The sequence below is a fragment of the Cyprinodon tularosa genome, unplaced genomic scaffold (assembly GCF_016077235.1).
Source record: "Cyprinodon tularosa strain WSP-4 unplaced genomic scaffold, ASM1607723v1 ctg1555, whole genome shotgun sequence".
NCBI lineage: Eukaryota > Metazoa > Chordata > Actinopteri > Cyprinodontiformes > Cyprinodontidae > Cyprinodon > Cyprinodon tularosa.
In genome coordinates, this window is record NW_024038390.1 from 1 (window position 1) to 57,662 (window position 57,662).

At 41.7% G+C, this 57,662-nt stretch overlaps 1 protein-coding gene across 1 annotated transcript; it reads right to left on the minus strand.

Moving 5' to 3' along the window:
• Nucleotides 1-11,186: 11,186 nt before the first annotated feature.
• LOC119780136 (GTPase IMAP family member 9-like) lies at nucleotides 11,187-42,161 on the minus strand. Its single transcript, XM_038280049.1, has 2 exons — nucleotides 42,054-42,161; nucleotides 11,187-12,016 (listed from the first exon to the last, which is right to left on the minus strand). The coding sequence occupies exons 1-2, from the start codon at nucleotides 42,088-42,090 to the stop codon at nucleotides 11,187-11,189; spliced, it is 867 nt and encodes a 288-aa protein (XP_038135977.1). The 5' UTR covers nucleotides 42,091-42,161.
• Nucleotides 42,162-57,662: the final 15,501 nt, after the last annotated feature.

Genomic DNA, 57,662 nt, shown 5'->3' on the forward strand with positions numbered 1-57,662 from the left:
GTAGTTGAACACGTCATTCAGGGGAGGTGTCTTTTAGACAAAGTAAAGTTTGATAATTTTAGCATGTTTTTAAAAAAAAAAAATTTTTTTTGAAAAAATTGGGGAAAGGTTGGGTGATTGTGGATCTGATGACTATGCTTTTATAGGATTTTAATTGTACTGAAAATGAGTTTTTGGCTGCAATCATTCAGAGCAGCATCCAGTGGCCCAACATGCTCAGTGGCAACTGGTCTCGTCTCCAGGCAGTACACATGTTCACAGTATTAAGGAAAACTGAATCTCTTTAGCTTGGCTTGATCGTATTTATTGTTTAAAACACCATTTTAAGTGTTTAAGGCAGGGGTGCAAAACCTTTTTTAAACCAAGATCTATTTTTGAAGTTGATAGCATGTCGAGACTTACCAAGCCAAACACAAGGGATGGCAGTATTTGTTTTTTATTTGCACAGGTGGAGAATAAACAGTAAGTCCAACATACGGGGAAATTATCAATTGTTGAGAACTTAACAATCACAGATAACTCGTTGCTTTTGGGTAGTTTTTTTTATTAGAAAGATTTTACCAAGCAGCACTTACTGGCATTTTAACTCAGCTTTAACTTATGATCAAGGTTTTAAAGAGACTAAGATAGTTTTGGACTGGTTTTAGACAGAGGAAGTCAAATTTTACCTGTGTTAAAACTGCTGCGTCAGCAGCCCACTCTCAATGTCACTCATGACATTACCAGATCCATCAGAGATCTGGAGATGAATATTTTGGAATTAGAACAACTCAGCAGAACCACAGGAAACCGAGAGCATATTTAAGCTCTCAAAACTAAACGGCTTGTTTTAGCCAACCTCATGGAGTCTAAATTCCAAGGCATATTGGTCAAATCCCAGATCCAAAACATCACAGAGATGGATGCTCCCTCTAGCTTATTTTTCAGTTTGGAGAGGAAGCACGGTCAGAGGAAGATGATACAGTTTTTGCTGTCGGGCACAAAGCAGCAACTGAGTGAACCGGGTCAGATCAGGAAGAGGGCTGTGGGTTTTTACCGTTCTCTATTCGAAAGTGAGTACAAAGAGAACGAGAAACTGTTCTGGTAGTTCTGCAGTGAACTACCCCAGGTCTCAGAGGAGACCAACACCGAGCTGGAAAACCCTCTGGAGCTTCAGGAACTCCACACAGCGCTCCTCAGCATGCAGGGCCAGAGATCCACAGGCAGTGATGGGCTCACAGTAGAGTTCTACAAGGCCTACTGGTAACTTCTGGCGAAAGACCTGTGTCGGCAATGGAGTCAGACAAGGAAGCATTGTATCTCCTATGTTGTGTAATTTTTATATGAATTACCTCTTTAAGCAGCTACACTTGTGTAGAACTGGCTGCATGGTTGGTGACTTCATTATTAATCTTTTAATGTTTGCTGATGACCTAGTGGTTTTTAGTCCCAGCTGGTCTTCAGAAGCTGTTTTAATGTCTGTTCAGCATGTGGTGAACGACTTGATGTCCAATTTAACCCATAAAAAACTACCACCTTGATTTGTCGAACTAAGGAGGACAGAAATAGAGTATTTCCAAATTCCAAACTGTCTGGGCCTCTATTGAATGTTTCAAATGAAGTCAAATTTCTTGGCTATGTGTGACAGACCGTCGTCTGATGATGACATTTACCCTGAAGTTGGAAAATTATAAGCGCAGGCAAATATCCTTGTCCCTAAGTTTGGATTCTGTTGTGATGAAGTGAAACGGAAATTGTTTTAGGTCATATTGTACATATCTGTATACTTTTACATTTGTGATGCAAAATAAAAAGTCTTCAAAGATGGAAGGTGGACTATAATAAAGCATGAAGGATTTTGTTAAATAAACCCAGATGGACCAGTGCCAGTGAACTGTTTGTATATGCTAGCATCAGCATTTTTAATGCCTGTTTTAAGAAGGCGTATTTATAAAATTATTTGTCATTTAAATGATTTAGATAACAGAATTATCCAACTGTTGACTAATAAAATACTCATCTGTACTTAACTATGGAGACATTAGTATGATTGCCTTTTGAATGGCTAGGTGTCACTTTTTATTGTGCTTTTATTTCATTTCAGTCATTTTTGTTTTCTTTTATATGTAATTTTTTATACAATCTGGGCTTTGAGTCTGTAATAAAATGTTATCTTATCAAAACTCTGGGGACCTGCATGCAGCTCTAATTGACGTCACCTCCATAGGACTGCGCAGGAAATTCGGCTCGCTGAATTGTTATGCAGCACACAGCCCCTTCAAAGCAAGGAAGATATGCGGTCAGGCTTGTTGGTTTTGGTTTTTAATGCTCACCGATTAGCATTAAAAAACTTGATATGCATGCATATTATTTCACATTTCCTGCCCCTAGTTCCTTTAAACACTTCTTTTTTTCAACTTCTTACTTCTGCAAATTTGCTTATCCTTGAGAGCAACTCACACTGGATGTGAGAGTGAGGCAACGTTCTTTACTGCCTCAGTGATACAGTGATAATTTGAAACTGGTCGGGTCTCGGTTCTGAACTCTAGGGGTGTGGGCAGATAAAAATGGTACTTTTACACATTACTTGAGTAAAAAGCTTGGGTTGATCCTCTAACTTCTGCAAAGGTGCTTTTAAATGCCTGGCTGAGATTTTTTTCTGAGAGACACTAAATGTGATTCCATAAAAATTCAAAAATATCCACTGGACTTGGTTTTCAAGATTTAAAGACGTTTCGCCACCTCTCCAGGAAGCTTTCTCAATTCAAATGTCTGGATCCGCAGTGAGTTTGAGTCTTATGTGGACAAGGCCTTGTATTGCTTGGAAACATGCAATGGCTAGATAAGGAGTAAAGTGAATTGTAACAACAAAGAGCAAAAGGAGTAACAAGAATTTGGGAAAAAAATAACCTAAAAGAAAGCTTCTTTCTTTTTCTTAAACGTGCAATTTAAGTTAATTGGAAATGAAAAAATATTTTTGCTTTGAAACTACCAAATTGTAAATTAACAATATACACTCACCGGCCACTTTATTAGGTACCCCATGCTAGTAACGGGTTGGAACCCCTTTTGCCTTCAGAACTGCCCCAATTCTTCGTGGCATAGATTCAACAAGGTGCTGGAAGCATTCCTCAGGGAGTTTGGTCCATATTGACATGATGGCATCACACAGTTGCCGCAGATTTGTCGGCTGCACATCCATGATGCGAATCTCCCGTTCCACCACATCCCAAAGATGCTCTATTGGATTGAGATCTGGTGACTGTGGAGGCCATTTGAGTACAGTGAACTCATTGTCATGTTCAAGAAACCAGTCTGAGATGATTCCAGCTTTATGACATGGCGCATTATCCTGCTGAAAGTAGCCATCAGAAGTTGGGTACATTGTGGTCATAAAGGGATGGACATGGTCAGCAACAATACTCAGGTAGGCTGTGGCGTTGCAACGATGCTCAGTTGGTACCAAGGGGCCCAAAGAGTGCTAAGAAAATATTCCCCACACCATGACACCACCACCACCAGCCTGAACCGTTGATACCAGGCAGGATGGATCCATGCTTTCATGTTGTAGACGCCAAATTCTGACCCTACCATCCGAATGTCGCAGCAGAAATCAAGACTCATCAGACCAGGCAACGCTTTTCCAATCTTCTCTTGTCCAATTTCAATGAGCTTGTGCAAATTGTAGCCTCAGTTTCCTGTTCTTAGCTGAAAGGAGTGGCACCCGGTGTGGTCTTCTGCTGCTGTAGCCCATCTGCCTCAAAGTTCAACATACTGTGCGTTCAGAGATGCTCTTCTGCCCACCTTGGTTGTAATGGGTGGTAATTTGAGTCACTGTTGCCCTTCTATCAGCTCAAACCAGTCTGGTCATTCTCCTCTGACCTCTGGCATCAACAAGGCATTTCTGCCCACAGAACTGCCGCTCACTGGATGTTTTTTCTTTTTCGGAACATTCTCTGTAAACCCTAGAGATGGTTGTGCGTGAAAATCCCAGTAGATCAACAGTTTCTGAAATACTCAGACCAGCCCTTCTGGCACCAACAATCATGCCACGTTCAAAGTCACTCAAATCACCTTTCTTCCCCATACTGATGCTCGGTTTGAACTGCAGGAGATTGTCTTGACCATGTCTACATGCCTAAATGCACTAAGTTGCCGCCATGTCATTGGCTGCTTAGAAATTAAGTGTTAACGAGTCGTTGGACAGGTGTACCTAATAAAGTGGCCGATGAGTGTATGTTAAATATGTATTTAGTTTATTTTTACAGCACAAATTCACAACTGTCTGTTAGGAATTCAGTTTGTGTGGGTTGTTTTTGTGTTTTTCTCTCTCCACCACCAGGTGGTGCCCTGTTCCTCATTAGGCCTTCCTGCACACCTGCGGGTCGTTGGATCATTACCGGAGGAGTTCATTTAGCAAGCGGGCTATCGCTACCTCGACGCCAGAGTGTTTGCAAGTTTTGGGAAGCATTTTCCTGTGTAACTGGATTAACCTGGACCATCTCCCACCGGGAAGGATTACTGAGTACATACTGAGCAGAGGTAAACCACCACATGATCCGTTCAAGTCCCCATCGGAAAACCAAGTGACAGACCGCTCCTTTACTCCTCTGGGTCCAAAGTATGTCTACCTGTCCGCTCTCCAACGAGTTCCCTCTCCTCTGGATTAATTCCCCAAAAACTGGATTCAATGATTAACAAGAGCCCCCTCAAACGTGAGTTTCTCTCCAGCTATATTCAAGTCTCAGTCAATTTTCCCACGGTCCCTGAACCGATCGCTGTGACCTCTCCTTCAGCCTTTCCTGTTCCGGTTCACCAGTCCACTGAGTTCCAGCTCCTACTTCTGTGTTTCATCAACATTCAATAAACCTGTTAAACTTTTTCCCTTGAGTGGTTCTCTGCATGTGGGTCAGATCGCTTAAACCAATTATGACACTGTCAAATGTCATGTGAACATATTTGGCAAGAAAAACCATATAATGGTTTAATCAAGTGAAACCCAAAATACTTACCATTAATTCTTTATACAATTTACATGTTTCCTTCCATGTTCCTGCAGTTGTCTTTACAGTTGTTTAAATCGTTCCCTTATGATGTTATTGACCTGGTTTAAAAATGGTTCTGTTCCTATTTGAGTTCAATTTTATATATATATATATATATATATATATATATATATATATATATATATATATATATATATATATATATATATATATATATATATATATATATATATATATATATATTAGTGCTGTCAATCGATTAAATTTTTTAATCGCGATTAATCGCATCAATGCCTGAGTTAACTCGCGATTAATCGCATTTTAATCGCACATTTTTTTCCTGATTGAAAATCATTTAAATACTCTCGATGACATACAAAAAAATACATACAGGCTAGGTTTGTGCCAATGTTCTTTTTTTAAAATGAAAACAGGTCACAGATACTGATTTATGCCATAGAAACATATGGCAAGAAGATGGGGAGGCATGTAGCAAAAAATAACAAATATGTAGGCAAAAAAAAGGCCCTGAAAACAGGCTGATGTAAAAGACAGTCTTTACAGTTAATACAGTCTTTTGAACAAAGACAAGCATTTTATCCTACTGCTATAAAATTTAGTAGAGTTAACATTAGATGTTAATTAACCAAGGTAATAATGAACAATTTTCAATCAATACATCAAAATCAATAGACCGACATCACTAGATGAAGGTAGTCTATGCTCTCTAGAAAGTTACTTTTCAGCCTCTTAACAAAAATGAGAACACACACACACCCACTCACCCACACACAGACACACCCACCCACACGCACACACGCGCGATACCGACCTGTTGCGTACACAGACGGCAAGAGTGCTGCTACGAGATTCCATTTCACCTCAGTTACCTCAGTAATCAGTTTTCTCAGCGTATTTCAGGTTGCTACTAGTTACCAGACACTCAACTTGTTTGTTGGTGGTGGGGCTTAAAGAAAAGGCACTAGCGTCACCCAGTGTATGAGCGTCTTTTTCCCTTGAGGAGCTCCGCTCTTGAAGCCTATGAGAAATGCATAGACTGGGGGAAAATAGCCCCGCCTCCCCGCAGGCTGCAGCGGGATGTACTTGGAAAAATTGTACCATAAAACCACATAGCGTTAATCTCACGTTAAAAAAATTATCGCCGTTAAAATGGCCTCGCGTTAACGCGTTAATAACGCGATAATTTTGACAGCACTAATATATATATATATATATATTTATATATATAATTCTCAGTTGGTTATCTCCCTCTGGGCAGGATTTCATCATGATGGGGAACTATGGCAAACTGTTTTTAACATAAAATCAGCTTTAACCCCCTTGCATTAAAGATATTTTGAATCGTTTCTTTGACTAAACGTATACGTTTATTAAGATGTATATTTTAACTAGGCAAAATACTAATTTCAGGTACCTCTAATTCAATTCTGGAAGTGAGAAGGGAGGTTCAATGGTCAGCCCAGATTCTGTGGGAATCTTGGAAGCTCTGATATTTAGCGAAGTTAGGAACTCCAATTTGAGGGGGGCCTTGTTAGTCCTTGAATCCAGACTGTGTGGTGAATCCATGTGCACACCACATTGGAGGGCGGACAGGTTGACTAGCGTTGGACCCGGAGGAGTAATGGAGCGGACTGTCACTCGGATTTCCAATGGGTACTTGAACTGAACATATGGAGGTTTTCCCCTGCTCAGTGTAACTCGGTTTATCCTTCCAGTGTCATGATGGGTTCACTGAAGGAGACCCAGTTATGCAGAACACCACTGACGGACACAAGGATGAAAAGTTGAACAGTTTATTAAAGCACAAAACACACAGAATGTACTGATTCTGGTTCGGGCCTGGATACTGGTTCACCGGAGTCTGCGTGAGAGACAGCACAGTTAGTGACTGCTGACAGGGTTTGATTACCACAGGTTCACTGATTGTACCTTGAGGGTTCTTGAGGTTAACTTTGGGAGAGTCACTGTTGGTACTGGAGAAGAGTTTGTCAGCAGAGTCTGTTTGCTGCTTCACCGTCTCGCGTCTTAGCTTGAGCAGACCTTGGCTTGGATTTCCAGCTCTAGTCCAGAGCTGCTTGGGGGTTCTCTGTGAATCTTCAGGGTTTGGCTCAGAGGGTCGGCTCGGCAGGTTAGCTCCTCCAGAGTTTTCACGGAGGAGGCACGGGTTTCCTGGAAAACAGAGACTGTAGTTAGAATCCAGACTGGATTCAAAGTCATGGAGATACACTGAGAATCTAGGCTTTAGCGCTGACCAACTGGAACAACACTGCGGCGTTGAGGCAAGGTCTGAAGACAGCTTATGTAGTGGATCCTCTGATGATCTTAACGAGCTGCAGCTGTGCAGGAGGCTCCCTCAGAGGATCCACGGCGGACTCTGCTGGAGAAAGATGGGATTTCTCCAGCTCCCAACATCCAGGGGAGAGAAGGTCCAGGAATCCAGTGACACAGGAAAGCTTCCTGCCGAGGAGCAAAGACAAAAACACGTTAGACTCAGAGGAACAAAGCAAGATTAGACTCAGCTAAACTCAGCTTGGCTAGAGTACTCAAAACTGGCAAACACTCTGGCGTCGAGGTAGTGACAGTCCACTGCTCAAATACGCCTCCAGATAATGATCCAACGAGCCGCAGGTATGCAGGGAAGGACAGTGAAGACAGGGCACCTCCTGGTGTTGGAAAATAACACACACAAAAAGGGCACATAACTTGGATTCCTAACAGGTCCACTGTCCTTCATGTTTCAGATGTCTCTCTACTCTACTTGTAATGATTGTATTACCTCGTCAGCAGCCATCAAATGCTGCTAAAGTCTGTTTGTCACCTTTTCATTTAGGTCAGGTGTGTGGAGGCATGGAAGCACCTAAAACATGCGAAACAAGGGTTTTTTAACCCTAAGGATCATGCTTAAGAAACCCTGTCCTTAACCCACAATGCTGGAGTAAAACATGGTACCGCATGCGTAGTGCTGGAGTCAGCTCCCACTAATATGCTATCATCACCCCACCTCCAGTTATTAAATCCAGGGTCTGTATTATTGCTGTCAGGTCTCAACATTGAGACTTATGATCTGCAGGTCTTAATCTCTGCTATCACCGTCACTTGATCCACTGACCAGTTTAATGATGGCTCCCATATCATCCTGGTCCGGGGTCTCATATACTGTTTAACTGTCTATGGCTGTCTGAGACCAAAGCAAGTGGAGTCCTTGAGAAATTCATTTTAAATATCATACGAAAAAAAAAAAGAAATAACTAACCAGTATCACATAACTAAACCTAAAGGTGTAACTGGTCCTAAAAAAAAAAAAGTATTTTGCAATATACTGTAGCTGTTATTTCAGTAAATGCATCTCTGAGCTCAGAGTCCAAAACTGAAATTATATAAGAATCGCTTGTATTCATGTCCCACTATCTCCTTGGTTTATTGTCCATATTTGGTTTGTCAACTTTCCTGTCATTGCTCTATCTAGTCTTCCGACCCACATGGAAAAAACTCTCTTGAAAAAGTGGGTTGAAAAAACAAAATGATTTATTAAATATGCAATTAAAAAGGATCCAGCTAGGGGACAGCAGAGGGACATGGCCAGGAAACTTTACAAGGACAGGCAGTATGAGGGGTGGCCTGAGATGCACTGAGCTGAATTAATTACATGGTCTTATTTTGGATGAGGGTTTTGGACCACAGGTCACAGATTAACACACCGCGGTCTGAATCCGGACCCACCTTCTGGCTAATCCCTACCCAATCTGATTTAAAACATTTATAAATTACTGCATGTTGTCTGACGGCAGTGTCTAACTTCACTTGCGCCAATTCTCCTGGTAATATGGTAAAGCCCTCTAGAGCATCCAGCACCAGGCTGCATATCATACAAATGATCCAATGAGCTGCTGTCAGTCTGGGTTGCTGCTGCTGCTACTTTTAGACACAGCAGGCAAACCTGTGGCAAGCCGGGCGATGGGAAAGAAGGAGAAGATGATGAGAAAAAGAGAGCAGAGAAAGACTGCTGGAAGAACTGTGGTGAACTGGTGAAAGAAAAGTGAAATGGTGCTCAAAGATGACCCTGAACATTTAGAGTATGTTTGGCTCAACCTGCTGCTGTGAAGCAGCCCCCTGGGTGTCAGATTAAAAAAACAAAATAAACAAAAGCCGGTGGAAATCCGTGGGCACAGATTGATAAACTGAGCTCTCGGTTTATGAACCCGTGAACTAGGATCAATAAACTGTGTGCCCTGCTTTGCATTCCGTGCGCACACATCTGCTCCAGAACCTTTAGAGTTCGATGCATGGGTCACACCTGCAAGGTAAGTTAAGTCAATTAATTGTTATATATATAAACATATAGACTTATTTCAGTGCAATACTTTAATGAGCATGCTTTAGAGCTTGAACTTGCATCGAACTCTGAAGATTCCGGAGCAGCTGTGTGCGCACGGAATGCAAAGCAGGGCACACAGTTTATTGATCCTAGCGCACGGATTAATAAACCGAGAGCACAGTTTCTTAATCTGCGTGCACGGATTTGAAAACTGCGCTTAGTTTATCAATCCGTGCACACAGATTTATATATGAGCAGCTTACTGTCATCACCTCTTTGTGATGTGGTCCACACTCCATACCAGTTGGTGGCGGTAATGCTCACCTAACGTTTTTTGCCAACCGCCAGTAAAACTCAATAACAAGAAGAAGAAGACCTCTTTGGCAGAGTGTTTGCCTGTTTTGGATACTCTAGCCCCTCTGAGCTTTTGTTGAGTCAATCTTTGAATTTTTCTAGTTAATTCGTGCTCTTACCCTTTTTGTTTTGTGAATCTTTGGCAGGAAACCTACAGGTCCTCTGGGATTTTTCAAGTCCTTCCAGCCCTGGAAGAAAACCTCTTGGAACGTTGAGAGTTCCACAACTCACCTCTTCTGAACTCCAACCATTTCAAGATTTCCAGTTGACAGTCTGCTCTGCTGCTCCTCTGTGCCACCATAAACCTTCCTGTCGGTCCTCCAATGACACTTCCACCTTCAACCAGCCAAGGCCTCCACAAACTGGAACCTCAGACCACCCCCCAAACTCAACCAGTGAGGCCAAGTAAGAACAGAGCTTCAGTCTTCTGCATTTTTTTCCCACCAACTTTGAAGCCACTTAATCACACTCTCCTTTGTGCAGTCGCATCTGGATTCCTGGCAGAGATAACCTGGTTTCTATCTCCTTGTTTTAAGAAAGAAAATAAACGTTCAAACTTTGACAATCTGTGTTTCTGCATGTGGGCAAAAAGTATTAGACCCATCATGACAAATGTCCTCTTTTGTTTTATGTAAAAAGTCAATGGATGCATAAACACGCCTTTTTATTCAGTGTTAAATTCTGTTTTAAGTAACAGATTATAATAAAAAATTTCTCTGGACCTTTACTGTTTTTTCTTTATTCTTTTATTTTGCTGATTTTAATTGGTGACCTCTGGTTTAGAGCCTTATGGAGATGTGAGTGGGTCTGAAGTTGGTGTGTGATTAAATGGAGACCCTGAGTGAGTGGACCTGGCTGACTGCATGTTTCTGAGATGGTCAATAGATCCACATCTTTCCTGCCTTGTAGTTGGCAGAGTGTAATCATATGGAACTGCTGTGAATCCACTGCAGCCTTAATGATCCCTGTGACTTGTGCCAACATGTACAAAGAAACCCAACTGTTATGGTTTGAACCAAAAGGAGTGTAAGCACCGTTTAGTGTAGCTACACATTGGAAATGTCCTTATTATAAACTTGTCTTAGCTTGTCCTTTCAGCTACATTGAAAGGGGGTTAAAAGAACACAAACACCACATCATTTAATGACATTATTTTATTGATCCAAATGTTTGAAGATGCAAAGTAAATCCTGTTCTTTCTTAGCATTTTAGTTTTAAAACATGGACAGCAAAACCTAGCTTATACCCTATCCCTTTAACAGAACCTCATCATATGGGAGAAGTAGTTCAAGATTTACAACACTGGGCTATAACTGATACAGAATCACCATTAGCTTTGATATTCAATTTACTAAAAAGCAAGGAAACTTATTCTAAGGTCATTTAAGTTCAAATCATACAGATTTGAACTTTACAGACTCCCTATATTGCTAATGATTAGAAAAACTCTGATAACATTGTCTCAATATTAACAAGGTTTAGATACACAATCAATATCACTGTATTGTAACCTACTGCAAGCGACATGCTGATGCTACCAAACCTCCTGCTGTGGCTCCTGCAACAGCTCCAATAGGACCACCTAGGGCCCTAAGAGCAGCTCCACCGGTTACCATAAGACTTGTAAAAAGAGCCCATTTAGATTCATTTTCTGCTTTTCTGATCGCCTCTTTAACATCTATTCCCTGGATTTGGTTCATGATGAACACAACAATTTTTCGTTTGACTCTTTGAGCTTCTTGAAGCATCTCATTGGTGTAGTAGGTTCCTACATTTTGCTGAACCATCCTGTTAACTTTCTTAAGCAGCTCTCTAACTTGGGACGGATCCTTGGATCGGTTGTTGAACAGATGACGCTCTCCTCCACACTGAGAGATGAATCTCTGGAGAGATGGGTTATTCTTTATAAAATTATTTATATCAACCCTGTTCTCCTCCAGATCGTCTCCATGAGTGAACAGCACCATGGTGTAACTTTTTGCCTTCTCTCCAAAAATCCTCTTGATGAGTTTCACTGTTTCTTGTTCTTCTTCTGTGAATCTGCCTGCCTGGACCACAACTAGAAAGACGTTAGGACCAGGAGCGCAGAATATCATGCATCTTGCAATCTCATCTGTGACATCCTTCTGACACATACGTGTATCAAACAGACCTGGAGTATCAATTACAGACAGATTCTGACCCTCAAACTCAGCTGTTTCCTTCTGACACACTGATGTTACTGAGGAGGGGCTGGCTGTAGATTTGAAATATTTCTTTCCCAAAATGGTGTTTCCTGATGCGCTCTTCCCAGATCCAGTTCTTCCAACTAGCACCATCCTGATGCACTTCTCTTCTTCTTCTGTTAGAGATATAGATAACCATATATTGTTTTAGTAAGAAGCATTCATACCATGACATCTGCTGTTTGTAGTTTATGATCCTGAAGAATTTTTGAAAAAATCTTAATATCATTGTGAGGAGTTTGGTTCTAAAACTACTGCCTTATTTAAACATAAGACGGCCATGAGACACTCTGTCTGTATGTGAATGATGGTCGATGTGCAAACTGTGGACTGCTAAAAAGCTATTGCTCTGAGGTCATAGAAAATATAACCTTGAGATGGCAGCCGGACTATCTGCGACAGGAATTTACTGCTGAGTGTGTGAAATTTAACCGCTTTTCCTTTTTCTTCTACTGTTCCTGAAACAACTATGACTACCTGAATCTAATGCAAAATACAAATGTGTATCATTAGACAGATTGAGTAAACCATTAGGGCTGATTCCTTGGGGGGAAAAAAGCTTTTAAGGGTACAAAACCTTCTGGAAATCATTAATAGTAAATTCTGTCTCCATTGCACTGTCAATGGTGCTTCTGGGGTGATTTTAGATTTTTGACAACACCACTACAGCAAGTTATGTACCTGTGTACAGACCCTTCCAGGTTGACAAGGTTTGTTATGTAGAGTCCATCAAAACCAACCCAGTCTCATGGGAAAATGTACCCCCACTACCTTGGTCCACACTGCAAAACGTAGTGGAGGTACATTAATGGCCATTTTTTTGTGGTACTGTTACATTTCTTTTGCCTATAAACTTTCTATTGTTTTACGTCCTAGTCACGTGACTTTCAAGATTCCAGCTGGGAGAAGAAAAAAATATTTATAGATGGCCGACATTCGCTCATTTTTTTGTGGAAAGATTAATAACTTGAGTTTGTTTCAACATTGAATTCTTTGTGATTTAACTCCATCTGACGGATCAAACCCTCGCCACTGTGTGCGTTGCGTCTGAGGTTGATTTTCAGATCAATGCATTACGTCGTGGCATACGGCAGAAAATAATGTTGACAAAATGATCATGGTTTAAGATCGGATGTGTTTTATTTGGAAATCTACCGGATCCTTTGTACATTTAACTTCCTGTGTGGTGCAATCTCATTGATGGATTTTGACCAGATTTTGACCAAAGAGGAACTCAAAAAAAACAAAACAATTTAAATACACAACCAGCATATCTGGAATCAATGACAGAGAGCGACTGGGACCAGAAGTTTATTAATTTCTCCCCATTGTTTTCCATTCAAAATGTTTTCGCTCCCACCGGGCTCTAGGGAAGGGGCGTGCATACCGCCACCTACTGTTCATGAGTGTGTAGCAACATTGTTTTACATCTATTAAATTCTATTTTTTTATTTTGTATTCTGAAGATAAATAAATACTGCTTTCCTTAATCTATAAATATCTTTTATATTTCCTTTGTTTCCCAATAATCCTTTAAGACTCCATTCTTGGCCTGTCCTTTCAACTCTTTTCAATTTCTTCCTTTCAGGTCCAGATGTTTTACAGTTCATCAATACGTGTTCTACATTTTCTATCTCTCCACATCCTTCACATTTATCATTATTTGTCCTCCCTATTAAGTATAAATTGTCATTTAAATAAGTATGACCTACTTGTAGGAGCAGATTATGAATTTCTGTATTCCAAATGGTTTGGGTCACATGATCTGTCAGCTGTCTACATAAGTATCATCCGGTGTTGATGAGGACAGGTGTGTTCCACCCGAAAGGGGGAAACAGTTTTTGACTGCAACGCAATACTACCGATACAGAAGTGAAAGCTATATGGATCGCAGAAACAATGTATGCGGTGTTATTGTCAACATTGCCGAGTCATGGAAATAAATGGATTACCTGCACTAACATCAAGGACGGCTCTCATTTCAATTAAGCGGCTAAGTAATCGGCGTGTCAACTTTACCCTGGTGTACCACCTCAGGGGCTTAAAGCTTTGGCTTAGCCTCTATACAAAAGTCAAAAACTGTTTATGAAAAGAACTGATCGTGGAGAAGGAACTTTGGATGGCGTTTGTCTACGACGAGGGACGCAGATGGAGCCTGTGTGTTGGGAACGGAGCGTCAGCTGATTGGCATCAGCTCATCTGCAGCCTGGGGTGACGTCGGACAGGATCGGCGTTCAGGAGGACACCTGGGATTTCCTCGTTGCTGGATTTGAAATGCACGCATCAAATAGGTATGTGTAGCACTACAATTAGTAAGATGGCCATCTGAATCTAAATCTAAACGTGTGCAAACATAATGGCATAAATCCAATGCATTGGTTGCTGAAGTGGAGGAACAATTAACTTTGTATCAATTAACTGGTTGCAATCTATTGACTGACGGACTTTTATTATGGAGGATTGCATAGCGGACGTGGATTTACCAGCAGGTGCTAGTGCGCCATCTACTGCTGACAAACAGGACTTTCTGACCAGCAGTTGTGACACACAAATGGGCAAACGAGTGGTTAAACTTTCTGCTAAAGCAATTGCCAATCGGTTAGATCGGTTGCAAGCTGATAGAAAGGCTAATCTAAATAAAGCTAGCAATTTAAAGGAAAAGATACAAGAGTTGATGCAAAATGGTTTGGTATCAGAAGTTCAAACGTTTCTTGATGGTTACATTGACTTGTGTGTTGAAATAAGATGCATACATGATTCATTAATGAATTTATTGCCGGTTGAGGAGAAAGAAAAACATGAAATATGGTTTAAAGCAAAAATGTTGTTCACTGATGAATTTGCTGAAAAGGTGAAAAGGTGGGTTAAATCAAAAGAAGATGATGAACTTAAAAATGAAAGTGTTGGTCATTTAAATATTGGTGCTGATATTAATCATGATGGGTTGGATAACGATGATATTATGCCTAATGATAGTGTTTCTAATGTGTGTAAACATTATAGTAAAAGTGTTACCAGCAATCGGTCAAGTACAACTTCCTCTGCACAAATAAAAGCTGCAGCAGAGCGCGCTGCACTGGTTGCAAGAATGGCTGTTTTGAAGGAACGTCATGCACTGGAGGAACAGGAGCAACTGATAAAAAGGAAAAAGGAACAGCTTGAGCTAGAAACTGAGCTAGCTGCGTCTACTGCAAAGTTGGCAGTTCTGCAGGCTTCTGATGAACAGTGTCTTTCCCGTGCACAAACTGACGGAATGAACTCTTATTTTGAAAGGCAAAAAATGAAACTCACATCAGATAAAACTCTTAATGCCATGGCAAAGGATTATTATCCTGCAGCATGCAAAGTGATGCAGCAAAGAAATGCAGTACCAACACCAACCAAATAGGAAACAATGGATGTGCGACCAAAACGGACTGAAATGAAAAGTTCTGTGAGCAAGCAGCATTTTGATGCACATGATCAAATGGACTTAAAAAAATCATATGTTTTACAACATGATGTAAAAACTTCTTGTGAAAATCAAACCAGACAAAGAATAAGTCATCAAACTGATCAAGTTCAAAATGGAGATGTTGTCACTATTATGCATAAGCAAAATGAAATAACTGCTGCACTTGTGCATCAACAGCGTCTACTGTCTTGACCACCACGAGACATTCCAGTGTTTGAAGGAGATCCATTTCAATATAAAGCTTTCATTAAAGCGTTTGAACATGGAGTGGAAAACAAAGCCAGCAAAGCTGACTGTCTGTATTATTTGGAGCAATTCACTGCAGGACAGCCTAAGGAACTGGTCCGCAGCTGCCAACATATGGATCCTGAACGTGACTACATTGTAGCAGGACCATTTTGGAAATGAATACAAAATAGCAACTGCTTATATAAACAAAGCTCTGAACTGGCCATCAATAAAATCAGAGGATGTTAAAGCTCTACTAGCTTATGCTTTGTTTCTACGAGGATGTTGCAATGTGATGGAAGAACTTCATTATATGCAGAAGTTGGATATGCCAAGTAACATGAAAATGGTCCTTTCCAAGCTTCCATACAAACTCAGAGAGAGATGGAGAGCTGTTGCTCATGATATTTTGGAATCATATGACCACAGAGCTCATTTTATTGATCTGGTTGTATTTCTGGAGAAACATGTGAGGATCCTGTCTGATCCAATTTTTGGTGACATTGAAGTGTATGCACCACAACATACAGCTGGCCTGAGGTCTTCCAGCAGCTTCCAGCTACAGTCAAGGATCAGAAGTAAAGGGAGTAGTTTTTCTACCACAGCAACATCAGTGGATTACTCTGAAGATGGATCAAAGACACAAAAGCCATACTGTCATTGTTGTTCATGTGCTCACCTTATAAATAAATGCCAACAGTTCAAAAACAAGAAACACAGAGAGAAAATCCGTCTTTTGTTTTTTTTTTTTTGTTTTTTTTTTTTTACAGTGTCCTGTCTGGCAAGGTGGCAATAAGAATAATTGTCTTGATGCCAAAAGGAGCCCAACAGATTTTACTTTCACAAGTGTAGCGGTATCGCAATTGCCATACTGCTCCACTTGTTTCATGTATATAAATTGCTTTATTATAATTATGCAGGGAGTTTTACAGTTCATATGGACACTGCAATGTAAGTAGAGCAGAAAAACAGAAGAAGAAGAAGGAAAAAGAAAAAAACAGGACAAAAGATGAAAGAAAGAGGAGATAGGAAGGAGACAATGACAAAACATTTTCAGTCTGCTTCAACACCTGTAATGAGATGGAAAAAAAAAAAAAAAAAACAGCACAACCAAAAAACATGGTACGAGATATACAATAAAGCAAACACCTTGAAACTGTCGCTAAAGTAATATTATTAAGTCTGACATGTACTCTGTGTTACCTGAAGATATGAATGTGGGGTTTCTGTTTGGAAGTGAATCTCTAAGTACCTGAAGCCTAGCACCTGTAGTTGTTTGTGAGGGTGAACTTGTGCATGTAAAGTTTTAACCATAGAAAAAATGCTCAATAGTGGTTGTGGAGAGCCGGAGAGGCACACCCCCCAGAGCACTGAGTCCAGCGCCGGGAGACCCAAAGCCCCAGGCGCCCAAGGGGACCCCAGAAGGGAAGGCACCAAGGCGGGGCCAGCCCCGGAAACCAGACCCCACCAAGGCAGGAGGAGAGACAGCCACGAAGAAGCCCCCCAGCCACCGCCATGCCGGCGCCCCGGGGAGCCGCGGGGACGAGTCCGCGGGCCCCGCCGGCAGCCGGCCACCCCGAAGTAGGGCCGGGCACCGAACACCAGCCCCCCCACGGCGCCGACCGAAACGCCCCAGCCCCACAGAGCACCGAAACACGCCCCGCCCCCCAGCACCAAGCCCCGGCGACCGGCCGCAACACCCACCGCGACCGCACCACCCAGGAAAACACTCAGGCGGCCCCGCCCCCGGCCGGGGCCCATGCGCATCCGCCGCGAACCGGCCGCGAGCGCCGCAGGACCCCCCCAAAACGCCCCCCCGGCCAAAAGCGCAGCCCCACCCCACCAAGACCGACGCCAACAGCGCGCAACGAAACACACCGCGCACAGAATCAGCCCGAGAGCAGAAAAGCCGCCCGGCGCAAAACTGCAAGAAGAGCAGACCGCAGCCGGCGCAACCACCCCCTCCAGCAGCCCGAGGGGCAGCACAAAGCCAGAGCGGAGCGAACCGCGCAACCCCCCCACCGGACGAAGCCAAAGCAGCCCAGCCACGTCCGCCGCCCCCCCCCCCGCCGCCCGCACCAGGCCCTGACACGCGGCCAGAGCAGCTCCGCCGCCCCGGCCCCCCACCACGCGCCGGCCATAGCCACTCCAGGCCCCCGCCCGCCCCGCAGCCCCACCCGCCGCGATCAGCGGGAACAGAGCAGCCCCGCCATGCCTCCAGGAGGGAAAACCCACCCGAATACCCAGCCAGTGCAGCCAGCCCGCCCAGACCGGCCCCCCAACACTACCCCCGCCGGAGCCACCCGGACCCCCACACACCAGCGGCGCGCCGCCAGCAGGACCCCCACCCAGCAGGCCCGCCCGCCCCCCGAGAAAACAGACATGCCAAACCCCCCAAAGAAAAAAAAAAAGAAAAAAAAAAAAAAGGAGCCCCCACAATGCGACAGCGGACACCAGACACCGACCCGCCCGCAACCGCTCCCCCCCACAGAGGAAAAGAAAAAAAAAGAAAAAAAAAAAAAAAACATAAATAAATAGGTAAATAAATAAATAAATTAATAATTACAATTAAAATAAATAGGCAAGAGGAGAAGTGCGAGCGGAAAAACCGGAGCCCAAAACGGGACCCAAGACCCGCACCCCACCCTGCCGTGCAGCTCCCCCCCCCCCCCCCGAACCGATACCACAGAACCGGCATAGGAAAGAAACACCGCCCAGGAACCGGCATCGTAGCGAAGGCACCGGCACCGACCCCGAAAATCCCCGAACAACACCCAGCCCCACCCCGAAGCGGATCCAGTCCCAGGCCCCAGGGATCCGAGGCCCCAAGGGCACCCCATCCCCAGACAGGAGCCCCAGCAAAGCCCCGGCCGGCCGGGGCCAGCGGAGAGGTCGCAAGGAATGAGCCAGCAGTCCCCCGGGCATCCACCCCTAGCTCCACCAGCGCACCGGTGAGCCCCGACGCCAGCCAGCGGAGGGAGAGCAGGACGGGGGGAATGGGCTCCGCACTTAGCGGAGACTTGAGATGTATTTGGGAGAGGGTGCGGTTGAGACCCCAACCTGGGAAAGAAAAAAAAAAAAAAAACACACCATCTCAATCATGCCTTCCCTCCCTAGTGCCCCCACTCGTACCACAAAAAAAAAAAAAATAAAATAAAAAAATTGAATAAAATAATAATAATAATAAATAAAGAAAATAACAACGCGGACACACATTCACACATAACACTCGCATCCAATAATACCAGGACCAAAAACCCGGTGACACCGGTGGTCGGTCCCGGGACTATCGGATGACCCCATAAGTGAACCTAAAATCCGGATGTGAGGGGAGGGGAGTGGCGACACCGCCACACCAACCCATCTCTTTCCTGCTTCAAGCCCGGCCCCCCACCCCGCACACGGACCGGACCACCCCCAGCAAAAGCCCCCCCCGGGACCGGGGCCCACCCATCCCGCGCCGGCCATCCCACCAGAACCGCCCCCCCCCCCCCGAAAAGAAAGAAAGAGAAAAAAAAAAGAAAAAAAAACCTTCAACCAGGCACTTCATGCCCCTCCATCCAACCTTCTTTGGGGAAAATCCGTCTTTTGAAGGACAAAGGGATTTGTTTTGGATGCTTGTGTACTGGTCACATCAGCAGAGATTGTAATAAACGTTTAATCTGTGAAATTTGTGATCAACTACACCCAACTGTGTTGCATATTCCAAAGGCAAATTCTGAGCCTGAACCAATAAAAGGGCCAACAGGAGTTAAACCATCAACTCTTCCCCAGACATGTGGACATACAGGGGCCAGAAAGAGTCGCTGTATTCTGTCAATCATTCCAGTACAAGTAAAGTCAGCCAAGGGAGTGAATGTCATACAGACATACGCTCTTTTAGATCCTGGTAGTACAGCTACATTTTGTTCAGAACAGCTTATGCAAAGATTAAACATCACAGGGAAAAGGACTAACTTTCTCTTAAAAACAATGGGGCAGGAAAAGGTTGTTACTGCTTATTCATTGTCTGGCATTGAGGTATCAGGGTTGAATGGAAACAACTTTTATCCTCTGCCAGAAGTCCTTACGCAGAAGCCAATACCAGTCACTTCAGATAATATTGTTACTGCTGCAGAAATAGAAAGATGGCCCTATTTGTCAAAGGTTCAAATCCCCACCATAAAGGCCAATGTTGACTTGTTGATAGGAACCAACGCTCCCAAGATATTAGAGCCTTGGGAAGTGGTCAACAGTTGTGGAGAGGGCCCATATGCTCTAAGGACAGTGTTGGGCTGGGTGATAAATGGTCCATTGAATGAAGATGGAAATAACAGCAGCACTGAAGTGAAGCCGCGTTCTGCTCTAGTGAACAAGATCTCTGTATCTAACTTGGAGTTCCTGCTCAACAATCAGTATGACCATGACTTCAATGAAAAAACCTCAGAGAAAAGTAAAATGTCAAGAGAAGACATTCGTTTTATGGAAATCATGGAATCCTCTTCAACTTTACAGGATAAGAAATATTGTCTAAAACTGCCCTTTAAGAACACAGATGCTATGCTACCAAATAGCTACTCTGTAGCCAAGCAGAGGATACTTGGATTAAGAAGGAGGTTTATAAATGACTCTCGACTTCATGAGGAATATTCAAGTTGCCTCCAGGATGTCATTAAAAAGGGTTATGCCGAGCAAGTACCAGATCAACAGTTGAAAGGTACAGTTGGGAAAGTATGGTACATTCCTCACCATGGTGTTTTTCACCCAAAAAAAGGTTCGTTAAGAGTGGTGTTTGATTGTGGAGCCACTTATCAAGGAACTTCATTAAATAAAGAACTGCTACAAGGACCGAACCTTACCAGTTCCTTGCTTGGAGTACTCCTTCGCTTCAGGCAGGAGCCTGTAGCATTTATGGGTGACATTCAGGCCATGTTCCATCAGGTGAAGGTTGCAGAACAAGACAGAGACTTTCTGCGCTTTCTCTGGTGGCCAGAAGGAGACATCAGCAGAGAACTGAAAGTCTACAGAATGACTGTGCACTTGTTTGGAGCCGTTTCCTCTCCAAGTTGCGCTAGCTATGCGCTAAAGAAAACTGCAGATGACAACAAAGATGATTTTTCTGATCAAGCTGTTCTTGCTGTCAAGCAAAACTTTTATGTTGATGACTGCCTGATGAGTTTGGGTTCAGAGGAAGATGCCATAAAAATGGTGAATGAACTAAATGCTCTCTGTAAAAGAGGTGGATTTCAGTTGGAGAAATGGATCAGTAACAGTCGAGCAGTGTTGCAGTCTATCCCAGAAGAACACTGGGCAAAGGATTTAAAAGAGCTCAATTTGGATCGCGATGACCTCCCAGCTGAAAGAGCTTTAGGTCTACTGTGGTGTGTTGAGTCAGACTCCTTCAGATTTAAGATGGAGATGAAACGTCAGTCTCCAACTAGACGTGGCATTCTGTCCATCACCAGTTCAGTATACGATCCTTTGGGTTTTCTGTCTCCAGCCATCCTACCTGCTAAGATGATGCAGCAAGAGCTCTGTAGGAGGAGCTGTGGATGGGATGATGTCATCCCACTGGATATTTTAAAACGGTGGGAACAGTGGTTGGAGGAGGTCAAGTTACTGGCTTCATTCAAAGTAGCAAGATGTATGAAACCAAAAGATTTTGAGAACCTCAAATACTGCCAGTTACATCATTTCGCTGATGCCAGTAAAGATGGCTATGGAACTGTAACATACATCCGGTTGAAAGACAACAAGGATCATATTAATGTAGCTTTCTTACTAGGAAAGGCCAGAGTAGCGCCTTTAAAAACTGTGACGATCCCAAGACTGGAACTTACAGCCGCAGTTTTGGCTGCCAGAGTGGACGTGATGCTAAAGGCAGAGCTTCAAATGCAGCTGGATGAATCTGTGTTTTGGACGGACAGTACATCAGTTCTGAAATACATCAACAATGAGGATAAACGTTTCCAAACCTTTGTGGCAAATCGGATCTCAACAATAAGAGAGATTTCAAGCCCTTCCCAATGGAGGCATGTTGGTTCCAATGACAACCTAGCCGATGCTGCATCAAGGGGAACCGACCCGTTTTCTGACTAACCACATTTGGATTGAGGGCCCCAGCTTTCTTTGGAAGCCTGAGGGATTCTGGCCAGAGAATCCTGTTAATAATAAGATGGACTCCAATGATCCAGAGCTCAAAAGGGATGCTCTTGTGAACTGTGCTGCCACTGATTCAATTAAGCCCACTGATTTTCTTATTAACTACTTTTCCGAATGGAGGAAACTCAAGATTTCTGTTGCCTGGTTTCTCAGACTGAAAACCCATTTGTTGCAGCTCATTCGACAAACGGCTCATCTGAAAGACCCTGATCTTAATAATGGGCAAGTGAAAGGAAAAAAGGCTGCAGTGACATCAAAGGGCAAAGCCTTAAAGCCCAAGGGTCTGTTGGAAGCTGAGTTGGCCATTGTACGCTATTGTCAGCAGCAGAGGTTCGAAAATGAAATTTCCTGCTTGCTGTCCAAGACTGGAACAGTAAGCAGACAGAGTTCCATCTATAAACTGGACCCTATGTTGGATAATGGGTTGTTGAGAGTTGGAGGAAGGTTAAGTAAAGGAGCAATGCCCATGGAAGAAAAGAACCCTCTTATTCTCTCTAAAGATCAGCATATCTCCAGGCTCATTCTTAAACATATTCATCAGTTGTTGGGACACAGTGGACGAAACCATACTCTGTCAACTCTTAGGAGGAAATATTGGATCACCAATGCAAATGCAGCAGTGAGAAAAATCATATCTGAATGCCGCAATTGCAGACGTTTTAATGGGAGAGCTTTGGAGCAGAAGATGGCGGATCTTCCAAAAGAGAGACTTGTTCCTGATTTGCCTCCATTTACAAATGTTGGAGTGGATTATTTTGGACCTGTTGAAATCAAGCAAGGCAGAAAACAATGCAAACGATATGGTGTGATATTCACCTGTATGACGAGCAGAGCAATACACTTGGAAGTAGCAAACTCCCTCGAAACAGATGCCTGCATCAATGCAATACGTCGTTTTATCAGCAGAAGGGGTCAAGCTGTTCACATCAGGTCGGACAATGGGACAAAATTTGTTGGAGCCGAACGGGAGTTGAGGCAAGCTCTCGCTTCATTGGATCATAAACTGATTCAAGATGCTCTTACTCCATCTGGAGTTGAATGGAGTTTCAATCCACCAGCAGGATCCCATCATGGTGGAGTCTGGGAACGTATGATACGCCTTGTTAGGCGCATCCTCAACTCCGTTTTAAGACAGCAACGATTGGATGACGATGGACTTCATACTGTTATGTGTGAAATAGAGGCCATATTGAATGATCGTCCAATAAAAAGGCTATCAGATGAGCCAAATGACTTGGAACCTCTCACACCAAATCATCTACTGCTACTAAAAGGAAAACCTGCCTTACCACCTGGGCTGTTTGAACCGTCAGATATGTATGTGAAGCGCCGTTGGAGACAAGTTCAATACATCTCAGATTTATTTTGGAAACGCTGGATCAAGGAGTATTTGCCCCTATTGCAAGAAAGACAGAAGTGGAATCAACAGAAGCAAAATTTGAAATCTGGAGATGTCGTCGTCATCATGGATTCATCTGCCCCACGTGGCTCCTGGCCTCTTGCTAAAGTAATATCGGTTTTCTCTGATAAAAAAGGCATGGTGCGATCTGTAAAACTGCAGACAAAGAACAATATCATTGAAAGACCTGTTACCAAACTTTGTTTGATACAGGGGGTGTAAATCAACAGTTATGTATTCATTTGCTCCTATTGTTATTGCATATAATTGTTACGTCTGCCTGCCATAACAATTAGGGGCCGGTGTGTAGGAGCAGATTATGAATTTCTGTATTCCAAATGGTTTGGGTCACATGATCTGTCAGCTGTCTACATAAGTATGATCCGGTGTTGATGAGGACAGGTGTGTTCCACCCGAAAGGGGGAAACAGTTTTTGACCGCAATGCAACGCAATACTACCGATACAGAAGTGAAAGCTATGTGGATCGCAGAAACAATGTATGCGGTGTTATTGTCAACATTGCCGAGTCATGGAAATAAATGGATTACCTGCACTAACATCAAGGACGGCTCTCATTTCAATTAAGCAGCTAAGTAATCGGCGTGTCAACTTTACCCTGGTGTACCACCTCAGGGGCTTAAAGCTTTGGCTTAGCCTCTATACTACTCTTAATCTGATCAATATTATTTCTTCCCTTCGGTTTCTCTCATTAATATTTCTATTTAATACTGACTTTTGTACTTTATATAACCTTCTTCCTTTTTTTATCTTCATTCCACCTTTTTTGCCATTTTTCAATTTCTTTCCTCTTAATAAATGATTTTCCTTCCCCTTTCCCTAAAGGAATTGTAATTGTTATTGCCTCCTCTAATTGCTAATTTGTCTACTACTACCCCACTACTAACCGTAGTGAGGGTACATTTTCCCATGAGACTGGGTTGTGCCATCATTTGGAATATCCCACTTTGACCTTTTAATGCTTAGCATATTGACCACAAGCTGACACCAAAAATAAAGCAATCGATTATTGACAACAATATGCTACATTTAATGAAGACTAATACAGATTTTACTCTCTTATAAGAATTAGTTTTAGGTTTTTTGGGGAGAGTTTGTATCGGCAGTCATCTGGGAATCTTTTATGTATTTATTGGTAAAGAACAACCTCTCAACCCATTTAATGTAAATGTTGCGTCGAACCAGAAAGTTATTTGAAGAGCATAGATGCATAAATATGTGCATAGCTTTAACAAGGGCCTCATGAAGGTCTGTTCTGTTATTCTCTTTTGGAGAATATAGACATTGTGGGCATTCATTTCCCTGATAAGCTGGTGAAGATTCTTAGACATCCAGGTCATAATCATTCCAAAAAAAAAAAACAAAAAAAAAAACTTTGTACTTTGTTTTTCAAGTTTGAAGACTTACCATTCAGGACGTTTTTCAATTCAAAATTACAGTAGCCCAACAAATCCTTGTTTTGGCTTAGAAAATATGCAAATTGAACCTGATGAGTGATCCCAATAGCTTGACTCTGAACCGAATTTGATCCCTATTACTTTTTGGCCACATGCACATTATTGTACTGCCTGGTCAACCCTAAGAAAATGTTCTGGAACTGCCACTGAACTGACACCCAATGCATGGAGGGTAACCCAAAAAGGGCCATTGTTAGAGAAACTGGGTGCCTACAAAGTGCTGTTTTCAAGCTAATTAATGGAAAGTTAGGTGGAATGAAAAGTAGACAAATAACAATTACAATTCCTTTAGGGAAAGGGGAAGGAAAATCATTTATTAAGAGGAAAGAAATTGAAAAATGGCAAAAAAAAAAAAGGTGGAATGAAGATAAAAAGGAAGAAGGTTATATAAGGTACAAAAGTCAGTATTAAATAGAAATATTAATGAGAGAAACCGAAGGGAAGAAATAATAATGATCAGATTAAGAGTAGGTCATACTTATTTAAATGACAATTTATACTTAATAGGGAGGAAAAATAATGATAAATGTGAAGGATGTGGAGAGATAGAAAATGTAGAACACGTATTGATGAACTGTAAAACATCTGGACCTGAAAGGAAGAAATTGAAAAGAGTTGAAAGGACAGGCCAAGAATGGAGTCTTAAAGGATTATTGGGAAATAAAGGAAATATAAAAGATATTTATAGATTAAGGAAAGCATTATTTATTTATCTTCAGAATACAAAATAAAAAAATAGAATTTAATAGATGTAAAACAATGTTGCTACACACTCATGAACAGTAGGTGGCGGTATGCACGCCCCTTCCCTAGAGCCCGGTGGGAGCGAAAACATTTTGAATGGAAATCAATGGGGAGAAATTAATAAACTTCTGGTCCCAGTTGCTCTCTGTCATTGATTCCAGATATGCTGGTTGTGTATTTAAATTGTTTTGTTTTTTTTGAGTTCCTCTTTGGTCAAAATCTGGTCAAAATCCATCAATGAGATTGCACCAAACAGGAAGTTAAATGCACAAGGCGAGGGTTTGATCCGTCAGATGGAGTTAAATCACAAAGAATTCAATGTTGAAATGGGGCGGCAGCTAAATGCTAGGCGATGGGTAGCAGCCAAAACGTTGCAATTTCACATAATCCTGACGAGATCCGAAAAACCGTAGCTATAAACTAGCAAGCGGGTGATTATGTATGTTCACTAAGTAAATATTATGTAAATAAACCCTACACTTCTCGCTATAAATGTAATCAAAACCCATTTAAATGCAGAAACTGATTGAAATTATTGATTTTCCCACTAAAAGTTAGAGAAATCTCAGCCATGTTTATACCAAAACGTTTCAGTTTCACATTATCTTGAAAAATCTTTGCAAGAAACGAACAAGCAAGTGAATATGTACATTCCCTGAGTAAATATTCTGGCAACAAACTATACATTTCTCACTAAAAATGTAATCAAAACTCATTTTAATGCAAAAACAAACTCAAGTTATTAATCTTTCCACAAAAAAATGAGCGAATGTCGGCCATCTATATATATTTTTTTCTTTTCCCAGCTGGAATCTTGAAAGTCACGTGACTAGGACGTAAAACAATAGAAAGCGTATAGGCAGAAGAAATGTAACAGTACCACAAAAAAATGGCCATTAATGTACCTCCACTACGTTTTGCAGTGTGGACCAACGTAGTGGGGGTACATTTTCCCATGAGACTGGGTTGATCAAAACACACAGGGTCTATTTAGCAATAAAATAACTGTCTGTTAATAAATCTATAGCAATTGATCTTCACTGCATGAAAAGTGAGATTTTCGCCCCCATAAACTCCCGCAGATCTCCCTGATTTTCGTCAGTTTCCGACAACTTGCAACCCGCGCTTGTCCGCGTTTGTCGTGCCACAAATTGTCGGAAAGGGACTCTGATGTATGTGGAGAGCGATCAGCTTTACTAATGGCCCTAATTAGCATATGAATGCAGCAAACCCACGCGGCTGGCTAGGTCTGGCTTGAATAACCTACTCAGTATTGGCTGAAACCACTATTCTCAAACAAGTGAAATCGCTCGTGATTGGCAGCAAAACCACACGTGGCCAGGCCAGGCTTTAATTTTCTTACTGAGTATTGGACGGAACCACTTCTTTTTAAACAAGTAAAGTCGCTCGTGATTGGTTGGCATATATATATATTTACATATAAATTTACATATATATATTTATGAATATATATTTATTCATTCATATATTTATTCATTCGTATATTTATTCATTCGTATGCTGTGCATTTATGTTATCCTACACTACTACACAATTATTAGGCTACCATCAAGGACATGAATGAATTTATACAGGAAATGAACATTTGCCAGGAAGCTGTTTATGCAAAGAAAGAGCTTTATTAAAACAAACACAACTATATACAACGCGTATCCAAACACATGCATATCTAAAAATTACAACTCCGTGAACGGTCCGTTTGCTTCCTCGGGGTTGGAGGTAACTGGCAGCATTCCCTCCGAGGCAGGTCCGATGTGCAGACGCCTACTGTGCGTGGCCCTGTACTTCGGCATCGCTTCTAACCGGGACTGCAGCTTAACACAGAGTTCAGTGAGATCCGGCCTACGAAATGGCGGCGACCGTACAATCCATCCAGAGACACCGCCAACGATGCCATCTTCTTCGTCGGACATGATGCAGACGGTGGCGGACTTCCAGAGTTCCACTTCCTCATCTGCTAGCACACTCTGCCTCGCTTTCAGCAGCTGAAAAAAAACAATGAATCAGCGCACTGCGTATGGACACAACACATCTATCAATGCCCCTGAAAAATAGTCACCAAAATAAAGTCTTACCCTCTTTCTTCTCGCCCGACTCCGAGCAGATTGCTTGGCAGCCTCCGAAAGCAACGTGATGGCTGGCTGCGTATATCTGAAGCTCCTGCGTACCGTCTGAAAATACGTCTTACAGGCTGCTGGAAAACAATTAAATGAGAGTGGTATGAATGAAAAATCAAACGCAAGTCACAGTAACAAGGAAGGAGAAAACATTAAAACAAGTCACTTACACACAATGTCGTCTTTATCAACATCGTGCAAATCTGGACTTGCTGATATGGCTCCGAGCAAGGTCTGTGAAAACAAAATGTACAGCTATGATCGGTATCCATCCCTATCTATTTCCTTTTACAGCAGAATGAAAGCATATTCTTTAAATCTTACCCTTGCTCCGGTTCATAGCGCCTGCAATTACTCTCCGAGTTTTGAAGACGGCGTACTGCTTCCTTTGAATCACAAAAAATACACTTTAATAAAGCTTGTTCTTGCAAGGCTACTATTAGCCGTAGCTTTAGGCTAGGCTGTTATTAGCCGTAGCTTTAGGCTAGGCTGCTATTAGCCGTAGCTTTAGGCTAGGCTGCTATTGGCCGTAGCTTAGGCTAGGCTGCTTTTAGCTTAGCAGGCAGTAATCGAACATATATTTACCGCTAGCATCTCTTCTTTGAGTTCGTCTTGTTCGATGCAGAGTCGCCATCGCGTCCAAGAGGAGTTTTACCCCGAAATCCCACATACTTCGCTCCAGACCGCCTGCACAAAGCAAAGCATACATCCTCCATTGTGGCTCCAGAGCTCCGCTCTGAGTTTCTTGGAGATCGTAGAGAGCATGCGCGAGATGAACCAGGGTTTCTGCGGATCAATAAAAATAATTAAAAAATCATTCTTTTTTTTTTTTTATCAAGGCCTTAATTGGCACTAAAATTATTTAAATATGTTTATCAAAGTATTTATAATTCTTTAATAAAAAATGCTTATAAAAACAATTTCGTCAGATATATTATATCGCTCCAGGCGGAGAAAAAGCTAGAGGATATACATATACGTATATATGTGTGTGTGTGTGTGTGTGTGTGTGTGTTTACATACATACAGGAGTCATGGAACTCTGCTTGCAGCTCCTTCATATTTCATGTACACTAATAACTTGTGTACATGGTTTTTGTTGATGGCATTAAAATCATTTCTAATAGCATTGAAATAGCTTTAAATTAGAGTCACTCATTCCTGTATGAACCCTGTGAGCGCTTAATTTAATATGACATATTAAAAAAATCCCACCATCACCCAGCATATGTTCAGTTTCTGCCCAATTATATATATATATATATTTGTAGATTTTTGTAACGGGGATAAGGATAATTCAAAACTGCTTTTTTTGAATGAACTTGTTCTCTACTCACAAACTCAGCATCTCTTTTCATTCCTGTAATAAGAAGTTTCTTTTGAATGGATTTGATTAAAGTTTAAGTCCCTCGGTATAAAATAAATATTTTGATGGAGATGAGAAATCTGCTTCCTCGTTGGTGAATAACCAATAGTTTGGATCCAATCATTTAAATAAACGGTGTTAGATTTTTTTTTTTTAATATATAAGAATTGTGCTAGAATTTCTAGTCACCGATCTGTTGCTGCTATATTTTAATTTGACGAACCGGAATTTGTCGATGCTCTTTTTCCTGTTTGGTGCGATTGCAATTGCGGATCTTGACCTGGCCGGACCTTATGACCACAGTGTACCAATCTTCTGATGGCTACTTCCAACAGGATAATGCGCCATGTTATAAAGTGAATCATCTCAGACTCATTTCTTGAAACTTTTCCACTTAAGTAATTGTGAATTGAGCATATTGACAGACAACATTTTATTTTTTATCTTAAATGCAATTTTTTTTTTTTTATAATTACTGCTCTAAATGTATTGCTTTGTCAGCTAAAGATGTGTTTTGGTCTCTATACTTTAATTAAATAAATCAATTCAAGCTAAAATGTAAGAGGCTATACTGAGCCTGATCTCTTTGTATCAGAGATTTTCTTACCTTTTAGAAAAATGTCATTTGGAGTAAAACTCCCCCTGCAACCCTGATTTGCATTTGTATAGCTCACAGCATGTTCATTAACATGTTAAAGCCTCCCCTAGAATTCCATGGGGGGGGGAGGCATAGGGGGAACACTGCCTAAGAAAGTCCACGTCAATTTCTGACAATTTACGGGAGTTTTCGGCGAAGCCTGCAAATTGCCGTAAACTGCCGCTAACCTGAAGTTCCACGACAATCTACAGTGCCGCATATTGACGAAAATCCCACTTTTCATGCAGTGCTTATTGCAGTTGAACATCTCAGATTTGCAAGTCCAAAGGTAGTCCCTGTTCTTGCCTTGTGCCTCACTGGTTTTATTACATATATTTTTATTCCTGAAACCTTGATGAATGTTCTTCTACTTTCTGTGATTAAAAACAAAACAGGTAAAATTGGCAGCTCTGATAATAGACCTATGGCCCTAGAAAGTACATTGTCTACAGTCTTTGGACTAATTCTTTTGCCAACATTTGCAAAGATTGTTATGTCTACAGACAATCAATTTGGGTTCTAGTCCAAACATGGAACTGATATGTGTATATATGGCCCAAAAGAATGACTGAATAATTATAACAGCAAAAATTCTACAGTTTTTCTTTGTTTTTTAGATGCCACTAAGGCTTTAGATCATGTTAATCCTAAGAAACTTTTATTATTCAATTGTGCCAAGCTGGTGTACCCAAATATATAGTGAGTTGTCTGTCATATTGGTATGCTAATCTAACTATGCAGGTCAAATGGGACAACTGTTTGTTTGCATTCTTTCGTGTTGGCAATGGAGTCAGAAAAGGAAGCATTGTATCTCCTATGTTTTGTAATTTTTATATGAATGACCTCTCTAAGCAGCTACACCTGTGTAGAACTGGCTGCATGGTTGGTGACTCCATTATTAATCATTTAATGTTTGGTCCGTTAAAAGGGGGGGAAAAAAAGAAAAAAACCCCACTCCACTGGACTTGGTTTCCAAGGTTTGAAGACGTTTCACTTCCCCTCCAGGAAGCTTTCTCTATTCAAATGTCTGGATCTGCAGTGAGTTTGAGGCTTTATATAAACAAGGCCTTGCATTGCTTAGAAACATGCAAATTGAAACAGATGAGCGGGTCGTTTGGTTCCATTGTTAGCCTTTAATATCTGAAACGGGAACACGTCTTTGCTGTCTACATCTTAAATTGAAACGTAGATGGTTCCTATAATATGCAAGTTTCCTAAGCAATATATAACTGAAAAAAATATATAACTGAAAAAAAATTTTCAGTATTTTCTTTTTTCCTTATGTACATTGGTTAAAAAGCGCATTATAATGTAAGGAGAAACCTGTTGGGATCTGGAGATCTGCCACCTGTCTCCAGCAGAGAGCGCTGTGGGTAGCGCTTGAGCGCTTGAGAGAAACTAGATTCTAACCAGCCTCTGTCTTCTCTGCTCACAGGAAGATCCGTCTGAAGTCTGTAGCTCTGGAGGAGCTAGCTTTGGAAACCTGCCTGCCTGCCCTAGGAAGCCAAACCTGAAGACAATCAGTCTGGGTTCCCCAGCCAGCTCTCAAGGGAGAGCTAGGACATCACTTCAAGGTCTGAAACTCTCTAGTCTGAAGCTAGAAGCTGCTGCTGCTGAGCTCTGTGCTGAACCCACTGTCTCTGGACCCAATTGGTCCCCCCTCTCCAGTGATCTGTCTGAACCTCATCAAGGTACAAATCTGAATCAAACATCAATCAAGTCCCCTCAGCTGCCTGGCTAACCAAACAATCCATCTCTGCAGATTCTCAGTGATTGCTGTCCCGGACCTGTACCAGAACCAGCTCTTGTTATTATGTGTGCTCATCCTTTAATAAACTGTTAAACTTTTACCCCGTTTCTGTGGTGTTCTGCATGTGGGTTTATACACTAGAGACCCATCATGACAAAACCTATGTTTTTGTTCTATGTGTCACGTTGTTACCCATGGGAAAGATTGATTGACACAATTACGTATTTGCATCACTGGGACTGTTTTCCAAGAAGTTTCACCAGAAAATGTTAAGATTTTTTTTGTGAGAAAAGCTTTATAAATAATCTTTATTCCTGTGGAGTTTATGTGGTGGTTTTTTCACTTTTATTTGTATAAACCTTTATATATATTTGTTTTAAACTGATTTAGGTTTCTGTTTCCCTTCTTAGTTCTGATTGCATTTTTTGGGGATTTGTAAGACGTGTCCACAATCAATGGCTGTTAAAACCAGAAGAACCACGAGGAGCCTTTATTATCTCACGAGGAGTAACACTATATACTGCATGTTTGTAGTGCAACTTTAAAAAAAGACAGTCTTATAAGATTGAAGGTGGCCTATAATAATGCATTAAGAATTTTTGTTAAAGAAACGCAGATGGACCAGTGCCAGTGAACTGTTTGTATCTGCTAGTGTCAGCATTTGATGGCTGTTTTAAAAAAGCATATGTCTAAATTTATTTGTCCTTTAAATTATTCAAATAACAGAATTATCCTACGGTTGACTAATGTTAATTATAGTGCAGTAAAATCCTCATCTTTACAATGGAGACATTGGTTTGATTGCCTCTTGAAAGACTAGAAGTCGCTTCTGTCAGTGAGCCCCAGGGCAGCTGTGGCTACAGTGTAACTTGCCATCATCAGTGTGTGCATGAATGGGTGACTGGCTGAATGTAGTATAAAGCGCTTTGGTCAAGTCTCTTGACTTGAAAAAGCGCTATATAAGTACAGGCCATTTAGAAGTCGCCTTTTATTGTACTTTTATTTTTTGTCTTTTTTTTTTGTTTTTTATGAAATTCCTTTGGACTTTGAGTCTGTGATAAAATTTATCTTTTAACTTATCTTATCTTATCAAACCATTGGGGACATGCATGCAGGTTCAATGACGTCATATCCATAGGACTGCACAGGAAAATTACAGGGTGTTATGCAGCACACAGCCCTTTAAAGGCCATGGAGAGATGTGGCCTGGCTCGTTGGTGATGGTTTTTAACGCTTACTGATTAGCATTCCTTTCTTTAATCACAATTTCCGAGGCAGTTTGAAAGTAAGATAAAAGATTATGACTAGGAATAAAACTGCAAATATTCTTGCTACAGAATGAGTCAGACAACCCATATACTCATCAAGGCAATTGATTCAAAATAATTAAAATATGAAAGATATGGGAACTTTACTGGGTATTTCAGAATAGAATGTTAAAGGGGCTGTGACCCAATGCAGGAGCTGTGTTCTTCAAAGGACCCTGCTCATTTAAACTAGATCCTTCAAAGACATTAAAGCAGGGGTCACCAACGTGTTGCTCATGGGCATCATGGGGCCCTCAGAGGCCACATAGGGTGCCAACAGCGTCTTCTGAAAACAGCACAACTCACCAGTGTAATTAGGCTGGATTTTTTGTTATTCTGTTGCTCTTCTTTTTTAATCATTTATAGAGCATTTTATAAGTTTCATCAAGCACCAGCACCCCTCGCAACCCCACTTGGGATAAGTGTGACAAAAAAATGGATGGATGGATTGATAATTTTACTCATACAGAGCATTTAAGCATTTATAGAGATTTCAAAATGACAATATCATGAAGAAAATTAGGAGTCGAATAAATAATAATATGCTTATTATATATAAAGTTATGGTTAACGCTGAACCCTCCAGTTCATAGGTCAGTATTGGTGGCCCTTTCTATGACTCAGTAAGTAGCCCTTGGCCTTAAAAAGGTTGGTGACCCCCTGCATTAAAGGTTAGAATTGATCAGCTGTGAAATGGAACGGTCCAGTCTTCAGCCAAGGCCCCACCCTCGCCTCAGCTCTTTGGTCGGCTAGCAACTGTGACAGCATGAGGCATACCAATGAAGGCCCCCACCTTCGACTCTATATGTAATTGCATGATGTTTGGTTCCAGAGGTGTCAAGTATTCGTATAAAAAAGAAATGTCAATTTTATTTCACGGGTGAAGGCATGGGTATAAATTTTATTATTTTATAAACTTTTTTATGGTTTTGTTGTACTATATACACTCTTTTTATACTGAGTGTTTTATTTTTATATTTGATGGTATCTTACTTTTACTCTGCCCTTTGTACTCTTTATAAGCTACTGGAACCTGAATTTCACTGAAGGAGTAATCCCAAGGGATAAATAAAGTTGAGTCTAAGTCTAAATGAACAAAATGCGGGCATCATATAGTTAAAGCATGAATGAAATTTATTTAGATTTTCTTACTTATTAACTCTACATCTTAAAAAGTAAAATGACTCAAGAATATCCAGATAACAATATTTCTTAAGCAAAAAGGCAAACCTTTTTACTGCCAATTTGTTAATGGCTGAGCACATCTCACACTGGATGTGAGCGTGAGACAATGTTCTTAACTGCCTCTTTACAGGTTTTAAATGGGGACAATTGTGGGTAATAAGTCAGATCTTGGCTCTGAACACTGAAGGTGTTGGCGGATAAAAATGGTACTTTTACACTTTTCCTTGAGTAAAAAGCTTGGGTTGATCCTCTGACTTCTACAATTGTGTTTTAAGCATTAGGTTTTTTACTTCTACTTGAGTAATAAACAATATGTTTGTCACCACAGTTTGGATATATATATATATATATATATATATATATATATTAGGGCTGCAACTAACGATTATTTTAAAAATCAATGAATCGGCCGATTATTTTTTCGATTAATCGATGAATCGGACAAAAAATTTTTTTTATATTAACCTCTTTATTCCAAAATAAACATTGAGCTTTAAAGGTAAGCAGCAGTCCTATTATAATTAATTGGAGAAAAACTCTCCTTTAAGGAAAAACATTGTCTAACCTCACCCACATAAGGAAACACACAATTAGCTGCAGGAATCAGTTGACCTGTTGAACAGGGTCTATTTCATGCCAAGGAAATGCCCAGCTGAGTTTTTTCTAAAATTACTTAGAGACACTAATTGTGATCTTTATGCCACTGCCTGGATAAGCAGTAAAGTTCATTGTAACAACAAAGAGCCAAAGGAGAAGCAAGAATTCGGAAAAATATTAACCTAAAGGAAAGATTCAGATGTTCTTCCTTTTCTTAAACTTTTTATTAAAGTTAATTAGAAATAAAACTTTACTTTTGCTTTAAAACTCAACAAAATTTTAAATGTATATGAAACATGAATTTAGTTTTGTTTTACAGGACAAATTCACAACTGTCAAATGTCATGTGAACACATGACAAACAACATAATTTTTTAATCAAGTGAAACCCAAAATACTTACCATTAATTCTTAGTATAATTTCCATGTTTCCTTCCATGTTCCTGCAGTCGTCTTTACAGTTGTTTAAATCGTTCCTTTATGATGTTGACCTGGTGTCAAATGGTTCTGTTCTTATTTGAGTTCAACTATATTTATATATTCCTCAGTTGGTTACCTCCCTCTGGGTGGGATGTCAGTATGATGGGGAACTATGGCAAGCCCTTTTTAACATTAAATCAGCTTTACTATACTTGCATTAAAGATATCTTTAATCGGTGGTTGACTAGACATATACATCTTTTAAGATATCTGTATTTATATTTTGACAAGGCAGAATACTAATTTCAGATATCTAATTCAATTTTGACTAGTCTTAATATATCTTCAAAACATTACAGTGCCAGTGGTTTGCAATGATATATCCAATGTAAATTCCCAGTTTTTTAAAACAACCTTTAGTGCTGCAGATTGAACTGGTTCAGAATTGCAGAAAATACTGCATTTCACCTTGGGCTTGTTTTGACAGTAGCATATTTACCCAGCTCGGGAGAGAGACTGGAAATTCTCTGACCATGGAATATTCAAGCTCTGTGGAGTTAGCAGCACCTATGTTACTGTCGATTTGATATATGCTACGTTCAAACTGAACGCAGCAGGCGCGACAGAAGCATCGAGTTTACATGCAAAGTCAATAGTTGACGCGCGTCAAGGCGCAGCAAAAGGTCCCGCAGCGCGTTCTGAGCAGCAGGTGCAGCGTGTCTGAGCAGCTGAAGCAGCTCTGAGCAGTCGAGCAGCAAAAGTTCAATTTTCCCTTCTCGAGCAGCAGCGCGTTTGCTGCGCGTCAGATGCTTAAAGGCGCCCGACGCGCCGCGTCAACCAATCAGAGACGCTGATCTGGGAGCTGGCAGACAGACAGACACATCGCTGATGACACAGAGCGCTGTGATTGCTCCTCTGAAACAGTTTATTGACGCATAAATTAACGTAAAATGCAGAAATCTTTCGGCAGAATATGTTCGCTTTTATTATCCTGGTGCCTGCAGTTTAGATTATTTAGATGAAAAACACCTACCAGCTGCCGCGGTGAACCGCGAGGAGGCGACCCGGCCAGAGGCTCCTGTTGAATGGGATCCTACTGACAGCGCACCGCCGGTATGTGGGGGTCTGAGCGGCTCCGACAGAAATAATATTGGAAGGCAGGATGGTAATCTGGATGAACTGACTGCATTGATTAAGTTTTCAGGTGGATTTTCTAATTTTAAAACATATTAAAACTACTTTATTCCCACTGATCACAGCAAATATAGCTGCAAGGCAGAGAAAGGATAGTGAAGCTCCGCCCAACGCGTGTCAGACACACTTTTGCACCGCGCAGGCAGAGCAGCAAAGCTGCTTCAGCCGTGTGTCAGAACTAACTGGTACAAGCAGCAAAAATGAAGCAGCAGATGCAATTTTGCTGCTCTTGCTGCGTCCGGTGTGAACGTAGCATTAGAAGTTTAGACTTTGGTCAGCCGCTCTCTGTTGCTCCCTCTTCTCACAGGCGGTGTTTTTTTTAAGCAGGGCATACACTGTGCAATTTTTTCAGTTGTCGCTCACACTGTACTGAGTTCACAGCTCACGATGTATGTTCTCACACTGTGCGAACCAGTGCTCTGATTCGATCTACCTGCTCACACTGTATGTCTAAAAACCACGTCGGACTCAGCTCCACAGTGAGATGGTGCTACTCGGACTCGTCTATCCATAAGCCAAACCAGTAGAAGAGGAATATGAAGCTCACTTAAGTGAAACGCGCTGCCTTGGCAATTTGTACTATGATAGTGGGAAGGAATCAACTCCTTCTGACCCCTTGAGTCTTTTGTTTTATTTTATTTCTATTTGTTTTGACATCAGCAGAAGACTGTTTAAATGTAAATGCTGTCAGGATCCCAGTTTTTGTGTTCGTCTGTTTGTCTTGTCTTTTGTGTTTGAGAGGAATAAATAATAATTACAACAGGCAGGGAAAACGGCAGGTGAAAGAAATAACCAATTAAGGTGGAGCAATCAGGCCAGATCATGATGATTTCAGATATCTGAAATGTTAATTTTGACTAGGAAGAAATGCCTTTGAGACATCTGAAATATAGATTCAGTCAAGCTAATATATGTCAAAAGGGCCACTTAAAATTTGTAAAGATTTCTAGGTATTTGAAAGTTTATTCTTATTAGTACAATTATGTTTTTGGCAGCCTGAATTTTAATTTTTGCTGTCAAAAATGCAATTTAGGATATCTATATGTACATTTCTAGCTAGCAGAAATGTTGTGTTGACTAGGAAGAATCTTATTTTAGAGATCAACAAATGGAACAATAGAGAGGACAGTGCTTCTAGTAAATGTCAAAACGGCCTGCAATAGTCTGTTTGTCTGCATCCTTTCGTGAATGGATGTCAAGGAAGCATTGTATCTCCTATGCTGTTTAATTTTTATATGAATCTCCAAGCAGCTAAACCTGTGAAGAATTTGCTGCATGTTTGGTGATTCCATTATTAATCATTTCATGTTTGCTGATGACCTACTGGTTTTTAGTCCAAGTTCAGCTGGTCTTCAGAAGCTGCTTAATGTCTGTTCAGCATTTTATGAACTACTTGATCTCAATTTCAACCTATCAAAATGCATCATCTTGATTTGTAGAACTAAGGAGGACAAAGTAATTGATTTGATTTGTAGAACTAAGGAGGACAAAATAATTTCTAAGTTCAAACTGTCTGGGACTCGATTGAATGTCTCAAATTAAGTAAAATATCTTGGCCGTGTGTTGACAGACCATCTGTCAGATGAGGACATTTACCGTGAGGTTTGAATATTATAAGCTCAGGCAAATATCCTTGTGTGTAAGTTTGGATTCTTTTCAGATGAAGTGAAACTGAAATAGTTTCAGTCATATTGCGCATCTCTGTATACTGCACACTTGTGGAGCAACTTTAAAAAAGCCAGTCTTCAAAGATTCAAGGTGGCCTATAATGATGCATTAAGATTTTATTTTAAGTGAACCCAGATGAACCAGTGCCAATGAACTGTTTGTATATGCTAACGTCAGCATTTTGATGGCTGTTATAGGAAAGCATATGTATAAATGTATTTGTTGGTTAAACGAGTCAAATAACAGAATTATCCTGTTGTTGACTAATGTTAAATATATACAGGGCCAAAATTGTTGATTTATTATTTGAAAATGTGTGTGGAGAGTTGTATGTTGGGTTTCGATACCACACCTATGAACATTTTGTATGTTCAAATCGCTTGACAGGACTAGCTGGTTTTGGGAACAACCAACACCCTTTTTTGTTGATGTGTTAAAGGCACATAAATACCCCAGTACATCACAGAAACGGGTGCCTCTTTCTGGTGCTTTTGACTGGTTTTTTTTGGAAACAAACTCAGTTTACTTTTAAGCAAACTGATTTGTTGCTTCACTTCCAGTAACCTGTGCCAGATCAGACCAGCCCTAATGCTTAAATTCTTTTATCTTATACAACTTATTGCTAAGGCAGGATTGATAAGCTGTTTTGGGTTGGTGGCCTTGTCTTCTTTCAGCCACATTTAAAGGGGTTTAAAAGAGCACATAAACACCACATCATTTACTGACATTATTTTATTGATCCAAATGTTTGAAGATACATAGTAGATTCTGTTCTTTTTTTTGGCATTTTAGGTTTACAACATGGACAGTAAAAACCCAGCTTAATCCCCTATCCCTTTAACACAACCTCATCATATGGAGGAAGAAGTTAATGATTTACAACAGTTAGCTGTAACTGATACAGAATCACCATTAGTGTTAATTTACTAAAAGAAGAGAAAACCTGTTTTGACTAAGTGCATTTCAGTTACATTCATACAGATTTGAACTTTAAGGACTTCCTATATTGCTAAATATCAGAAAAGCTATCAGATAATAACCTTGTCTCCATATTAACAAGGTGTAGATACACAATCATTATCATTGTATTGTACACTACTGCAAGCAACATTTTGATGGTGATGATTTTCCTGCTACGACTCCCACAACAATTAGAACATAACCTAATTTGACCCCATGAGTTTCCATAAACCTTTTAAAAACATCCCATTTCGATTCATTTTCTGCTTTTCTGATTGCCTCATTAACATCTATTGCCGGGTTTTGGTTCATGATGGTCAGAACAGCTTCTCTTTTGACTCTTTCAGCTTCTTGAAGCATCTCATTGGTGTAATAGGTTCCTCCATTTTGCTGAACCATCATGTTAACATTCTTAAGCAGCTCTCTAACTTGGGACGGATCCTTGGATCGGTTGTTGAACAGATGATACTCTCCACCACACTGAGAGATGAAGTCCTGGAGAGATGGTTCATTCTTTATAAAATCATTGATATCAACCCCGTCCTCCTCCAGATCATCTCCATGAGTGAACAGCACCATGGTGTAATTTGCTGCCTTCTCTCCAAAAATTGACTGGATGAGTTTGATTGTTTTTTGTTCTTCATCTGTGAATCTGCCTGGCTGGATCACAACTAGAAAGACATGAGGACCAGGAGCGCAGAGTATCATGCATCTTGCAATCTCATCTGTGACATCCTTCTGATCCTTTTCTGTATAAAACAGACCTGGAGTATCAACTACAGACAGAATCTGACCATCAAATTCAGCTGTTTCCTTCTGACACACCAGTGTTACCATGGAGGGGTCGGCGATAGATTTGAAACATTTCTGTCCCAAAATGGTGTTTGCTACTGCGCTCTTCCCACATCCAGTTCTTCCAACTAGCACCATCCTGATGCACTTCTCTTGTGCTTCTGATAGAGATATAGATAACAATATATTGTTTTAGTAAAAAGCATTCATACCATGACATCTACTGTTAGTAATTTATGATCGTGAGGAAGTTTTTTAAAAACCTTAAAATTATTGTGAGGAGTTTGGTTCCAAAACTACAGCATTATGTAAACATAAGCTGGTCATGAGACTCTGTATGTAGCTTAACATCTCATATTTGCAAGTCCAAAGGTAGTCCCTCTTCATGCCTTGTGTTTCACTCGTTTTATTATGCATGGCTTTACTACTGAAACCTTGATGAATGATCTACTTTCTGTGATTAAAAACAAAGCTGGTACAATTGGCAGCTCTTATAACTATAGTCCTATAGCCCTACCTAGTACAGTACAAGTCTTTGGAATTATTTTGCCAAAATTTGCAAAGATAGTTATGTCTACAGACGATCAATTTGGGTTCAAGTGCAAACATGGCACTGATATGTGTATATATGGCCTAAAAGCCTGTGTTTGTGGATGCCACTAAGGCTTTGATCGTGTAAATCATAGAAAACTATTTTTAAAACTGTGGAAAGCTGGTGTGTCCAAATATATGGTAAGATGTCTGTCATATTGGTATGCTAATCTAACTATGCAGGTCAAATGGGACAACTATGTGTCTGCATCCTTTCGTATCAGTAATAGATTCAGACAAGGAAGAATTGTATCTCCTATTTTGTTTAATTTTTTATGAATGACCTCTCTAAGCAGCTACACCTGTGTAGAACTGGCTGCACGGTTGGTGATTCCAATATTAATCATTTCATGTTTGCTGATGACCTAGTGTCTTTTATTCCCAAGTTCAGCTGGTCTTCAGAGCCTGCTTAATGTCTGTTTAGCATATGGTGAACTACTTGATGTCAAAACCAACCCATAAAAAAGTATCATCTTGATTTGTCGAACTAAGGAGGACAAAAATAGAGTATTTCCAAATTCCAAACAGTCTGGTACTGTATTGAATGTCTCAAATGAAGTAAAATTTCATGGCCATGTGTTGACAGATCTTCTGCCTGATGATGAGGACATTTTTGGTTTTTAACGCTCACCGATTAGCGTTATAAAACTGGATATGAATGCGTATTATTTCCCATTTCCTGCCCCTATTTCCTTTAAACAAAATTTCAGAATGTATAATAAAAGACTATGACTCCTTTAGGAAAAATATTCTTGTTACAGAATGAGTCAGAAAACCCATATACTCATCAAGACAATTGATTCAAAATAAATTATTAAAGATTTAAAATATTTGTACTTTACTTGGGGTTTGAGAATACACAGTAGAATGTTAAAGGGACTGTGACCCAACATAGGAGCTGTGTCTTTCAACGGACCTTGCTCATTTTAACTAGATCCTTCAGACAGTAAAGGCTAGAAATTATCACCTGTAAAATAGAACAGTCCAGTCTTTAGCCAATTCCCCGCCCTCACCTCAGCTCTTTGGTCAGCTAGCAACTGTGACAGCATGAGGAATGCCAATGAAGGCCCCTCAGCTTCTTATTGCTAACATCCTTTATCCTATCCTATACTTACAAATAAGATTGACTATTAAAAACTAGATCATTTACACCCTTCTAAATATAACTGGATTATGGTTGAATCCAGAGGTCTCAGGCAACAAATTTACCTTACTTAAGTAGAAATTTTGCCTATCTCCACCAGAGTCCTGCACCGGTTTGGGAATCCGTATGAAGAAACCCCCCCCCCCCAAATGTTTTTTTAACAGGTGTGGACACAGGTAAAAATGTTATTACTTAATAAACATTTTATACGCTTTTGTTGCTTTTGTACTATATACACTCTTTTTAAAAGAATTTCCCTGAAGGAGTAATCCCAAGAGATAAATAAAGTTGAGTCTAAGTTCAAGTCAAAATATATAAAAAAAATTGTTAATAACCTAAGATCCAGCTTCACCTTCCAGAGCCGGACCAATTATATGAGCATTGACTCGGTGTGAGTTTGGCAACTGAGCTACTAAAAACCTGCAAAGCATTGAGATATAAAGGTAAGCTTCACCCCTATCATAATTATTAATTTGAGGCTTACTCTTCTTTGAGGAAGTCAGCGTCCTGTGAACATTGTGTTTTTTCCACTACCCACATAAGGCAACACACAATTAGCTGCAGGAAGCAGTTGAACAGGATCTAATACATGTGTAGGAAATGCCCAGCTGAGTTTTTCCTAAAATTACTGAGAGACGCTAATTGTGATCTTTATGCCACTGCCTGGATAAGGAGTAAAATTTATTTTAATGTAGCCAAAGGATTAACAAGAATTCAGAAAAAATAGCATAAAGGAAAGATTGAGATTTTGTTCCTTTTCTTAAACTTTTAATTAAAGTTAATTAGAAATAGAAATTAATTTTTGCTTTAATACTACCAAATTTTAAATCAACGTGTAATACGTAAAACATGTATTTAGTTTATTTTTACAGCACAAATTCACAACTGTGAAATGTCATGTGAACATATTTTGCAAGTCAAACCACATACAATTTTAATCAAGTGAAACCCAGAATACTTACTAGTAATTCTTTGTACAATCTCCATGTTTCCCTCCATGTTCCTGCAGTCGTCTTTACAGCTGTTTAAATTGTTCCCTTATAATGTTATTGACCTGGTGTCAAATGGTTCTGTTCTTATTTGAGTTCAGTTATATATATTCCTCAGTTGGTTACTTTCCTCTGGGAGGGACTTCAGTATGATGGGGAACTATGGCAAGCCCTGTTAACATCAAATCAGCTTTACCACACTTGCAAGATATCTTGAATCAGTTTTTGACTAGACATATACATTTATTAAGATGTATGTATATTTCCACTAGGCAAAATACTAATTTCAGATATCTCTAATTCAATTCTGACTGGTCAAAATGCCGTCAAGTTTACCATTAATTTCTATGTGAAAGGTATATTTCAGATATCAACAATTGAATTATGACTGGTCGTAAATGCAATTTGAGATATCTCGCCATATCTTCTGACTAGTCATGAATCAAATTAAAGATATCCCAAATTACGTCTTATTTAGGATATCTTGAATGTATTTTGATCAATTACTATGGCTGTCATCTGCTTCTTATCAAGGATCACAATGTGGGTTGGTTGACCACATCAATTTAGTCTGTATCTGATAGTCCAACAGGACCTGAACTCTGTCATTCTCCACCACCTTGGGAGGTGGCTTTCATTTTGACCTATAAGGGTCAGTTTGTATTATGAACACTAGAACAGCCACTTAGTATGATGTTCCAAGTATTCCTTTCCTGCTAGTATCGTACACCCTGCTGTAAGATGGTGGCTTGTTTCTGGAGCCTCTTTGTTATTGTGGCACCCGAGAGGTATATTTATTAAAAAACAAACTGCAGTGACTGTGAGCAGAGCTTTAAAAGGACGAGACGGTAACAGTTACAATAATTTATTTAAAAGGACAAGTTCACCAGAAAAAAAAAAAAAAAAAGGAAAATGCAGGATAAATAGGATCAGCAGAGTCAATGGACGAGTCTGTTTAGGGATGCACTCTTAGCTGGCACACGTGAGCCCGCTGCTGCGGCGGAGTAGCCCGCTGCTGCCGCTGTGGGGCCCGCTGCTGCGGCGGAGGAACCCGCTGCTGCTGTGGGGGACGCTGCGGTGTCTTCGAGGGACCTGCAGAGGAGCCCATGGTGGAGGAGCCTGCATCAGGTATTGTTGAGGCGTCAGTCATGAAAAGTGTTAAAACTTTGAAAAAGGCTGTGTGTGTGAGGAAAGATGGCAGCATGGTGCTGTGTGCTGATGGGGTGAATGGTGGGGAGAGCAACGGTGTGCAGGGAGAGCAGGAAGGGGTGAAGGGTCACTCTAAATGCAAAGTGGTCCCATACAGCAGACCTATAAAGTGCTGCTGGTGCGTCTTCCAACTCCTGTTCTTTCCCACTCGCCATACCCACACAATTCTCCACAACAACTGATTTTTTTCTGCTACACCCGGCTACGCTGCTTCGCTTCTTCTTCTTCTTGTTTACTACTGGCGGTTGGCTTTGGTCGCAGTACCGCCACCTTCTGCTTTGGAGTGTAAACGCTTCCCCTATGAGAAAAAGGAGCAGCGCATGAACGCAACACACACAAATCGAATCGAGACAGTCGAACCGAACGGTTCGGACGGTTTTCATAAACCTTTCCATCCCTAGTACACATGGTCCCACATTAAGGAAAACAGAACTCTTTAACTCTGCTTGATCTTATATATTGTTTTAAACACCATTTTAACGTGTGTAAGGCATGCCAGATTTTACCGGTGGCTTTTACGGATCACTCGTTGCTATTAGGTAGTGTTTTTATTAAAAATATTTTACCAAGAAGCACTTACGGGCATTTTAACTCTGCTTTAACTTATGATCAAGGTTTTAAGGAGACTTTAAGTTATTTTTGGACTGGTTTTAGACAGAGGAAGTCAGATTTTACCTGTCTTAGACAGTGGTGGGACTATGGAAAAGTTCAAACAAAACTGCTGAGTCAACAGCATACTCTCAAAGTCACTCGTGACATTACCAGATCTATTAGAGATCTGATAATGAACATTGTGGACTTAGAACAACTCACCGGATCCACAGGAAATCGAGAGCACATTAAAGCTCTCAAAACTAAATGGCTAGCTTTAGCCAACATGCTGGAGTCAAAAGTCCAAGGCGTATTGGTCAGATCCAGAACATCACAGAGATGCATGCTCCCTCTAGCTTTTTTTTTTAGCCTGGAGAGGAAGCACAGTCAGTGGAAGATGGTCCACTCTTTGCTGTCAGACACAGAGCAACAACTGAGTGAACAGGGTCAGATCAGGGAGAGCGCTGTGGGTTTTTACCGTTCTCTGTTCCAGAGCGAATACAAAGAGAACAAAGATCTGTTCTGGTAGTTCTGCAGTGAACTACCCCAGGTCTCTGAGGAGACCAACACTGAGCTGGAGCAGCCTCTGGAGCTCCAGGAACTCCACACAGCCCTCCTCAGCATGCAGGGCCAGAGGTCCCCGGTATGGACAGACTCAGTGTCGAGTTCTACAAGGCCTATTGGGACCCTATGGGAAAACACCTGTTAGACATCTGCAAGGAAAGTCTGCTCGCTGGTTTGCTCCCCTTGTCAAGCCGTAGGGTAGTGGCCACCTTGCTGCCCAAAAAGGGTAACCTGCAAGACATCAAGAACTGGCGCCCTGTGTCCCTCCTCTGTACCGATTACAAGATCCTCTCCAAGGCTCTGGCCGTGAGGCTGGGAAAAGCTATGTAGCAGGTCATCCACCGAGATCAGACCTATTGAGTCCCCGGCAGGTCCATGGTAGATAAGGTATACCTAATTCGGGATGTTTTGGAGGTCTCCAGTTAATTGGGTTTACAAGCCGGCTTGATTTCATTAGATCAAGAAAAGGCATTTCACCGCGTTGAGCACGGCTTCCTCTGGAAAACCATGAGGGGGTTTGGGTTCAGCGAGGGTCTTATCGCCAAGATCCAGGTACTGTACAGTGGCATAGAGAGTGTGCTGAAGATCAACGGTAGCCTGTGTGCTCCTTTTAGGGTGTGTAGAGGCGTCCGACAGGGCTGCTCACTCTCTGGGATGCTCTACGTGCTCTCCCTGGAACCCATCCTTCAGAAAATACGCTCGAGTGTTTATAGTCTGCACTGCCTGAAAAGTGATATTTTCGTCCCCGTAAACCCCCGTAAACTCCCGCAGATCTGCCTGATTTTCGTCAGTTTCCGACAATTTGCAACCCGTGCTTTTCCGCGTTTGTCGTGCCACAAATTGTCGAAAACGTACCATGACGTATGTGGAGAGCGATCAGCTGTACTAATGGCCCTAATTAGCATATGAATACAGCAAACCCGCGCGGCTGGCCACGTCTGGCTTGAATAACCTACTCAGTATTGTCTGAAACCACTATTCTCAAACAAGTAAAATCGCTCGTGATTGGCAGCAAAACCACACGTGGCCACGCCAGGCTTTAATTTTCTTACTGAGTATTGGACGGAACCGCTTCTTTTTAAACCAGTAAAGTCGCTCGTGATTGGTTGGCATATATATATATTTACATATAAATTTACATATATATATTTATTCATATATATATATATATATTTATTCATTCATATATTTATTCATTCATATATTTATTCATTCATATGGTGTGTTATCCTACACTACTACACAATTATTATGCTACCATCAAGGACATGAATGAATTTATACAGGAAATGAAGATTTGCCGGGAAGCTGTTTATGCAAAGAAAGAGCTTTATTAAAACACACACAACTATATACAACGCGTATCCAAACACATGCGTTTCTAAAAATTAAAACTCCGTGAACGGTCCGTTTGCTTCCTCGGGGTTGGAGGTAACAGGCAGCATTCCCTCCGAGGCAGGTCCGATGTGCAGACGCCTAGTGTGCGTGGCCCTGTACTTCGGCATCGCTTCTAACCGGGACTGCAGCTTAACAGAGTTCAGTGAGATCCGGCCTACGAAATGGCGGCGACCGTACAATCCATCCAGAGACACCGCCGAGGAAGGCGGACTTCCAGAGTTCCACTTCCTCATCTGCTAGCACACTCTGCCTCGCTTTCAGCAGCTGAAAAAAAAAAACAATGAATCAGCGCACTGCGTATGGACACAACACATCTATTAATGCACCTGAAAAATAGTCACCAAATAAAGTCTTACCATCTTTCTTCTGGCCCGACTCCGAGCAGATTGCCTCCGCACGCAGCGTGTGGCTGGCTACGTATATCTGAAGCTCCTGCGTACCGTCTGAAAATACGTCTTACAGGCAGCTGGAAAACAATTAAATGAGAGTGGTATGAATGAAAAATCAAACGCAAGTCACAGTAACAAGGAAGGAGAAAACATTAAAACAAGTCACTTACACACAATGTCGTCTTTATCAACATCGTGCAAATCTGGACTTGCCGAGATGGGAGGTCTGTGAAAACAAAATGCAAAGCTATGATCGGTATCTATCCGTATCCATTGCCTTTTACCGCAGAATGAAAGCATATTCTTTAAATCTTACCCTTGCTCCGGTTCATAGCACCTGCAATTAGTCTCCGAGTTGTTAAGACGGCGTACTGCTACCTGTAAATCACAAAAAATACACTTTAATAAAGCTTGTTCTTGCAAGGCTACTATTAGCCGCTATTAGCCGTAGCTCAGGCTAGGCCGCTTTTAGCTTAGCAGGCAGTAATCGAACATATGTTTACCGCTAGCATCTGTTCTTTGAGTTCGTCTTGTTCGATGCAGAGTCGCCATCGCGTCCAAGAGGAGTTTTACCCCGAAATCCAGAAGCTCCAGACCGCTGCACAAAGCAAAGCATACATCCTCCACTGTGGATCCAGCCCCGCCGCTCTGAGTTTCTTGGAGATCGTAGGGAGCATGCGCGAGATGAACCAGGGTGTCCGCGGATCAATAAAAATAATTAAAAAATCATTCTTTTTTTTTTTTTATCAAGGCCTTAATTGGCACTAAAATTATTTAAATATGTTTATCGAAGTATTTATAATTCTTTAATAAAAAATGCTTATAAAAACAATTTCGTCAGATATATTATATCGCTCCAGGCGGAGAAAAAGCTAGAGGATATATATATACGTATATATGTGTGTGTGTGTATGTGTGTGTGTTTACATACATACAGGAGTCATGGAACTCTGCTTGCAGCTCCTTCATATTTCTTGTACACTAATAACTTGTGTACATGGTTCTTGTTGATGGCATTAAAATCATTTCAAATAGCATTAAAATAGCATTAAATTAGAGTCACTCATTCCTGTATGAACCCTGTGAGCGCTTAATTTAAAATGACATATTAAAAAAATCCCACCATCATCCAGCATATGTTCCGTTTCTGCCCAAATATATATATATATTTTTGTAGATTTTTGTAACGGGGATAAGGATAATTCAAAACTGCTTTTTTTGAATGAACTTGTTCACTACTTCCAAACTCAGCATCTCTTTTCATTCCTGTAATAAGAAGTTTCTTTTGAATGGATTTGATTAAAGTTTAAGTCCCTCGGTATAAAATAAATATTTTGATGGAGATGAGAAATCTGCTTCCTCGTTGGTGAATAACCAATAGTTTGGATCCAATCATTTAAATAAACGGTGTTAGTATTTTTTATATATATATATATATATATATATATATATATATATATATATATATATATATATATATATATATATAAGAATTGTGCTATAATTTCTAGTCACCGATCTGTTGCTGCTATATTTTAATTTGACGAACCGGAATTTGTCGATGTTCTTTTTCCTGTTTGGTGCGATTGCAATTGCGGATCTTGACCTGGCCGGACCTTATGACCACAGTGTACCAATCTTCTCATGGCTACTTCCAACAGGATAATGCGCCATGTTATAAAGTAAATCATCTCAGACTCATTTCTTGAAACTTTTCCACTTAAGTAATTGTGAATTGAGCATATTGACAGACAACATTTTATTTTTTATCTTAAATGCAATTTTTTTTTTATAATTACTGCTCTAAATGTATTGCTCTGTCAGCTAAAGATCTGTTTTGGTCTCTATACTTTAATTAAATAAATCAATTCAAGCTAAAATGTAAGAGGCTATACTAAGCCTGATCTCTTTGTATCAGAGAATTTCTTACCCAGAAAGATGTCACTTGGGGTAAAACCCCCCCTGCAACCCTGGTTTGCATTTGTATAGCTCACAGCATGTTCATTTACATGTTAAAGCCTCCCCTAGAATTCCATGGGGGGGAGGCATGGGGGGAACACTGCCTAAGAGAGTCCACGTCAATTTCTGACAATTTACGGGAGTTTTCGGTGAAGCCTGCAAATTGTCGTAAACTGCCGCTAACCTGAAGTTCCACGACAATCTACAGTGCCGCATATTGACGAAAATCCCACTTTTCATGCAGTGCTGGTTTTACCCGGTTTTACTAACCATATTGTTTTATCTGCCTAGGCTGACGATATTGTTGTTTTTATAAAAGATTAACAGGATGTCAGCCTTTGAACTGAGGTAACTCAAATGTTTTCTCTCTTGTCCGCTGTGAGGGTGAACTGGGTAAAGTGCGAGTCGGCGAGTGGTCCATCAGGCTCCCAGTTCTCCCTCAAGGTCTCGTGTGGAAGAAAGAAGGTTTTGAGTACCTTGGTGTGTTTTTAGGCAGTGAAAAAGTTGTGAAGAAAAACCGGGAGGAAGTCGAGGGAAAAATAAAAAAACAGGTTGGAAAAATGGAAGTGGTTGCACTCCCAAATGTCCTATAGGGGCAGAGTGCTGGTTTTAAACAATCTTATCGCATCACAGCTGGAGCACAAGCTCTCCGTTTTAGACCCACCATCCAATTTGTTTGTAAAAATACAGTCAAAGATGGTAAACTTTTTCTGGAGCGGTCGACATTGGGTGCCACAGTCTGTCCTGTTTTTACCAAGAGAGGAGGGGGGCCAGGGCCTTGTCCACCTGGCCGCTAGAACAGCCACTTTTTGTTTACAGTTCCTTCAGAAGTTCCTGACAGGAAACCCCGTGGGGAGGGACGTGGTCAGCTGCATTCTCAGACATGTAAACTCTCTGGGAATGGATGCTGCTCTGTTTTTAACAGACTTAAGTCTCTTAAAGATAAGAGGGTTGCCTCTAGTTTATCAAAGGGTTTTTAAATCATGTGCTTTTTTTAAAGTTGCACAGATCCAAAACGCATAACTCTCTGCATTGGCTTTTAGAAGAACCGCTGGAGTGTGGAGCAAGGCTGGACTAAAGGGCGTAGGTTTGATTTGAACTTTGGTAGGGACACTACTGGCCGGGTGTCATTGGTGCTATGCAATATGCATGCCCTTTTTATGCTCGATGTAAGCATCCGTACTGATAAGAGGAATTCATTGATAAGGAGAAAATCATCATTTTGCTACATCAATAAAAACTTTATAAGCACTACACTCATTATATGCTGTTTATCAATGTTTGAAATATCACTAGCTCTGATGAATGTGGAATTAGGACTGTTTTCCACTTTGAAAATGGTTTCATTTGAACGACTAAGAGAGAAGGTAAATACAGTATTTTCTTTTGAAGATATAGAATTGTGCAGAGTTAAACCCCACTCTTATATTTTTACCTGCTATGCTCTCTCTGTATCAGGCAAAATAATACATTCATTAAAGTATTAACTTTACTATAAAATTTTAACATCCGGGCTGTAGTTACTCTGTGTAGCCCATTTCCGGTATTTTATCTGGGGCTTATTTCAATACTCGTCAACTAATTTAGTAAGTGATTCATCATTAACTGGAGAATAGAGACTCTAAAACATAATATAAATGTAAAATATGCCTTTCCCCGACACAGCAACCCACTTAGATCAGTAATTATACCAAAATTGTAAAAATAAAATATATATATATAATATATAAGATTAAAAAATGTTTTTGTCTGTTAATATTCTCCATCCAGAACTCCTCATGTGGAAATATTTTAGTTTCACCTGGTTTATTTAGACATCACCTCAAGCACTGAAGGGCCAGCTGCTTCACCTACAAGCTGCCCTGCATCATTATTACTGGATATCTGTGTTTCCTATAATCATATAATGTATAAGTGCATTTTTAATAGTAAAGGATTAAATGTAACACAACCTTTTATCACCATCCTATATTGCTTACTGTCTGACTGTTTAAATAGCTGTCATGATGGGTTCACTAAAGGAGACCCAGTTATGCAGAACACCACTGACGGACACAAGGATGAAAGTTGAACAGTTTATTAAAGCACAAAAACACAGAATGTACTGATTCTGGTTCTGGTCTGGGTTCTGGTTCACCGGAGTCTGCGTGAGAAACAGCACAGTTAGTGACTGCTAACAGGGTTTGATTTCCACAGGTTAACTGTTTGTACCTTGAGGGTTCTTGAGGTTTTACTTTGGGAGAGTCACTGTTGGTTCTGGAGAGGGGTTTGTCAGCAGAGTCCGTTTGCTGCTTCAGCGTCTCGCGTCTTAGCTTGAACAGACCTTGGCTTGATTTCCCAGCTCTAGTCCAGAGCTGCTTGGGGGTTCTCTGTGAGTCTTCAGGGTTTGGCTCAGAGGGTCGGCTCGGCAGGTTAGCTCTTCCTGAGCAGAGACAGTAGTTAGAATCCAGACTGGATTCAAAGTCATGGAGATACACTGAGAATCTAGGCTTTAGCGCTGACCAACTGGAACAACACTGCGGCGTTGAGGCAAGGTCTGAAGACAGCTTATATAGTGGATCCTCTGATGGTCTTGATGAGCTGCAGCTGTGCAGGAGGCTCCCTCAGAGGATCCACAGCGGACTCTGCTGGAGAAAGATGGAATTTCTCCAGCTCCCAACAGTACCCCCCCCTCAACGACCGCCCCTTGGCGGTCCGGAAGAGGTTGATGGGCAGGAACGCTCGTACTCCTCGATGAGTGCTGGATCGAGGATGTACGAGCCTGGGACCCACTGGCGATCCTCCGGTCCGTAGCCCTCCCAGTCGACGAGGTACTGCCATCCGCGACCTCGTCGACGGGAGTCCACGATGCGGCGCACTGTGAAGGCCGGATGGCCATCGACCTCCAGGGCGGGTGGTGGGGAGTCGGACGGTGGGCACAGAGGGCTCGAAGAGACAGGCTTGATCTGGGACACGTGGAAAGTGGGGTGGATCCGGAGGGACTGAGGTAACTGGAGACGAACAGCTGAGGGGTTGATTACTCGAGAGATCCTAAAGGGTCCGATGAATCTTGGGGAGAGTTTTCGAGACATCCCCTTGAGAGGGATGTCTCGAGTGGAGAGCCACACCTCCTGGCCCTCAGCGTACTCGGGGGCGGGACGTCTCTTGGCGTTGGCGAAACGTTTTGCAGATGCTGATGACTGATTGAGTGTGGCAATGGTTTCCCTCCAGATCCTCTGGCAACGGCGAATGTGATGATTGACGGACAGCACCGATATCTCTCTCTCAACTGCAGGGAAAAGAGGTGGTTGATATCCGAGACTGACCTGAAACGGGGACTGTCCAGTTGATGCAGAACGGAGTGAGTTGTGGGCATATTCAATCCACGGGAGGTACTGACTCCAATCCACGGGGTTGTTGGAGGTGAGACAGCGGAGGGTGGATTCCAGTTGTTGGTTCATGCGTTCAGTCTGGCCGTTAGATTGAGGGTGGTAACCTGACGTGAGAGATGGTTTGCAGCCGAGAGCAGAACAGAAAGCCTTCCATACCTGCGAGATGAATTGAGGTCCTCTGTCCAAGAGGATTTCCTGGGGTATGCCATGAAGCCGGAAGACATGCTTAATGAGTAGCTGGGCTGTCTGGAAGGCCGTGGGGAGTTTCCTGAGGGGAACTAGGTGGCAGGACTTCGAGAAACGATCAACAATGGTAAGTATGGTGGACATACCTCTGGAGACAGGGAGACCGGTGACAAAATCTATGGCTATATGGGACCATGGACGCGAGGGAACAGGTAGAGGTTGAAGCAGGCCTGAAGGAGGTTGGTGTGAGGCTTTGTTGCGTGCGCATGTGGGGCAAGCCAACACATACTCCTTAACGTCCTTATGAAGCGTGGGCCACCAGAAACGCCTGGAAATGAGAGCAACTGTCCTACTCACTCCAGGATGAGCGGTGAATTTGGCGGCATGCATCCACTGGATAAGACGGGACCTGACGGAAGATGGGACATATGTACGATTAGGCGGACCGGTACCTGGGTCTGGTTCAGTGGCTTGGGCAGAATTGATTAGATCCGTTATCTCCCAGTTGACCACTCCAATGGTGCATGATGCTGGGAGGACAGGTTCAGGAGTCTCAGGATGATCGACGGAGTAGAGACGAGAGAGAGAATCGGGCTTCAAGTTCTTGGAACCGGGCCTGTATGAAATGATGAGATTGAAGCGAGAGAAGAATATTGACCACCTGGACTGGCGAGGATTTGCCTGTTTGGTTGACTGGATGTAAGCAAGGTTCTTGTGGTCTGTCCACACGAGAACCGGGTGCTCAGCTCCCTCCAGCCAGTGCCTCCATTCCTCCAATAACAGCTTAATAGCCAGGAGTTCTCGGTCACCCACGTCATAGTTCTGTTCGGCTGGAGATAGCCTACGGGAGAAGAAAGCACACGGGTGAATCCTTTGATCTGAGTCGAGCCTTTGAGAGAGAACAGCTCCAACCCCGGAGTCTGAAGCATCCACCTCTAGGATGAACTGTTTAGTTGGATCTGGTTGAATGAGAACAGGTGCTCTGGAAAACAAGGATTTTAGTTTTTCAAAAGCTGTTTGAGCCTCGGGGGTCCACTGAAAAGATCGTTTGATGGAGGTTAGTGAGGTTAAAGGAAGGGTGGTCTGACTGTAATTCCTTATGAACCGGCGATAGAAATTGGCGAAACCTAAAAACCTCTGTAGCTGCTTTCGGTTTTCTGGAACTGGCCAGTCCAAGACAGCCTTTATTTTGTCCTCTGAAGGTTTTACCTGGCCGCCCTCGAGCACAAACCCCAAAAAGGTGACTGAAGGTTGATGGAACTCGCACTTCTCGGCTTTCACGAACAGTTTGTTTTCCAGTAGTCTCTGTAAGACAAGACGAACATGTCTCTTGTGTTCCTGGAGGTCCTTGGAATAAATGAGAATGTCATCTATGTACACAAAAACAAATACATTGAGGAAATCTCTGAGAACATCGTTAACCAAAGCCTGAAAGCAGGCAGGAGCGTTTGTTAAACCGAAGGGCATCACCAGATATTCGAATTGACCCAAGGGTGTCTTAAAGGCAGTTTTCCATTCATCGCCCTCACGTATCCTAAGGAGATGGTAGGCGTTTCTTAAATCCAGCTTGGAAAACACTGTTGCACCCTGTACAGGTTCAAAAGCAGAGGCGAGAAGAGGCAGTGGGTATTTATTTTTAACTGTGATCTGATTCAGACCTCGATAATCAATACAAGGTCTCAGGGAACCATCCTTCTTGCCCACGAAGAAGAAACCAGCGCCCAATGGAGAGGATGAAGGGCGAATTATTCCAGCAGCTAATGATTCGTTGATGTATTTTTCCATTGTTTCTCTTTCGGGCTTGGAAATGTTATACAATCTGCTGCTAGGAAGGGGTGCACCAGGTAAAAGTTCTATGGTGCAATCGTATGGTCTGTGTGGAGGTAGGGACGTCGCACTGACCTTACTGAAGACAGGGGCTAAGTCATGGTACTCAGAGGGAACTGAAGAAAGGTCAGGAGAGTCCATCTCCCCCCCACCACTAGGAGGCCCCACCATAGGGGCAGCAGAACGAAGGCAGGTTTCGTGGCATGTAGTGGACCATGATTCCAGAAGACGTTTAGTCCAATTAATATGAGGGTTATGCTTCTCTAACCACTCGAACCCGAGGACCAGCGGGGAACATGCAGAGGGAAAAACAAAGAAAGTTATTGTCTCTCGGTGGTTACCTGACAGAAGTAGCTCGAGGGGCTGGGTTTGGTGGGTAACACGGTGGAGTCTTTTTCCGTCTATGGCGGACACACTGAGAGGCTGAGAGAGAGGAACGGTTTTGATCTGGAGTTGCTGGACGAGGTTAGAGTCGATTAGGTTACTCTCACAGCCTGAGTTGATGAAAGCGGAGAAAGATAGACTTTGGTTATCACGGAAGAGCGTGGCAGGCAGCAACAGTCGAGGAGACTTTATTGTGTCTATTTGGCCCGCCAGACTCCTCAGATCCTCTGGCGGGTCCCGACCTCTAAATCTGGCCGGGCAGGAGGCGATGAAGTGTCCACTCTCACCACAGTAGATACATGGTCTACTTAGAAGACGCCTCTGTCTCTCCTCCGGAGTGAGCCTGGTGTGTCCCACCTGCATAGATTCGAAATCCTTTTCGCCCAAATGAGAGGCCTGAACAGGCAATGGGAGAGACTGGGGCTTAGACCTTTGAGTGGGCATCTGTCTCTGCAGAGGGAGAACAAACAGTCACGTTATGTGAGGCAGAAGAAAAATTACTCTGCTTCTTAGAACTGTTTCTGGCTCGAATTCTATTATCTAGTCTGATGGAGAGGCGAATTAAATCTTCGAGGGAGGCAGGTTCGTCGAGGGTTGCGAGTTTATCTTTGATCTGATCATTTAATGCCATGAAAAAGGCTCCTTTCAGGGCACTTTGGTTCCATCCGGAAGCTGCCGCCTTAACCCGGAAGTTAATTGAGAATTCAGCCACCGAAGAATCTCCCTGTTTTAAGTTGAAAAGAGCTCTGGAATCAATTGTTTGGTCGGTTTCTTGATTGAATACCTGGTTAAATTCTGAGATGAAGTCGGAGAAAATGCAGTTTAAGCTATCGTCGGAGGCAAATCTGGCCTGAGCCCATTCCAAGGCTCTTCCTGTTAGCTGAGAGAGAACAAAAGTTATTTTCTTGTGGTCCGTGGGAAAACTTTCAGGGGAGTTCATGAAAATCAGACGACACAGAAATAAAAATCCTTTACACTTTTTCATATCTCCAGAGAATTTTTCTGGTAGACTAGGGCGGAACTCAGATGACGTCACAGCTGGTGACCTCGGAGGGGGAACTGGACCCGGAAATGGTTGTGGAGAAGGGGTAGCGTTAGCATTGTTCAAACGACTGGAGAAATTACGGATAAGGTGATCCTGGAATTCGATGCGTGAATTTAACTCACTCAGAGTTTGAACTTGTCTGTGGATTTGGGCATCCCGCTCCTCCAGAAGTTGACGGAGATGTTCTGCTGGGCCTTGAGTTTGGCCGCAGTGTTCTGTCATGATGGGTTCACTAAAGGAGACCCAGTTATGCAGAACACTACTGACGGACACAAGGATGAAAGTTGAACAGTTTATTAAAGCACAAAAACACAGAATGTACTGATTCTGGTTCTGGTCTGGGTTCTGGTTCACCGGAGTCTGCGTGAGAAACAGCACAGTTAGTGACTGCTGACAGGGTTTGATTTCCACAGGTTAACTGTTTGTACCTTGAGGGTTCTTGAGGTTTTACTTTGGGAGAGTCACTGTTGGTTCTGGAGAGGGGTTTGTCAGCAGAGTCCGTTTGCTGCTTCAGCGTCTCGCGTCTTAGCTTGAACAGACCTTGGCTTGATTTCCCAGCTCTAGTCCAGAGCTGCTTGGGGGTTCTCTGTGAGTCTTCAGGGTTTGGCTCAGAGGGTCGGCTCGGCAGGTTAGCTCTTCCTGAGCTTTCACAGAGGAGGCACAGGTTTCCTGGAAAACAGAGACAGTAGTTAGAATCCAGACTGGATTCAAAGTCATGGAGATACACTGAGAATCTAGGCTTTAGCGCTGACCAACTGGAACAACACTGCGGCGTTGAGGCAAGGTCTGAAGACAGCTTATATAGTGGATCCTCTGATGGTCTTGATGAGCTGCAGCTGTGCAGGAGGCTCCCTCAGAGGATCCACAGCGGACTCTGCTGGAGAAAGATGGAATTTCTCCAGCTCCCAACAATAGCTCCTTATGTCTATTTTCTTTTTTAGTGGTATCATCTACAAACACCACTAACAATGAGCCTAAGTTTATTCAAATATAAAATCACTTTTAACAATTATAAAAGCCAATATAACACTATCTTATCTGTATTTTAATAATATCCAAAATAAACAGCCAGATTCAAGCATTTTTACCAGACATTAATGTTTGAACTAATTTACTTACAGACTGTGTGGAAATCTATGTAAGATAAAATCAATGTTAATATTCTTCCTCTGTTTGTTCTTGCCTTTATCCTATTTCTAGAAGTATAAATAGTCAATTAAATTACTATTATTATGTGGAACCCTAATTATGCTTTTTAAACGAAAAACAGCAGATGTTTAGACACCATTTCTTGTTGTTATTCTCTATAAGAGAAATAACACCTGCTAATAATTATACCTGAACTTCCTCAAAGAGTCATCAAAAAATTAAAAGCAGTAATAGCAACTAAATATCTGTAAAAAGCAAACCCTCACATTTTCTTTTTTAGTTGGCTCTGGCTAAGAATCAGAAATGTTGATGGCTTACAGCCTTTATTTGCCAATTTTTCCAGCAGTCTTCAGAAATTCTGGCAGACTCAGAATATTTTATTTTATAAAAGAAAAAAAAGGTTTTTGTTTTTTAGTGTACATGATATTCATTTTTTTTTTTATTGGGACTTGTTTTGTAGCCTAATATTAATTGTAGTAACCGCGGCATTCTAGTGTGAATGCATTTTCAATTTTGTGCTCCAAGCACACGCGGACTAAAAAACAGCCAATCAGAGAGAGAGAAGGCGGAACCTAAGGCAGAACAACCAATGAGAGTAGAGTTAAACAGCGCAGCACCGTTCCATGCGCTGCTGCGTGAAAGGGACAGGAGAGACCAGGCAGAGGAACTGCGAGAGGAAAAGAAGCCACTGCTGCAACAACTACTGCTGTAAATTATAAACATGTTGCTCACATCCAATTATTGGTAGGGACAATTAGGTCGGTTCAAAATTTTGGTAGGGACATGTCCCTATGCAAACCTACGCCCATGGCTGGATGTCCACGACAGCTCTGTGCTTCCTGAGACGCTTTCCAGGTCAGGATCGGTGACCCTGCGGCATCTGGTGCGAGTCCCAGGGCCAGATTTCTCCAAAAGACGGACGTGTCTATGAATCCGGACTTTGAGGAGGACAGCGGCCCCCTACTACAAAGCGCGACCTCAAAGATGGATCTGTGCAAGACGGAGTGTATAAAAGTTTTACAAAAGTCCTAAACAAGAGAACTCTCCAGAGCTCAACAGAGCAATAAGCGTCTGGGCTGACACATTTGAAGGACAAAAACCTCAATCGAGGACTCTTTACAAGCCTCCAAACAAAAAAAGGACTGGTGACCTTCTGTGGAGTATACTTCACAGCGCCATTGCTTCAAACTCATTTTTATCACTCATCAGTCCTGAGGTTTTAAATGAGTGTCCTTTTTGTAGATTGCCTAAGAGTGTGTTTCACGTTTTAATGGATTGTGTATAACTGACCGTTTAAAAAAAAAAAATTTTATGAACGTTTTTAGCCATTTTAGTGTGGTTTTTACCCATTCCGTTTTTATCAATGGTGTGCATTACAGTCGAGCCACTGTTTTCAAATCCCGGATTTTTAATTATTTAATCTCTGAAGCAAAAATAGCTATCTACCTGACTTGAAGGGACAAACTGCAGGCAGGACCTCAGCTTGATGTGGTGGCTCTGTAGAAGTGTA

What these genes read in the sequence shown, in the direction of transcription:
- LOC119780136 (XM_038280049.1), bottom strand. Translation starts at nt 42,090, where the DNA reads ATGGAGGGAAACATGGAGATTGTACAAAGAATTACTA. An exon ending in GATTGTACAAAGAATTACTA is followed by an intron (nt 12,017 to 42,053) that starts GTAAGTATTCTG and finishes TATCTCTAACAG; the next exon opens with AAGAAGAAGAGAAGTGCATC.